The sequence below is a fragment of the Zootoca vivipara genome, chromosome 8 (genome assembly GCF_963506605.1).
Source record: "Zootoca vivipara chromosome 8, rZooViv1.1, whole genome shotgun sequence".
NCBI lineage: Eukaryota > Metazoa > Chordata > Lepidosauria > Squamata > Lacertidae > Zootoca > Zootoca vivipara.
Genome location: NC_083283.1, coordinates 64,361,232 through 64,432,718, shown reverse-complemented (window position 1 = coordinate 64,432,718; position 71,487 = coordinate 64,361,232). Strand labels below are relative to the sequence as shown.

At 42.9% G+C, this 71,487-nt stretch overlaps 3 protein-coding genes across 6 annotated transcripts; 1 reads left to right on the top strand and 2 right to left on the bottom strand.

The window, feature by feature from the left end:
* Positions 1-850: 850 nt before the first annotated feature.
* On the bottom strand, positions 851-13,206 carry FAM217A (family with sequence similarity 217 member A). Its single transcript, XM_060278238.1, has 5 exons — positions 12,969-13,206; positions 7,497-7,510; positions 4,809-4,877; positions 4,617-4,696; positions 851-2,021 (listed from the first exon to the last, which is right to left on the bottom strand). The coding sequence occupies exons 1-5, from the start codon at positions 13,204-13,206 to the stop codon at positions 851-853; spliced, it is 1,572 nt and encodes a 523-aa protein (XP_060134221.1).
* A 10,335-nt stretch (positions 13,207-23,541) lies between these two features.
* On the top strand, positions 23,542-31,840 carry LOC118090137 (testis expressed protein 56-like). Its single transcript, XM_035125499.2, has 3 exons — positions 23,542-23,803; positions 27,325-27,508; positions 31,549-31,840. Exons 1-3 carry the CDS (start codon positions 23,542-23,544, stop codon positions 31,838-31,840), a joined length of 738 nt encoding a protein of 245 aa, XP_034981390.1.
* LOC118090539 (enoyl-CoA delta isomerase 2) lies at positions 31,208-71,216 on the bottom strand. 4 transcript variants are annotated; one of them, XM_035126391.2, is made up of 10 exons: positions 70,963-71,064; positions 53,206-53,368; positions 51,016-51,114; positions 46,044-46,226; positions 44,461-44,530; positions 42,323-42,425; positions 40,542-40,662; positions 38,059-38,148; positions 36,042-36,185; positions 31,208-32,128 (listed from the first exon to the last, which is right to left on the bottom strand). In XM_035126391.2, the coding sequence occupies exons 1-10, from the start codon at positions 71,022-71,024 to the stop codon at positions 31,976-31,978; spliced, it is 1,188 nt and encodes a 395-aa protein (XP_034982282.1). In that variant the 5' UTR covers positions 71,025-71,064; the 3' UTR covers positions 31,208-31,975. The 4 variants fall into 4 exon arrangements, with proteins under 4 accessions (XP_034982282.1, XP_034982281.1, XP_034982284.1 ...); XM_035126390.2 differs by having other exon boundaries at positions 31,210-32,128; positions 53,206-53,371; positions 70,963-71,080; XM_035126393.2 differs by lacking the exon at positions 70,963-71,064 and adding an exon at positions 71,076-71,171 and having other exon boundaries at positions 31,217-32,128.
* Positions 71,217-71,487: the final 271 nt, after the last annotated feature.

The following is a 71,487-nucleotide window of genomic DNA, read 5'->3' as shown; positions in this document are numbered from 1 at the left end:
ACTCCTTTTGTTCTCCCTTGTGTTGTAGACACATTTGACAGCAGAGGGAGATTCTGTGGTCAAAATCAATGGGTCTCCAGTGATGGACCTCCCACTCTGAATCTCCCTCTGCAGGCAAAGGGAAAGAGCTGCTCTGTTCTATCATCAACTAGGACCCCACAGGACTACCTGTTAAATGGCTAAATTATACTGTTGCAAAAATAAACAAATAATCTGCAGTGGTTTCCTTTCCATTCTGGCAAATTTCCAAATACGGATTTATTACAAGTATGCAAAAAAAATCCAGACCAGATATCTAGGTCTTTTAATCTAGTATGATATTATGTCTCCAACCAGTAAACCAGATGGCATTAGGATAATTTCAGATGGCTATAACCAAATTTTGTTGATTTCCCCATAGTATCTGATCAGAAGTATATTGCCTGTGAGCATGGAAGTTACAGTTTTAGCTTATCAATATAAAACTAGAGTAATCCTCTGAAGCCAATTATCAATGCATGTTTAATTCCTCATTTATCTTTTACAGTTTAGAATCACACCAATAGCACAAGGACTGCACTTTATTTGCCTATTCAATTTAAATTTTTTATATAAAAAAACCATCTTAACATTAATTTTTAAAAAGATAAAGAATACTGTGATTACAATTATTACTATATGATAGAAAGGTAGGAATCCTTTTTTGCTATCGGTTTCTTTTTAAATCTTACATGAAAATGTTCTCCCGGAAAAATAAAATCTGATATTTTCATATAACACAGATTAAAAACTGGATACAGCTTTTCGAATCACCATTGCTCATTCCTTTTGATCGAATACTAATGAATGCCTGATGACTTAGTTCAACAGATCATTGCTGGTCAGCAGGCGGGCATTTTTCTTTTGAAATAACAGGCATGGATTTTAGTTTACTCATTAACACTCCATTTTTTCTACAAGGTTTTCGTTTTGTCCGTGGCTGCTTCCATTTCGAACTTTCGCTGTCAGCTAAGGAGTAAGCTACAGCTGAACTGGGTAAAAGCAACTTTGTTGAAGTTGTTTTGACAGCTGATCGGATTTTTGGTGAGCTTCCAGAGCACGACAGAGCTCTCCGTGCAGGTACATTTCTTGAGTCTAAGATTACTGGAGCTTTGGAGCACTTGTTGCACCTACTGCACGATGCTCGGCAGGGCTTTGTGGACGGACGTGCAGGGGATGATGCTCCAGAATTCCACTTACTATGACAGCGCTGGCAAGTGCATTTTGGCATGTCCAATTCTTGCATGCAACAGCCAAAATGGTGAAGATCTCCATCAAAACCTGCCTGAGGACATGAACTATCGGAATGCTTCAGTTGCTTAAACTGGTGTGCATCTTTTGAAAAACTGGTGCGGTTGTTAACCGCCATAGTGGGAGAAACGGTCTCCCTTGTCCTTTCTTTTAATATCGTCAAGTGTTGTAACTTCTCCATTTCCACCAGACGAGAAATTAGTTTACAAAGTGATTCTTCGAGAGGTGGATTAAAGGATAATTTCCATTCATCAAATTTTGATGGGGACATTTTTTGTAAATCCCAGGTATTGTAAGGCGGGGGAAGAAAATCAGGGTATGAAAATGTATCACTCTCAGAGGAAACTTCTTCCTTGACTTCTATAGGATCCGGTTTTAGGTTAACATTCACGGTTTTTAAATATTTCAGCAACTCTTTACTTCTTTTCTCATTTTCAGATATCTCTTTTTCTATTGAAGGCTTGTCCTCTACACTGCCATTTCCTCTTTTCAAACTCGATCTGATTACAGAAAGCATGTCATCACTACTACCATCTGTAGCAGGATAAGCAGCAGGAGCAATGGCTTCGTTTTTTAAAAAATCCCCATCTCCATTTCTATTGCAGTTCTCCAAAGTTGCTTTCTGGGTTTCAAGATAAGAAACTGTGTGGCATCTCTTTATAAAAGACTGTACCAGAGGATTAGTGTGGATGAAGTTTATAGGAACATCACTGGAGCTAGACGGCATTTCCCCAAATCGTCTATGGAAGTCTCTGAGGAAAAGAAGAGAGAATATGGAATGGTATCACATTACCCCTCTAGTGGACAATTTATAGAGCCAATAGCATCACTCATCCAGGATAGAAACATAAATATATTTGAAGCCAAAGTGCCTTGATATGCACCATGAAGCAGGCCTTTAATGTTCTCGTCAAATTAACACTCAAAAGCAAACAGACCAAAAGAAGGTTCTGACAAAAAATAAGGTACCACTTCAAGCAGCCCATAACCCTTCTATAGAGTTCCTTGCAAATGTAAGCCGCAGAAGCTACTAGCATAGGATACTTTAAAAAGAGATTAGAGAAATTCACAGAGGATTAGTCTATCAATGTCTGTTACCACAGGGCAAATGAAGCCAAATTTCAACTTTTAAGCACCATTTGTGAACAAATTAGGTTTAGTTCTCCCATTGTTTTTCCCCAAAATAATTTTTATTGGTTTTCATGTAAATACAAGAATAACATATAACAACAGTAGCTTGTCCAGTGGTACATTAAGTTTCATATGCAGTACACAGTACACAAGCAATATGCTCCCATTGTCTTATTCAAAAGACGGTTGTGGAGGTCTTCAATTTGGATCAGGGCTCTGTGGGGTAGAGGAAGTGTCCAACCCTCTCCCTCCACTCTGCAGGAGGGGGCCCATAATAAGCACAGAGGCCAAACCTCTAACAATACCTACCGTATTTAGCTGGAAGCAAGCTATGTCAACACAACTTACTTGAGCAGACATGTATCTGATTGTACCATAACTCCATTACATCCCAAACATTGCAAGCTTTCTGAATAGGGGAGTCGCTCTACCCCCTGGATCATTTTGGTTCCTCTTTTCTGAACATATTCTATCTCTACAATATTTTTAATTTTTAGGTGAGGCAACCAGAAGGAAACAAAGTACAGTTCCGCCATAGATTTGTAGAATGGTATGATAGAGGAGATTTCATTTCCAACCCCTTCACTAATGATTCCTAGCAGGCAGGTGCGCTCCCCGAGGGGGGCGGGGCGCGGAGGGTGCCCTCCCAGGCACAGTATAGCCACTCGAGTGCACGGAGCAGTGCACTCCCTGCAGCCGGGGGTGGAACCAGCCGCCAATGGCGGACATTCGGCGCACCACCTGCCCGCAACTCCCAAGCCTCGCCCAGCTGTCAAAACAAAGGGAAAATGCCGCCAACAAAGCGGTGCAGCTCCCCCCTTCCCCCAACAGCTCAGGGTAGGCTTGGGAGTAGCAGGTGGGGCAGCACGCCAAATGTCACCCCCCTCAGCAAAGACACCCAGAGCGGTCCTCCCCTACCGCCCCCCTTCCTCGGCCCCTGGCCACAACATGCATCACTTTAATCTTACAGTGAATTCCATTTGCCCCTTTAATGCCCTTTCGTCCAATTTGGAGTGACCCTTTCTTGCAATTCTCCTTTTAACCACCTTGAACAATTCAGCATCATTAGCAAACTTAGCTACCACACCTCTAATCCATAATTCTATGTCATTTATAGATTTAAAAGCATAGGTCCCAATACTGATCCTTAAGTATCTCCACTTTCTACATTCCTCCATTGGGAGAAATGCCCATTTATTCCTACTCTCTGCTTCCTGATCTTCCAAAACCCTAAATACTGTGGGATAACCAGCCTCATATAACCAACATGCTTAAGTCTAATTAATGCATGACAGGGTTAATACTGTTCTGCCAGGCTTAGTGATGTCACTTCCCTTTACCTTGGGATGAACTAGGTAATCAAGCCTATTGTCCAACCCCCAGTCTACCTGAGAAGCTCAGCATGTGAAGATGGTTCTTACAAGCCACTCTTGAGTTCCTATACCAATAATTTAGGAACTTCACCACTGTAACTAAGTCAAGTTTTACTGCTTGTGCAACTTTTTCTGAATGCTGTATGGAAAAGCATATGAATCTGTCCTTTGGAAAATTTGGTAAGTATAATTTTTTAACCTTACCAAATGTGTGGTCTTTTTCTACGCTAAAGGAAGAGGGAAGTTTTGGAACTCACAGTGACATTTTAAAGGTCTAACAGCCTGCATTTCCATGCTTTGCTTTGCTGCATGTTTTGTGATTTTAAATCTCTGCTGGGGTTCTCTCACCCCAGAGTTATTGGCTCAAACCTAGATCAAGGCATCCAGGTAATTCTCCATTTATACTTATTTTTTCCTTGAACCAACAAATACTTTACTATCCTACAGATAGTAACTCAAGTCCTTGACATATGGGAAACACAGCCAGATGGGCAGTGTATTATTATTATTATTAGTAGTAGTAGTAGTAGTAGTATTAAAATCAGGGTCACTGGTTCTGCTTTCTATGCAATTATTTAAGGTTTTTTTTTTAAAGAAACAAGTCACACATTCCAGGAAAGGGAAGCAGGAAAGGCATTTTCTTCATGCACAGAACAGCAGCATCAAGATCTCACCATACAACAGGAGACAAATCCAAGTAACGAAGAACTGCAACAGAGGCGTGCAGGTGCACAGAGACCCTAAAGCTGTTGAAAATTCCTTTTGATAAATGAAGAAGTGACTAACTGCTTATGTTGGCCTGTTCTGTTCAGTTTCGTTTAAAAAGCTAATACATTTCTTTACCTGCTCACTGCCTTGTTGCCTTGGTTATGTATATAGCTCCAGGAATGATATGGTGCTTGTCTGCAGCTATTTGGGCTGAGCTGAAATAAGCAGAACATTTAAAAACAAAATGCTATTGGTATGCAATTCAGAACAAACACTGGAAATTCAAAAGTAAGTAAACTGGATTGTTAAAACATTTTGGCAAACTACCTGTGATGTCCTAGTATTTTTGGACAAGTTAAGAGCTGCCAATTGTTCCATTGCAGCATTATAATGGTCCTGTAAAAGAGCAGAGCCACTTCAATATTTGTAAGACAGAACATCATTTTTAAATAATCATGCTTCGTGTTTTAATCCTAAAACTAACCTCAGATCCACCTGTTGGACTGTAGAAATCCTAAAGAGGTTTACTGAAGGATTTGTGTGTGATTCTAGAACTGAATAAGACAAGCTGGTAGACTTGAGGCACATACGGCCAAAAAGGAGCCATGTATGAGCAGCAAAGAGGAAACACAGATATCAAGCTATGTTGCTACTGTATACTGCAATGTCCGTCTAGTCTTTTACATCTATTTATGCTACAAATTCAGTTAATCTGAAATGTTTTCAACCACCTGAGGCCTTGGATAGACCCTGCTTGAGTCGGAGCCAAATGAAAGCAAAATAAAGCTTAATAGGGAGTGCAAAGATGAAAGCAATCAGTTGTCCAGGTGTCTCAAAGACGCAGAGCTAATAACTGTCAACACTTATATGATTGTTAGCAGCATATATGTTTGAATGTTTGCTTTAATTGATTATCTGTGCATACTGAATTTATACAGCTGCCCACCAATAAATATTCCCTGGGTAGCTTCCAAAGAAACATGCAAAATAATGGTAATACAGTGGTACGTCGGGTTACAAACGCTTCGGGTTACAAACTCCGCTAACCTGGAAGTAGTACCTCAGGTTGAGAACTTTGCCCCAGGATGAGAACAGAAATTGTGCGGCAGTGGGAGGCCCCATTAGCGAAAGTGCACCTCAGGTTAAGAACGGTTTCGGGTTAAGAACGGACCTCCGGAAAGAATTAAGTTTGTAACCTGAGGTACCACTGTAATACAATATACCATTATTAAAATCAACAGCATTATTAAAATAAAAAAGGATCAATAAAAGATGGGGAAATAATTGCGAGAGAGAAAGTATGAAAGAGTCTAGATTTAAAACACAATTAAAATGCTATTAATAAACAAAATATGGGACCCAGGTGGCTCTGTGGGTTAAACCACTGGGCCTAGGGCTTGCTGATCAGAAGGTCAGCGGTTCGAATCCCTGTGGCTGGGTGAGCTCCCGTTGCTCGGTCCCAGCTCCTGCCAACCTAGCAGTTCGAAAGCACGTCAAAATGCAAGTAGATAAATAGGAACCGCTACAGCGGGAAGGTAAACGGTGTTTCCGTGTGCTGCTCTGGTTCGCCAGAAGTGGCTTTGTCATGCTGGCCACATGACCTGGAAACTATACACCGGCTCCCTCGGCCAATAATGCGAGATGAGCGCGCAACCCCAGAGTCGGTCACGACTGGACCTAATGGTCAGGGGTCCCTTTACCTTTAATAAACAAAATAGTCAACAACTAGCAATAAAAATATGATAGAAACACAGTCATGGTTGACTTGCTGAATCATCCTTAGCAAGCAGTGGATGCAGTTATTACATCTTTATACACTATAGCAGAATTCTTCAATCTTGTGTTCCTACACATTGTTGGGCTACAGCTCCCATCAAACCCAAGCAATTTAGCTAACAGTCAGCGATAATGGGAATTGTAATCCAGCATCTGTGGACCCAAGCTTGAAGAAGGCTGCACTATACGACTATATTTCTTATGAACAACATGAGACAGTCATTGCAACAGCGCAATCTACCAGTGAAAAATCCTGAGATCGTAACTGCACTGCACTTGTTGGCTTTTGTTGCTTGTGCAAACAGCTCCAATTCTGCATCTGCAGTGCGGAGTAGAATAATCATAGAATCATAGAGTTGGAAGAGACCACAAGGGCCATCCAGTCCAACCCCCTGCCAAGCAGGAAACACCATCAAAGCATTCCTGACAGATGGCTGTCAAGCCTCCACTTAAAAGACCTCCAAAGAAGGAGACTCCAAAGAAGGAGACTTCTAGAATGGGCTAGAAGTCCATTGTGGCTGTTTTGCTAAGTGTGCTAAAACAACATCATGGGAGAGGTGTCTCCAGCTTCCCTATCTCCTGCCTTTGGAAGCCTTGGAAGAAATTGCTGCAGGAGATGGACTGTGAGAAATGTTTTGGTGGAATATCTAGTACCAAGGTGAAACTGTCAAGCTCCCTTGTTATTTTTGCTATTGTCCAGAAGTGAAATGTTGTTAATGGAATGCTGTTATAGATTTTGCATGAAAATGTTGTTTTTTATGCTGTTACATCTGCCTTTTAAAATTATTTTATTATGAAATTGTTTTCTGTGATTGATTTCTGAGATGTTTACCTGTTTTGTTTGTTGAAAGCTGCTTCAAGCATGATATTTTTTTAATGGCAGTATTAAAAAAGGAGGAGAATGATCAACATCCCTGCCATGTTCTCCAAATAGAAGCAGCCTTAGATAAACACATGAAGTGCAGTATTATATCTGCCAAGGTATTCACACAACTTCACTAAGGATGCAGTCCTATGTACAATGTCAGGTAGAAAGTCCCCAAATAAATATGCATTGATTGAGCTGTATGGCAGACAGCTAAAACCTCAATTCTGTTTGTGAAGAAATTGGAAAAATTCTTCAAGGACTTATACCTGAATAAGGCATACGAAACTTCCTTTGAAATAAGAATCATGAGAGGAAAGCATAGGCTTCTTTAAAAATTATTCTTAAAGGATTGATGTTTATTTTGTTCTTACCTTATAAAATGCACCTGTAAGAACACCAGTAAAAGACCAAGAGTTGAGTTTTGCTTACAAAAGTTGTTTTTATAATTTCTCAGCTTATAGAATGTTTGCACTTCCTCACCTTCTCTAGCAATGTTCTCTTCTGGTGAATGAAATTTCTTTTCAGCAGAAAAATCAGATTCCAAACTACAGAAGTGTGGTTTCTGTAATGACATTTATCTCATGTTTCACTAACTGCATATATGGAGAAAGTGAAATATATGTTGCATATGAATCTGTGGGTGCAAGGCATCCTGAATTCTGGATTAAGATAGTGCTAGAATTTAATTAAGGTTGGGGTGTTAGAACCGGGGAAATAGCCAGGCTCATGTGTATTTAAGATAGACTCAAGTGTGTATTAGGGTGTAGTTTAAGAGGTGGGGTGGACCCACTGGTAAGCCTGTAATTAGCATACGTGAAAGCTAATTCAGTCAGACAGATGTCTTAAATTGTGACCCCCACCTGAACCCTAGGAAATTGACATGAGTTAGGTGCTAATTATGTCAGACAAGCTTCCTTGAAATGATAGTCCAGGAGTGGGGTAACAATTATGAAGTTCAGAGTATCAAAGGGGCCAAGTGTGAAAAGCACAAATTGGCTTCCTCCCGACCTCAGGAGATAAAAGCCAAGGGTAAATTAGAGCAGTGGCTTAGAGTTTAGAATGGCAGTTAGGAGTTAAGCAGTGGGCTGGAGAGAGAGTAAACAAAACAAAAAAAGCAGGATGTCTGTTTTGGATCTAATGCTATGACTAAGGAAGAAGCCAGAAGTTCTTGGATCATAATGCTGGAGATCTCTCCATGGTAGACTTAGGTTGCATATATGTGTAAATAAACCATGTATCATAAAAGACACTACAGTCTCCGCTACACCTCATTTCCCCAAGGAAACACAGACCCTGGTGAGTAAAGCATGCCTGGAATCTTGCACAGCTCGTGGAGATTGGGGTGCTCTGTAACTCATCACCACACACCTCCACATTTAGAAGACTAGATGTAAGAATCTTGTAATATTCACCCCCCCTACTTCCCCACACCATCTAATAATTCTTTACAAAAGAACAAATATGATGTCAAAGTCAGCCTATATTCTACTCCAAGAGGTGAGGTTGGGGAGCTCTGAGAGCTTTCCACAAGTCTGCAGCCACTTTGAACCAATAAGCAAATACAGTTCATTCTTACAAATGAAAGAAGGGTTAGTGTTAGTCAGACTTTCTAATTATCAGTTCTGCATCTTTGAGACACCTGAGACTTGTAATCTGGGCCTTGTTTATTTGGCTCTTGGTTTGGTTTGACTGTTTAGAACCCTTTTTACCATCAGTGCAAGATTTATTTATTTTTAAAGTTAAGTCTCAAGCTGCCATTCTCAGTTTTTGACCAAGCACAAAAATACTTACAGGACAGCATTTTGTTAGTTACTTCCCATTTTTTGTTAACTTGTGCATATCCTTGGAACCTATCAAAAGACAGGCTTTTGTTGTTTTTATTCCACATTTGTATGGCTTTTCCTTGTAACTGAACTGAACTACTCACCTTAAATATAGGGATAAGAATGTATTTTATTATTAATGTGACAAATTCATACCTACTTGGTCACAAGACTGGATGTGCAGAAGAAACATGGTTTTAAAGCTGTCTCTGTGACTAAACGTTTAGTGTACCTGGCGAGAGAAGGTGCTGTTCCCATAAATGCCAGGTATAAAGTCTTCTTTTCCCACTAAGCTAGGAGACTTGTTGTTCTTGCTTCCCCTGACCAACCTATATGCGGATTAGGAATGAAGCAAAAAGATAAAGAAATCAAGATGGGCTAGGCAGAAAAGAGGATCTCCCTAATGACAAAGCATGGTGACAAAAGGCTCAACCAAGTCATATTCTGTGCTAGGGTTGGGATTGCCAAAGTCAATATAAAAAAGATGACCATGGAGTTACAGTGTCATGGAAAGAAGACACATCTAACCACCCATGCTTATGGTATTGTTGTGAACTGTCTACCAGGAAACAAGCTAATATTCATCTGGGTATGCTAAGGCTTATGGGTATAAGAAAACTGGGAATGGCAGAAGGAAATACTACAAAGGAGCAGTCAGTGGCAGCAGATGACAGAGTAAGGACGGGTGAAAGGTCATATAGGATCCTGCTTCCCTTACCCTCTTACTCTCAGAGTAAGTTACAGGTAGGTAGCCGTGTTGGTCTGCTGTAGTCGAAATAAAAAAATTCCTTCCAATAGCACCTTAGAAACCAACTAAGTTTGTCATTGGTATGAGCTTTCGTACCTGAAGAAGTATGCATGCACACGAAAGCTCATACCAATGACAAACTTAGTTGGTCTCTAAGGTGCTACTGGAAGGATTTTTAAAATTTTGTTTCTTAGAGTAAGGTTTGTTCCAACTCCAGCTAACACAGTAACAGGTGAAAGTCATTACTTCTTTTCTTTTTTGATTCAGGACAGCAGAGGAGAGAGTCCTTCTCGAAAAGATTACATTGGTGTTTTGTTTTTTTAAAAAAAAAATTTAAAAAATTGAAAAATAGGAGCATTCCTTTGGGGAGAGGGCAAGGTCTGGCTCACAGTGTTTACTAATAAAAAAGAAAAGTAAAACATGGGCTGAGCAGTGACTCTCATGGGGCACCATGAATGCACACATATTAAGGAACTGAAATTAATAAAGCAATAAAATAAAATAAAGATTATCATTTATTTAACAAAGCCAAAGCATATTGACAGAGCAGGATGACTTTTGCTGTGACTCCTAGCAGTGTCATAGGCACTATCCAATAGGTGGCAGATGCACAATGGCATTCCCATTGTCTGAGAGACTAGAGAAAACAATATTCTTTTCTTTGGAAAGAGGTGCTTTAATCTTATGGCATCAATGCAAATAGGTTGTCTAGAAGGTCCTAGACATGAAGTGTACAATAGGAATAAAAATCAGAAGAAGCAGATGTGTTAGGCAAAATCAGAAAAAGAGATGCTGTATATGAGCGGTGGGAAAAGGGACTGAGACTCTGTACTCATTACTGGCTTAAAGTGCAGCTAAATTGATTTTTTTTATTGATTCAGATTAAAGCTGGTTTGAAGGGGAATGCATCAGAATGCAGTACTTCGCAAGAAACAATAGGGTATATATATGGTGGCTAACACTTATGTGTACACCACTTCCCAAAACTGCATTTGGGAGCACATTGGTTGCAGAATAAATTGGGGCGTATACATTGCCTTAATCAGGAAAAGAAGAAGCGTGAAGCCCTAAAGTGCCAGGGAAACAACAGGGGTTCATTAATTTGCAGGTATTACTTAGGCTGGGAAAAGAATGAAAGGGGAAATGAGAAATGAAGAAGTGCTAAACAGCAATGCATATTGTTATTCGTAATGCTTTGGCTGCACCTTGCTATTTATACCCCCTGCATTCATTTCTAACAAGGCAGAAAGTGGGAGTAAGGCAATTTCACATCAGACATGCACCCTAATCAATGACTTTCCTTTCCTTTATTTCCATCACTTGATCCCTTTGCAACAAATGTAGGTTCCCCATGTCTCCTGTCACATTTGTACTCATGGCAGGGAGACGGGATTAGTCACAGTTCCCACCGTGGGCGGGAACAAAATGAAAACCAAGCGACCTGGGAAATGCCAAACTGGTTTTAACCCTCACTTTCTGAACCCCATTCCAATCTGGAGGGGGAACGCAGACCTTTTCCAAGTCTCCCCATTTTCCAGGGACAGTCCCAGATTTACAGAAGCCATCCCCATTTCTGATTTGAGCCAGGAATGTCCCGTTTTCCTTTGGATGTCCCTATTTTCATTGGAGAAATATTGGAGGGTATTGAATGGGGCATCCCTATTTTCACTCGGGAAAAACGTTGGCGGGAACGTCTCTAGTTTCACTGGAGAAATGTTGGAGGGTGTTGCATAGGATGTCCCTAATTTCACTGGAGAAATACTGGAGGGTATTAGGCTATTTTCATTGAATAAATTTTGGAAGGATATGGATTAGGACGTCCCTATTTTCATTGGAGAAATGTTGGAGGGGACATTTCTATTTTCATGGGAGAAATATTGGAGGGTATAGAAATGGAGCTGAGAAAAGCAAGCTCCCTTGCCCTCCTGCAGGACCTACTGCCTGAGGGAGAAGGAGAGGAGAGCAAGAGCGGCGGAGGGAGCGTTTGAAGCGCGAACTTGAGGCCGCAGCATCTCCCCTTGCCTTGGGGAGGCAAGTGGCGCGGGGCCTCCCCGTCCCCGCCATCCTCTTGGTCCCGAGGCCCTTCTCCCCCCCATACCCAGGCAAGCCCCCGAAACTCCCGCTCGTTTCTTTCGCGGCGGCAGCAGCAGCAGCAGCAGGCGAAGAAGAGGCGGGCTCTCCCCCACCAGCCTCCATAGCGTGGTGCATGGCCTCGAAGCCAGGCAAGGCCTTCGCGCTCCTCCTTCGGGCCCCAGCGCGCGTTACAGGAAAGCAGTCGCCATGGGAACGGGCCGGGGGGGGATCCTTCCTCCTCAGGCGCGCGGCGGCGCCTTCCTAGCCCTATTCCGGGCAGCGGCCAACCTCACGCCGCCTCATATATCCAGCATTGCATTTTGGGGGGGGGTCTCCTTCAGCCCCCCGCATTCTCCTCTCGTCTCCCTCTCTGCACCGGCCCCTTTTGCATTTCTGGCATCTCGGCGGTGTCGCCCTTTCGCGTTTGTTTTGGACTGCAGTTTCTGCAAATGCAACTGCGGGGATGCAAGGACACCCAGAATAATCAGGCTGCATCCCCTGCCTCTCCGCCTTTCTTTCCCTCACTCGCTGTGGCGCGCAAGCCGCAGTTATTTGCAAAGGAAAATTGTCCCTAAATTGTCCAGAGGAAAGCATCTTTCCTATTTTTTGGGGGGGGGGCGGAAAAATCTACATCGGGTAAGGTTGTGTTCGTCTTGTGTTTTTTTTTTAAAAGCAGCTTTTGCCCGCATTCTGTTTTATATTAGCAGTTTCCTGTATGCATGCAGAAGAGGGCACGCGCTTGAGTCGCCAAGAAGTTAGGACCGAGCGACTTGGCGGCTGCAAACCCGCCCTCAGGATCGCATGCAAAACTTTGATAGCGGTCTAGCAAATGCAAATGTATTTGATGCAAATGCAGAGGAGGCTTAGGTGCATGGAAGGAGATTAGCACTTTCTCTTGACCCCCGATGGATAAATAGCAGCAGATTGTGGGGAGGCATTAACTAAGTGATAGTGAGGTCAGTAGGGGCTTCCAGGTTAGTTTACATAGGATTGGAGTCGGAAAGAAAACTGGAAGAGCCAATCAAAAGATTTACTGCAGCAGGCACAGCTTAGCATGGCCAAAACAAGTGTTGTTGCCTTTTTGTTTCCTTTGTTCAATTCAGGAAATAATGCCACAGAAACTCTCTACCACATTTCAGTTATAAAGACCCACACATTAAAGCCTTTTCAGTATATGGAAACTTACATGATAGTATTACCAGAACAGTGCAGATCCTCTTCAATATGAGCTTTACTGTATTGTTTTCTCCGGGCATAAAAAGATGGGTTAAAAATACGTGGCGCGGGTAGTCCGCATTCTATGCTTCTTCTTTGCACACAGCTGAACACCTTTTCACTGGAGTTCCACTTAATTTTATTACAAGCGGAGTTGCCACTTGATGAAGTGTATGCAACGTTTGCTTTTGGTAAATAAAGCAGTTGTTGCTTTAATGTCATGGCTAGAACAGCATCGACTAGGAAAACAGCATTCAAAAACAAAATTGTATTTTGAAGTCAGTTTAGCTAGTTATCCTTACGTTTAACTATAGGAAATACTGTCATTAAAAACCCCACGATACGCATGCCCATTTCATGCCGCATTGTGGCCCATATTTGTAGCAAAGTGTATAAACGTTCACTTAAAAACAATTCTTTTCTCATAGCTTAGAAATGAGAAGAAAGCAAAGCCAAGACTGTGGAAATATGATAAAACTGAGTGTTGCTAGAAAAGCTACTTCGCTGCCTCAATTCAATGAACTCACGGTTTTGATCTAGGTACTTCTCTAAGAGCCCTTTGACAGAGCTTAGCGTTTCAGAATTTTCATGTGTCATCAGTTGCAGGGCATTGTGACTCGCACTCAAGCTACAATCTTGTGCAGCGTTCTGTGATTCTTTCCTTTCCCCCAACCCATTTCCGTTCAACCCATTTCCCCTCGCAAATTAGAAAAGCAGCCCAAAGAAGATGATCTGAACTGGAAGATAACCATGAGGGTCACATGGCCAGTATGATGATGTCACAATACCATCAGATATCAGATTTGGCAATATGAAGATGTCATGAAACCAATTCAGAGTGAGAAGAATGCTTTCTGTTCTCATCCTGGATAGCTGAACAGACACGCTTGCTCCCATCTTCAGCTGCTTCTGCGATAAATGACGGGATGGAACAACTTTTTGCAACTGATGAAAGTTTTGGTGAAAAGCATTCCCCCTTTAGGCTAAACGTTACCCAGTATTCCACCAAGCAAAGGCTTGTTTGTATGTTTCATCATCTCCAGGGCTTGGAGACCAAAGCAGCTTGCAGATCTTAGAGCCTCTGTCTATGTTCTTTGAGAATTATTGTAGAAAAGGTGAGGTCCCTGTGGACTGGAGGCAAGCAATTGTTGTCCCCATCTTCAAGAAGGGGGCGGGGGGGGCGACTCCAGTAACTATCAACAAGTCAGCTTGACATTGATACCAGGAAAGGTCCTCAAACAGGTAATTAAACAGTTTGTAAGCACTTCAGAGACGCGGGTGGCGCTGTGGTGTAAACCACTGAGCCTTGGGCTTGCCGATCGGAAGGTCGGCGGTTCGAATGGGGTGAGCTCCCATTGTTCGGTCCCAGCTCCTGCCAACCTAGCAGTTCAAAACCATATCATAGTGCAAGTAGATAAATAGGTACCACTCGCGGGAAGGTAAACGGCATTTCCGTGCGCTGCTCTGGTTTTGCCAGAAGCGGCTTAGTCATGCTGGCCACATGACCCGGAAAAACTGTCTGTGGACAAATGTCATCTTCCTTGGCCAGTAAAGCAAGATGGGTGCCTCAACCCCAGAGTCATTCGCGACTGGACTTAACTGTCAGGGGTCCCTTTACCTTTACCTTTTTAAGCACTTGGAGAACGATTCTGTGATTACCAAGACCCAGCACTGGTTTCTTAGAAACAGGTCGTGCCAGGTGAATCTCATTTCTTTTTTTGATAGAGTTACAAGCTTGGTGGACCAGGGGAACGCTGGGAATGTAGTGTATTCTGATTTCAGTAAGGCTTTTGACAAAGTCCCCCATAATATTGCAGATATGGGGGATGATGTTACTCTATGTGGAGTTGTAGGTGGTTGACTGACCAAACCCAAAGAGTGTTCACAAATGGTTCTTCATCATACTGGGAAACGGCAGCAAGTGGAATGCCACAGGGTTCTGTCCTGGGCCTGTTGTTGTTCGACATCTTTATAAACAACTTGGATGAAGGAATTGAAGGGATGCCCATCAGATTTGCAGATGATACCAGTAATTTGCAAAAATTAAGTTTCACTCCGTAAAATGAGACGCCCTACCAAACCAACAGCTTCAAGTTACAAGCAAGGAGATTCCAACTAAACACCAGGAAAAACTTTCTGAATGTAAGATCTGTTCGACAGTGAAACCGACTCTTACGAGTGGTGGCAGACTCCTTCCTTGGAGGTTTTCAAGCAGAGGTTGGAAGGTTATCTGTCATGGTTGCTTTAGGGTTGGACTAGATGACCCTCAGGTCCCTTCCAACCCTACAATCCTGTGATCTTTAATGAAGAGAACCTCCCCACAATGACTTCAATATATAAATGAGGCACCATAGATAATACACCGGATTGAGAGATTTCACACCTCGCATTAGTTCAGGTCACAGTGATCTTCAATGGAGTCAGTTTTCACATTCACCTGCCAGTTACCTAGTGCTTAATAACCAAGTGGTATAAATGATTTCACCATGGTAATGGTCCTAAGTGGCTATATTCCCGAAAATGATTGTGTTCTACATTGCTTTATGGTGTCCCTGAATGAATAGAACATGGCTGGGTATTAATTACAGCAAGCCTCTTTCATATTGGGCTGTTAACATTTTTACTGATCCTACTTCTGCATCTTTAAAAGCAGAAAAGAAGTAGGTGAAGCTCATCACTTCCCATCTTTGTGCCTGGAAAAGCGTTGCCTATTAAACTTTTATTTTTATTTTTAAAATACATTTTATTCCAATTTTCCAAATTCAACAAATTAACAAAACCAATCTTTTATACAAAATCTTATATTCACATCTTTTACCTTGCTCCGCCGAGCTATGACTTCCCCCCCTCCCTTCATGCGGGTTTCTTGTTAATTCCTTTTTTTTTTGCAGTTCCTTTTTTAACATATTGGTCAATTCGTAAGGTTTATTTTAGTCCTGCGAGAGTTTTTAATGATCTACAGTTTTTCTCCATATAGTCCACATATTTACTCCAGTCCTTTTGAAACCTTGTCTCCCCCTGGTCACGAATCTTGCATGTCAATCTAGCATGTTCAGCATAGTCCATCATTTTTATCTGCCACTCCACAATTGTAGGTAATTCCTGTAATTTCCATTTTTGGGCTAACAAAGTCCTAGCCGCGGTTGTTGCATACATAAACAGTGTTTGATCTTCTTTTCTAATCTCTCCTCCTATTATTCCTAACAAAAATGCTTCTGGTTTTTTTGGAAAGGTATATCTAAACATCTTTTTCAATTCATTATATAAACTTTCCCAAAATCTTTTAACTTTTTCGCATGTCCACCACATATGATAAAATTCACCATCTTTCTCTTTACATTTCCAGCAACTTTTATCACCCATTCTATACATTTTAGCTAACTTAACTGGAGTTAAATACCATCTGTACATCATCTTATATACATTTTCTTTCAAGGCAGTACATGCTGTAAATCTTAAAGTTTGATTCCATAATTTCAACCACGCATCATATTCAATATTATGCCCCAAATCTTTTGCCCATTTAATCATCACTTCTTTTGTCAACTCATCTTTTGTATACCACTCCAACAACAGATCATACATCTTTGCCAAAAGCTTTGTTTTGCCTTCTAGCACTTCTATTTGAAATTTGGATCTTTTATCCTCAAAACCTATTTTTCTATCTTCTTTAAGCACATCATTTATTTGATGGTATTCTATCCATCCTGTTAACACTCCTTTAATGTCCTCAAAAGGTTTTAAACTCCATCCTTTTTCAGTTTTCGTCAAGATTTCCTCATACGTGGCCCGCCTCTTTTCCATATTTACTTTCTTAACTGTTAATAGCCTATTAAACTTTTATGTGCCAGTCTGCAGTTAAGTGCACAGGAGCGAGCCACTTAAAAAGCTGCCAAGTTTAGTTTCTTAAGATCAGAAAAACAAACTTATCCAAGAGATGTATATGCCATATATCCAGTAATACATTTTAGTGTGATCTAGCATTTCCCCAGGCCCCTTCAGTACCACAGCTGGGCAAAAACATACATGTACAATGTAGGATTGATTTCAGTATTTGCTGTACTCATAAAGCCCATTTATTTCTCTTGCAGCAACTTCTCATAAACTGATGTCAGGATTAGGCTTAAATATATTTATGCAATGGGAGTTACTTGCAAGCAGCCGTGCTAATCAGTTCTTTGGATGTGAAACAGCATCTACATGTCTCAAAATCATAGTAACCCCTAGATTGTTAAAAACTACTTTGTACTTGGATTTTTGAGCTACTTCTACACACAAAAAAGAAGATTGGATGACCTGGAATTGTTCCAAGTAATAAAGGTAATGATTTAAAATGTTATAGTGTTTTATGAACTGTTAATGGATTTGACCTGAGATATTATACTTTCTGTTACTATTACAGCGATCAGTCCTAATATTACTCATGAAATAAAAGTTACACATGAAAGCCCCATTTTCACATATTTAAAGCTTTGCTCTACTTTATTTTTCCACTGGGACTGTCCTTCACGATTAATAATCCAAAAAAGACTATGATTTTCCCATTGAAGAAAACCATTGTCTTATACCGGTACTAGCTTCTAAAAGGAAGGAAAAGGAATGTTTGCCCCAGTCTTCAAATTATCTGTGTCCTGCAAGTTTTCTATTTTAAATAAGTGACACAGACATCATGTATTATCACCTATTGCTCTGTTAATCACTCCATTTCCAACTTTCTCACAGAAAAAGACATACCTCATCAAACAGACCTTCCTATGAGTGCACTGGACAGAAGTCTCTGGCTATTTATTGTCTCACCTTCATCTCCATTATCAGATTTCTTTGTGTATAAGTAATCTGGATTTGTGCTATTGCATAGCCACATCCATTTAACTAGACCAGGCATCCCCAAACTGTGGCCCTCCAGATGTTTTGGCATACAACTCCCATGATCCCTAGCTAACAGGACCAGTGGTCAGGGAAGATGGGAATTGTAGTCCAAAACATCTGGAGGGCCGAAGTTTGGGGATGCCTGAACTAGACTTACTACTACTTATTTCATATAATACTGATGCTAAACTTGGTCAGAACATGTTCTATCTGAGCTTAAGGTTTCTCCCCAGCTTTCTTTGAGGAGAACGCACATTCACACGGCATCCATTTGTTGTGCCAATATACCTAAACCAAAGATTGCACTTCAAGACAAGGAAGTGTGTATGTATGAATGAGCAACAAATGAAGGCAAGTATTTCTTCCGTTTGTTAATCACCCAACACAGGAGAGTTTCTAGATAAGTTTACAACTAACTGACTGACTGACCCCTGTGAAATTCGTGCTGGAACAACCTCCCCCAAGCACCACCTTCCACAGGGGACCATTCAAGCAGGAACAGAAGTACCACAAAGCAGTGCCTCCAACTCACCCCCTCATCTCCCAAAATGTGATAGCTGGTGGCATTGAAAGCCGCCAAGTTACCGAGTGATTAAGGAGAATCAACAGAGAAACAAAGCATTTCCTCCCTGATGTGCAGAGCATCCAAAGCTATTTCTGTGTCCAATCAGCGCCTCAATCCCAAATCTAATGGATCCAGTATATCAGTTTCATCCAAAAGTGCCTTGGTTGCCAGCCCATGAAGGAGATATTTCCTTCTAGTCTAAAGCTGTTAAGACCTTCCGGGTTAGGGGTAGGTTTCTTCGGGCGTGGTGTTACCACCTCTTGTAAAAGAATCAACCACCAACCAGCAATCCTTCCTTCCCTGCCAGCTCTTGGGTCCTTTTCTTCTTCTTTGGCGGTCACTCGTAACCGAGTAAGATTGTCTTCCATAAACACAGTTTTGACAGTGAGTCCGTAAGTGACTGTGGAGGCCAATTCTGAATCCACACATCCTTCCACAGTGGGGACATTGGTTTCCGGGTGGGAGTTGATCGTGGTGAGAGTTTGCCAAGCGTGCCTTCCTCTTAGCACATTTCTCCCTTGCATCCTGAGTTCGAGTGTCTTCAAAGCTCAAGACACCTTTGGTAAAGGCTGTTCTCCAATTGGAGCGCTCACAGACCAGTGTTTCCCAGTTGTCCGTGTTTATACTACATTTTTTAAGGTTTTGCCTTGAGAGAGTCTTTAAACCTCTTTTGTTGACCACCAGCATCACACTTCCCATTTTTAAGTTCGGAATAGAGTCGTTGCTTTGGATGACAATAATCAGGCATCCGAACAACATGATCAGTCCAACGAAGCTGATGTTGAAGAATCATTACTTTGACACTGGTGGTTGCACAGACCTGACTAAATACCTTGTCCACATCCTTCAGCCATAAGTTACAGTCATAAGACCAACTGAACATGTCTAAAGTGCTAGGTGCCCCGTTGGTACACACCACTTTTAAATATTTTAGAGTACAGTGGTACCTCGACTTACGAATTTAATCCGTTCCAAACGGACCTTCGTAAGTTGAAAATTTCGTAAGTCGAAGCCAATGGGGATTTTTTTAAAAAAAATCGTAAGTCGAAAAAATCCTATCTAAAAATTCGTAAGTCAAAGAAATCCTATCTAAACCGCATCCAAAATGGCAGGTGGAACTCTGTTCGTAACTCGAAACATTCGTAAGTCGAGTCATTCGTAAGTCGAGGTACCACTGTACATGTAACTACCGGTAGGTTATGCTGAAAATTCTACAAGGCAGGCTTAGGCAGTATATGGACCGAGAACTCCCAGAAGTGCAAGCTGGATTTCGAAGGGGCAGAGGAACCAGAGACCAAATAGCAAACATGCGTTGGATTATGGAGAAAGCTAGAGAGTTCCAGAAAAACATCTACTTCTGCTTCATTGACTACAAAAGTTCTGACTGTGTCGACCACAGCAAACTATGGCAAGTTCTTAAAGAAATGGGAGTGCCTGATCACCTCATCTGTCTCCTGAGAAATCTTTATGTGGGACAAGAAGCTACAGTTAGAACTGGATATGGAACAACTGATTGGTTCAAAATTGGGAAAGGAGTACGACAGGGTTGTATATTGTCTCCCTGCTTATTTAACTTATATGCAGAATTCATCATGCCAAAGGCTGGACTAGATGAATCCCAAGCCGGAATTAAGATTGCCGGAAGAAATATCAACAACCTCAGATATGCAGATGACACAACCTTGATGGCAGAAAGTGAGGAATTAAAGAACCTTTTAATGAGGGTGAAAGAGGAGAGCGCAAAATGTGGTCTGAAGCACAACATCAAAAAAACCAAGATCATGGCCACTGGTCCCATCACCTCCTGGCAAATAGAAGGGGAAGAAATGGAGGCAGTGAGAGATTTTACTTTCTTGGGATCCTTGATCACTGCAGATGGTGACAGCAGTCACGAAATTAAAAGACGCCTGCTTCTTGGGAGAAAAGCAATGACAAACCTAGACAGCATCTTAAAAAGCAGAGACATCACCTTGCTGACAAAGGTCTGTATAGTTAAAGCTATGGTTTTCCCAGTAGTGATGTATGGAAGTGAGAGCTGGACCATAAAGAAGGCTGATCGCCGAAGAATTGATGCTTTTGAATTATGGTGCTGGAGGAGACTCTTGAGAGTCCCATGGACTGCAAGAAGATCAAACCTATCCATTCTTCAGGAAATCAGCCCCGAGTGCTCACTGGAAGGACAGGTAGTGAAGCTGAGGCTCCAATACTTTGGCCACCTCATGAGAAGAGAAGACTCCCTGGAAAAGACCCTGATGTTGGGAAAGATTGAGGGTACAAGGAGAAGGGGACGACAGAGGATGAGATGGTTGGACAGTGTTCTCGAAGCTACGAACATGAGTTTGACCAAACTGCGGGAGGTAATGGAAGACAGGAGTGCCTGGCGTGCTATGGTCCATGGGGTCACAAAAAGTCAGACACGACTAAATGACTAAACAACAACAACAACTAGGAACACTAACAAATAGTTTATAACCAACTATGGCAAAGTGTGGGCAAATGGTTTGAAAGACCTGTCATGTTGGAATTGCTCGATGTTCTTCTCCCTGTCTGATAGAATTGCCCTGACAAAAATAATAGTGGCGCCTAAGCAAACCTAAGATTTTTAAAGTTCTTCCCACAGAAATTCCTACCAGTGTTTCAAATTCTGGCAAGCTAGACTGGAAACTTGTATTTTCCTGTAGAAGGTCATAGACCTCCAAGGTTCTAAAGTATAGAAAACTGAAGGATGGAGATTGGGGAATTCTCTTATTGAAATTATTCTGTGAAGCTTACCAACTTTGGCATCTGCTATCCTGTATTAATCACTCAAGAGACAGACAATGGGAAGAGACAGAGCATTCTTTATTGCAACAATCCAACCCACAACATAGTCAATTAATCAAAACAGAAATTGACAGTAGTTTAAAAGTGCGGGACAATACACTTAAAACAATTTTGAAGGCCAGGAAGCATAGAAAGGAAACCTTAATGTTGAGTAATCTCCCTGTTATTCCTGATATATGAACATCACAGGCCGGGATACGTCGACACCGGCACTGGGGTAATTGGTCATGGGTCGGGACAGAATGGGGGGAGTCACAGGGATGAGCCACAGTGGCCGGGCCAGCTAGTGTGTGTGTGTGTGTGTGTGTGTGTGTGTGTGTGTGTGTGTGTGTGTGTAAACACACGATGCTAACTGGGCTGATGTAGCAAAAGTCAGCACATTTATCTGACAAAAACATCTGACAAACAGGCACTAGGGATTTCACACCATTTGAAAACGTATGCCTCAATCTAGGTGAACAAGAGAAGGGGTTAATATCTACTTTGTGTAGTCTGTTAGATAAACTGGACACTGGATTTTAAAATACCTTTAAATAACTGGGTATCTCAGATGAATGTTTGGTTCCTATGTGGGGTAAATTTCCTTACAAAACCACTTTGGCTAAAAGAAATGCTTTTGAAAATAATACAAAAATGGTACCTAACACTGGTGAAAATTGCAAGAATGGGTAAGTCTCACCTGCGGAGGGGTGGGGCAGGGAAGATGCAGGATTTAATAGCTCATTAACACATATGTGGTGGGATTGCAATAGGGTGGCAAGATTTTGGGACAGAAGTGTTTCAGGACGTTGCTAAAATTCTGGGAAAGCCTGTAAACAAACACACACACACACACACACCACAGAGACAGCTTTGCTAAGTATATTTGATGGAGATAATCAATATTTATTGTATGAACACTTAATTGGCTATTTACTAACAGCATTGGGGATAGTGGCTGCTAGAGGTTGGATGAATGCCATGAGTGCATTTCAGTGGACACAATCCCTTCTCAAACTAGCTTCTTTACTTCATGCCTTTCATATTAGGTGAATTGTGATGAGGGGTGGCTATTTTTTGGTTGGGCTTATTGTGACTTCTTTCTGTTCATATATGTAAAATCTAATAATAATTTTAAAAACCATTTTTAAAAAAGCACCAGGACAGTGAAATACAAACGTGAAATGAAATGAAATATGCCAAGAACATTGGCGCACAAAACATGACAGAAGAAAGATCACATTTAAAGTGTATGACCCAAGCTGTCCCAACATAGCCATACTTCTAGAACAGGAGTAGGGGATACATCTATTGGCAGATGCACACCATACATTTAAAGCATATTCACTGCACATTTAAACTGCATGACTCTCCACCCTAAATCTTGGGAACCATAGTTTCTCCATTTCAGAACTACAATTCCCGGCACCCTTCACAAATTACAGTGCACAGGATTCTTTGGGATGTGCTTTAAATGTGTGCTGAATGTTATGCCGTGGTTCTGCCACCGCTTAGAGATTTCCTTATAACCAACCAGTATATAAATTTTGTTTAACAACAACAACAACATCTGTCCTGTCTAGCTAAAGCAAACTTTGGCTGATTATGGGGTGTGGGGAATGGTAGCTGGTTTTGACCTATAAATCCTTAAATGGCTCAGGACCGCAATACCTCAAAGACTGCCTCCTTCCATATGAACCTACCCGGTCTCTGAGATCATCTTTTGAGGCCCTCCTTCATGTGCCTCCTCCTCGAGAGGTCCGGAGGGTGGCAACACGAGAACAGGGCCTTCTCTGCAGTGGCTCCCCATCTGTGGATCGCTCTCCCCAGGGAAGTTTGCCTGGCGCCTTCATTATACACCTTTAGGTGCCAGGCAAACTATTTGGGGGGGGGGACTCTTAAGAAAACACCCCCTCAGCACTACCCTTGTATAAGATGAGCCCCAATTTTAAACCTCATTTTTTGGTTAAAAAAATCTAGTCTTATACATGGAAAAATACGCTAGTTTTTATTTTATTCTGTGAACCGCCCTGAGACCTGCAGGTATAGGACGGTTTATAAATTTAATAATAATAATAATAATAATAATAATAATAATAATAGCTACATTGAACATGTTCCTACAATATAGTTTCTTCCACCCAACTCCTCCCCATCCTTCTGTTTGTGATGTCACATTGCTCTTGTGATGTCTGGAATTCATAGCAAGGGGCTGGAAAAAGCCTCTGGCACAGAAAGAGGAACAAACATGTTTGCTGTGCTCCTCTGGGTGGTAGCTACCTTCCTAACAAACCTTTTTGAACAAGAAAAGAGGAATGAATATGCCTGTGCAGACCTCTCTTCCGAACTTGCCGCCGCTTCCCACGAACCAGCAAGCAAGCAAGAGAAGGTTCATTTCAGGCACCAGGCGGGTGACAAGATCTAAGCTGAACTTGCCACCACTGGTCATTCAGAAATTAAGCAGCTGCGATAAGGAGGAAGACATCTGCCAGGTCTTCCAAAAGCTTTCCGCACTTTGTGGCAATTTGCAAGACCCTTTGAAAGAGCTGCTGCTTCGGTGCGCTTATGAAGACCAGGAAAAAAGTACGTGCGGACTATATTTTGCATTATTGGAAATACGAGTTGCTGGTCCAAATGTCTGCATGCCAGGCTGCTTTTAAGGAAAAGGGTCAAGGGGCGGGTTTAAAGAAGAGGAGTATGAAAATATTTACTGAAATGAAAACTTGGAGATCTATAATTGTCATTATTACTAAAATGGAACAGAGATTGACACTGTTTAAAAAGCCTTTGGACAGGAAAGGAACAGTTGTGCTAGTAGAAAGCTTAGAACTAAACAATATTTATTACCAAAAGATGAGACCTTTAGGTTGAAGAGGATGCACGCCACAGGCAAATGTTATTAAACCACATTTTCACATATTAATATAGCAATTATGTGGCTGGTTCAGAAAATGAACGCCTTGAGTCACAATTTCTTAGCAGCTACAGCCTGAAACGGTGTGTCTGCTCTTTCACAACGCAGAGGATAATGAAGGCCAGAAATGGCTTTAATAGTACTTTGCAGAAGATTAAAGAAGTGTCTGAAGTGGGATAAAGAAAGGATTGTATTTCAATAAAATTAATCCTCCCTATATAAAGAAAACTTCAACACTGTCCATCTGGGAAAAAAATCAATTCATTATTTTGGGAGACAGGCATGTTTAATTTGCTGGAGACTTTAAGAGGTAAAATACAGGAGTTGGGGGGGGGGGATGAAAAGAGATTGAAAATGAAATCTGGCATATTCCTTCATTATATCATTATAAGCATTTTGCTACCCTAAGACAATGGTCTTGTCTATTTTTGCTTCTACTCCTATATACACTTCCCTGGGAGTAAGTGCCACTGAAATCACTAAGGCTTATTTTTGGGTAAATATCCATAAGATTCAACTGTAAGTCATTTTACCCAATAACAGTGCTAAATGCTTCTTTCACATTTATAATAGATGCTCTTTAAAATTTTAAACAGTTTAAACAATACACAACCGTACAATTTGTGAAAGGTTGTTTTCTGCTGCTCCAGAGAAGCGGACACGGAGCAATGGATTCAAGCTACAAGAAAGAAGATTCCACCTAAACATTAGGAAGAACTTCCTGACAGTAAGAGCTGTTCGGCAGTGGAATTTGCTGCCAAGGAGTGTGGTGGAGTCTCCTTCTTTGGAGGACTTTAAGTGGAGGCTTGACAGCCATCTATCAGGAATGCTTTGATGGTGTTTCCTGCTTGGCAGGGGATTGGACTGGATAGCCCTTGTGGTCTCTTCCAACTCTATGATTCTATGATTCTAATTTAATGACAATTTACAATGAAACAGAATTTTACTGCAAAGCAGTGAGCCTGCATAAACCTACTGCCACAGTTCAGTGCAATTGTGCAATGAAAGACAAAAGAACCCCATGAATGAGGTGGAAAACAGTTTCATTTGAATTCATCATCTGCTTTGTGGGCCAAAAGGAAGTGTCAAAAGCAAGCTATCAGCTATAGCGTCCAAGTCAGTACAGATCCAATCAATTTTACAAGCATAGTGCTGAGCAAATTGTTCACAGTGGGCAGTTGAGTAGTCTAAATTCTCCTAATGTGGGCCAGAGTGATAAAGAACGCTGACCACTTGAAACAGCTCCGCTGGACAGCTCCTTGCTGATGCAATGGAGGCAGGGGGGAATGTTTTCACTGCCTACACTGCCATGGAATGGGTATTCAAAGAGACTCTGGCCTGTATTCCACCAACATCACTTTAGTTGCTGTCTCATGTGTTTCATTGTCATCAGTTCCCACAGAACCAGGAAGCCTGGTTCGGCTCCACTTCATGAGAGGGGATGCTCAGGAGAGATGGTGTCCATAGCCACACTCAGGCATGGCCAAACTTGGCCCTCCAGATGTTTTGGAACTAAAATTCCCATCATCCCTGACCACTGGTCCTGTTAGTTAGGGATGATGGGAGTTGTAGTCCCCAAACATCTGGAGGGCCAGGTTTGGCCATGCCTGGCCGCAGTCATTTCTCCATTCCAGAGATCCACTAGGGCTTCAACAGAATCTCCTTCTGAGGCAACAGGAAACTCCCCATGAGCAATCAGGAAGCCACCTGGATCCCTCAGCCTCCTGGAGTGGATCATCTTAATCGCCCCCCCCCCACTGCAGAGGCTCTAACAAGTTTAAACCCCACCAGGTAGTGTGATCTGACCATGACAAAAGAACTATAGAAAGTTCCTCCACTCGTAAGACCACCACTGTCCAAGCTGTGAGGAAAACAAAGTCCAGAGTGTGCCCTGCAGCATGGGTAAGGCCAAAAATTACTTGGGACGGACCCAGGCTTGTCATGGCTGACATGAAATCCTGAGCCACTCCTGACAAGGGAGCCCCAGCGTGAATGTTAAAGTCCTCCAGCACAAACCTGTGGGTAACTGGGGGGTACCAAGAGCTTGGTGCTCCTGAAGAAATATCTGATTATGGGACGGCTGGCTAGTGAACTGTTGTGGCTGGTGACAAAGATGGTTGTGCCTGAGTATTTTGGGAGCTAGCCCTATTTCCAGTCTGATCTGTAGGGAGGCAAGGATGTGTGGGAGACCTTCTTCTGCCAGCACTATCATTGGAAGGCCACCTCTGTCGTTTGATAAATCTAGTATGGGGACAATCTATGGGAGGCCAAAATGATCAAAACGAACTTTTGCAAAGAGGTACTTCTATTCAGTGTCTACACCCACTGCTGCCAGTCAGGAGCTGGATGGAAGATGAGCTGCTGGACCAGAAGACTAGTTGCTTGGGCAACCTCCATGGAGGAATTGTGCTTAGGCCTCCGAGTTTGTAAAAACCGAAGGAAGAGGAGGAGGCTCATGCTCATTGGATCTGCACCCAACATCGCTTCTTATAAATTGGTGGGGGGTGGGGGGAAGAGAGATGTACAGAACACTCTGGGACACCACACCAATATATGTGTCCGTATCCTCCAACATTTCTCTGATGAAAATAGGCATGTCCTATTCATCATCAACAACAACAACAATAATAAATTTATTGATAACCTGCCCATCCGACTGGGTTTCCCCAGCTACTCATAATAAAACATTTAAAAAAATTCCTTATACAGGGGTGTCTTCAAATGTGTTCTAAAGGTTGTATAGTTACTTATATCCTTGGTCCAGGGGTCGCATAGCTCCATACCCTCCAACATTTCTCTGATGAAAATACGGACGTCCTAATGACAAGCAGGACATTCTGGGATCAAATTAGAAACAGGGACGGTTTCTGTAAATCTGGGACTCTCCCTGGAGACTAGGGACATTTGGACGGTCCTGTGTATCCTCCTTCTCCACTGATTCTGGAACCATGAGAAAAGCCTTGGCACACTTTTGTTGCTGCATGTAGCAAACAGATCAACCTTTGGCAACCCCCAACACCATTGTGACCTGAGGGTTCAGAGACCATTCTCCCTGATCAGATGAAGTTAGTTGCTGTTAAAGGTACAGCAGCAGGAGCAGTAAAATAAAATAAAAATGCAGCAAACTCCATTCTAATACGGTATACTTAAAGCAATAAACAATTCTTGTTTCCCACCCTTCCCTCTTCAGGTTACAAGGTCTCCTACTTTGACAGGTTTGAAACAGATAGCGACCTACTGCAGGGGGCATACTGTTCACCAGAGCCAGATCACATGCCCCTAAAACAAAGATTTATTTCCAACCAGATTGCCAAGGAACATAAAGCCTTTGGAGTGTACAGACGCGATGCTCCACTGGCAACCATAATTGCAAGGTAGGTTATTACACAAAAGTGTTTCTTTTTTTTCTTTTTGAATGCATCTATTGTATAACTTCTTTTTTGTTTAGGGATACTTGTATCCTCTGCTTGCTTTCTTTCTTTCTTTCTTTCTTTCTTTCTTTCTTCTTCTTTCTTTCTTTCTTTCTTTCTTTCTTTCTTTTGGGTGGGGGAACATTAGAACAAATCTCTCTAATAATATAGGTGCACACTCAGTTTCTAGCTAAAAAGCCATCCCATTGCATAAACAGAAAGGTTTCCCTGCCACCAGATCGCCTGATGCGGAGACTGCAATGGGAAGGGGAGTGTATCCACACTGCCCACTTTCCCCTTGGATTAGAACCATGAAGTTATTCCAGGATTATTTTGCTATATGGCCAGTTCATTCTCATTTCGCTTCTTCTCCTGTAACCAAAGGCTATGTCGATACAGAGGTTATGAACACCTATCAGTATGCCAAGAGGTGATTATGGTTTTAATTGTCTGGAAGACATATGCAAGAAGGTGGTTAAAATGGAGTGCTCTGATTTTTTATTGTTGGGACATAAAGACAAGGAATTTCTGAACGGAACATATTTAAGCATTTGCATGTCTGTAGGATCACACCTGAAAATGAACACTGCTGCCCCACAACCTAATAATAATAATAATAATAATAATAATAATAATAATAATAATAATAATACTGATGATCAGCTGTTTAGCAAGGAAGGAGTAGTACGGGAGTCAAATCTAGCCCTATTCCCTTCTTGACCAGCTTCTCTATCTGCAGCTTTTTCTCCAGCTAGAAATAAGTAAGAAAAATAAGCTAGGGTTTGTGGTGGGTGGTACCACAACCATAAAAATAAGCTAGGGTTTGTGGCAGATGGCCTCACATGCTCCAGTGCCCCCCCCCGGTTGCTCTGATGTTTTTCTCTCTGCTTGTTGCCTCTGGCATATGTGTCATCAAGGGCAAGGGGGGGGGTTAGATTCCCACTTCCGTATGGTGGTCTCCCTGGGAGAGGGAGGAACAGCCAGCGGAATTCCAAATCTCTTGCACGACCACTTCAGCCTATCTCTCCTCCTGCTCTCCCAGCCAATTTAACAACTAGTAACATTGTCCAAACAAGAGAGGGCTACGAGCCCTTGAGTGTTTCCCGAAACCAATGCGACCCATAAATCCAATTGAGAAGCTTATTCCAAGGAGCACATGCAATGGGGAAAGGAGGATAAATCACATGCGTGCAGATCAAAAGGTATTGCACTATGCACACCTCTCAATAGTAGCCTCGGGCGCTGGCAGCTTCTGGCATCATTGCCAGTTGAGGGGCTCAAGAGGGACAACTGTTACGGGGACCCTATTGATATTTAAGGCCTCTTGCGCCCAGGTGGCTTTGAGTGACAGGTTGCTAAATCTAGCCAATCCGAGGAAGGCCACGTATTTCAGAGAAGGGATTGTAACACCTTTGGGAAACTGAGAGATGTAGTTGTGGTCCAAGTGCTTCAACAGCAACCTTTCCTTGTGTGTGCTTTGGGATGTTGGCAGGAACATGACCTTTCTGCCTCGGCATGATGGAGGATGAGAGACAATGGGCAATTTTAAAGTGACAAGAGGAGGCAAGAGTTGCAGCAAAAGTCTGTGTGCAGTTGCAGCAAATAATTTCAGTACTGAGTCCACATACAAAAAAATGTCAGAGAGATGCTGCTTCATTGATACCACTATCTGATTTGTTCATTTAAAGAAAGTGACAGAGACAGAGAGAAGCACTTACTTATTTTGCTTTTTTTCCACATTATAAACCCATTCATTTTTTGTCCCATAGTGGTCTTGTTACTTGTTCTGCTCCTACAAGCACATTAAACTCACAGAATTTTGACCAGCAGAGCCTTTCCAGTTATGAAAATATTTAGGAAAAGTTTCACCTGATCTCTACACCAGAAAAAGCTTTACTTGTCCACTTATTTTTTATTTGTATATCAAGCTGCTGTAAAAGGCACATGAACAGGGTCAGTAAAAATTTGGCAATCTGCCACAATAATCCTTTCTTACAGAAAAATGCGTTTTATCCATTGTTTTCACACCACCTTTCAAAGAATCAGGGGAGAATGCTATTAGCACATTTTCCTCTGCTTCCTCCCAACCAAGAAATAAGGATCAGGAACTCAGCTTATTCTGGCTTGCTTCTAATATTTGGGATATTTCTGTAGTAGATGCTCTTGTTCCTGAAGGGAACTTACAGTCTCTTATGTTCTTCTGCTATAAATTTAGGATTTGGCCCAGTCACAGGGTATGAAAAACTTAATACATTCAGCCACTGAAAGTACTTTCTGGCAAATAGTTAAAATGCCTTTTGTTAAAACTCTGAAAAGTATCTCTACCTGTGAAAATTTGAGACTCCAAAATATGAAAAGTTAAAACAAATGGGCAGGAAAAAATCAGGTCACACTTCCTTTGCAATGTTCTCTCTGGAGCAGAATACCCTGTGCAATTTATTCTTGTCAAAACACTGGAAGCTGTGGAACAAAATAATATCCCAACTACCACACTCTAGGGTATTTTTTTCTCGTTACACAAAAAGAACAATTGATCTTAACTGTAGTTTTGTGAGTGGGGCACCATATCCAATGGAATGGCTAACAGCACACGTGGCCCTAGGCATCTGTTCTAAGCCAAGGGGGCGGGGAAGCCTGCTACACTAAGCCATGTGGGTAAACTCCCATCAGCCACAGGCAGAATGGTAAATGTCAAGGATGATTGGAGCTGTAGTCTGGCAACATCTGGAGACCACAGGTTCTCCCATCCCAGTTCTAAGCAAATCCAATTGTGCCTTCCGCTTGGATCAGTTTCCCAAACTTGGGTCTCCAGCTATTTCTGGACTACAACTCCAATCATCCCAAGCCTTTAAAGCCCTAAATGGCCTCGGTCCAATATACCTGAAGGAGCGTCTCCACCCCCATCGTTCTGCCCGGACACTGAGGTCCAGTGCTGAGGGCCTTCTGGCGGTTCCCTCGTTGCGAGAAGCCAAGTTGAAGGGAACCAGGCAGAGGGCCTTCTTGGTGGTGGCGCCCGCCCTGTGGAACGCCCTCCCATCAGATGTCAAAGAGAAAAACAGCTACCAGATTTTTAGAAGACCTCTGAAGGTAGCCCTGTTTAGGGAAGCTTTTAATGTTTAATAGATTATTTTATTTCATTTTTCTGTTGGAAACCACCCAGAGTGGCTGGGGAAACCCAGCCAGATGGGCGGGGTATAAATAAATTATTATTATTATTATTATTATTATTATTATTATTATTATTATTAGCTAACAGGACCAGTAGTCAGGGACGATTGTTGTTCAAAAACGGCTGGAGAAATGCTGACTTGGATTATTCTCTGTTGTGTTGTATGTAGTATGGCAGGTCTGGGAGCAGGAAAATAGTTTTGCTTATCCCTATGCTAGAACCCCCCCCCCCAACTGCAATCTAAAAGCCAATCTTCATCATCTTGGCCCTAATATTTGCTGAACAAGTTGCAATTCCTGCAATGCATACCAGGAGCGTTTACAGAATGAAACTCTTCACCTAAACTTTTCCCTCTTCCTCTTCTCCTCCGTCTCTCCCCCACCCCCCACATTTCCCATTGGCTTTTATTGTTTAAAACAGGCATCCCCAAACTTCGGCCCTCCAGATGTTTTGGACTACAATTCCCATCATCCCTGATCACTGGTCTTCTTAGCTAGGGATCATGGGAGTTGTAGGCCAAAACATCTGGAGGGCCGCAGTTTGGGGATGTCTGGTTTAAAACAACCAAAGCCTTCCTTTCCCAGCTTTACAGTGAGAGCTGTTTCTATTTGTTCTGGAATTAAATTTCAAGATCAAAGATGGACACAAATGCCTGCCACAGTTTGCAAAAGGACTGTATTAACCCACGACATTGAGCGAGTGTCTCGTATCATAACAAAATGCACAGAACTGTTATAAGGTTCCAAAGTATTTGTAAGTAAATGTTTTAATTCAAATTTTCCGCTAACACAAATGCTACCTTCTCTCTCTCTTTCCACCCCCCCCCCTGCAATAGATGGACACCAAATAGCATGTCGGCCCACTATGACAGACAATCAGTTATTCAAGAGCTTAAAAAGTTTGGGAATATTGAATCAGTGACCCCTTTTGGAAGACAGTCAGTCATCGTCGTATTCAAAGAAATATGCTCTGCATGCAAAGCAGTGAGCGCTTTCCCACCTGAGTGCTCAGAGGGAGGAATACGATGTTTCTGGCATCACAAATTCATGTCCAAATACAAAAGACGGAAATTCCAAAAAATAAGAAGCTTTACAACGTTAGCAGCGGAGGTGCCACCTGCACATTAAATGGATTACGCTCGTCCCTATTAAGGCACAACGTGGATATGTATTCAAAGGATTCGTTTAATGAAACTTAAGTCTTCTGGTAAGAGGAAGAGAACTATCCTACAGGCATTTCTTTTTGCACAGTTGGCAAAGAGGTCAGAGCTTGGACTTTTGAAAGAAGCTCATGATGGCATTCATGCACTCATCGGACAGCCACCTTCCTTTGAGACATTCGCACTCTTGGGAATTAACTTCATGGAGCTTCTCCTTTTCCATGCTTCGCACCAACTGCTTGGAGACTGCCAAACTCTGGAGAGAGAAATAAATAAAAATTCCATCGTTAAGTGTGGAATGTGCGATTCCAAGCGACATTTCCACAAGGTGCAAAACCCCAAATCTGGCTGGTAATAGAAATGGGGGGTTGGGATGGGTGCAGGGTACAATGGACTAGTGTGAAGGGGGCTCCTATATTTCTCTCTACCCAACAGCAGCTTTCCCCTGAAAGAAGCTAGTGGATAAAAAGGGACGATCGCTTCCCTCCCAGTGCCTCCAAGTTAAGATCACCCAGCAAACCTGTGTTAGGATCATGTTTGCTGAGGTTTTTACCGTTAAGGCTGCAGGCATAATGTAGCAAAAAGTTTGTGCGCGAGCATGGAAATGGTTTATTGAATATTTACAGATAAACTGTAAACAGATAATAACATTGGCAGGGTTATTGTAATAACCTGCAGTTCGATAAGAGTATATATTTAAATTAGATGAATAAATGAGCAAATTTAGTTAATTTGGATAGGCAGAAGGTATTAAAAATAAATTTAAGGAACCGCAGAAAAGAGGGGGAAGGAAGTCAAATTTGAAATGTTAAAATGATTGTAAAATTAGTGAAATGTATAAACGTGGGAAGTATAAATAAATTTTTTTTTAAAGGTTGTGCTTGAAGCAGATTATAGTGCAGCATGAAAAAACTGCACAGGAAATTTTCTTCTGTTTAAACAGGAACAAAAGCCACGAGTGTCTTTGTTAGGGTAAAGGTAAAGGGACCCCTGACCATTAGGTCCAGTCGTGACCGACTCGGGGGTTGCACGCTCATCTCGCATTATTGGCCGAGGGAGCCGGCGTGTAGCTTCCAGGTCATGTGGCCAGCATGACAAAGCCGCTTCTGGCAAACCAGAGCAGCACATGGAAACGCCGTTTACCTACCCGCTGTAGCGGTTCCTATTTATCTACTTGCATTTTGACGTGCTTTCGAACTGCTAGGTTGGCAGGAGCTGGGACCAAGCAACGGGAGCTCACCCCATCACAAGGATTCGATCCGCCGACCTTCTGATCAGCAAGCCCTAGGCTCAGTGGTTTAACCACAGCGCCACCTGGGTCCCATCTTTGTTAGCATATACAAGATTAAAAGCAGGTAAGGTTGATAATGCTGGTCTCTCCATGCTTTTCTGCTTGTAATAATTTCCATAGCGCAGTCCTGCAGATTTTGCACAGTACAGAAAGCTCAATGGAGTTAAACTGCCGAACGCCATTTAGTGTCAATGGTATCCTCAGTAAGAAACCAATACCCTGAATCTACAAACAGATGGAAGAAGAACTTCATAGATGGTAATATTAGTTGGATTCAAACAGATTTGTCAGTGTCTGGTGGTTTCTGGATTAGCTGGAGACAGGGAAATATGCAAACCAGGATGTATATTTGGAGGTTGGAGACAGAGAAATATGCAAACCAGGATAATGCTTACATCAATACTTGTTAAAACTGACTCTGCTATAAATGGGCCATTTTGAAGTTGCTGTTACTGTATATATTTTTCTTCTAGAATTCCCAAAGCAGAGAGAAAATAATATGGCTTGAGGGATTTTTTTTAAAAGAAAAGTGGGAAATAAGACACGTTCAGGCTATTTTTTCCTGATCTGATTCTTTTATTCTGAGCACATAGTCCCCAGATGAACTAAGCACATGCATTTCACATTGAAGTGCAATATTGTGTAATATTTCATACTTTCACATTTTGAGAGGATTTTAACCATATGAATTAGAAAACTAAATCAATAAGGCTATAAAAATTTCGCTCTGTGACAAGAGAAAGATGTTAATGACCACTAAAGTTTTTAAAGTGATGTAGCCAATCAATAGATCATAGAAAAGCAGGTGAAACCAACAGATGAAAGCCAGAGTTTAATAATTACTGTTGTATCTCCACTGCCTGACAGAAGGCCCGCAAAAAAAACAACTCAGAAAGGATTTGAAAAGGTCAAAGATAGACATATGTTTGAAAGAACAGCCCCCATCCATCCCAAAAAAATATCAATAAAAGGCCAAAAGATAAAGAAACCAACAAACACGAAGCCAAACAGTCAAAACAGCCATGTGAATATTATTTTTTTACATCATTGTAAAACATTAGCAGGCCTTTAGAGAGGTTTCAGGATTTTATGGGCAAGTTTTCTCAGAATATAGGTTTTTTTGTCAAATTTTAAATATGCTTATTAATTATAATATTTTAATATTTAGGTCACAGCCCAAGTGTTAGCTGAAATCCTTTTTTCCTTCTTACTCCCTTAATATGAGTAAATTTATGTTGCTATTTTCCTGAATAAATATTTCTTTGGAGCAACAGAAATCTTTTGCCACATGGATAGCCTTGAGGAGGTCAAGGTCAAATTACATTGCAAGTTATTTATAACTTATTTATTAAAAGATTCATTATTATTTCCCACATTTCAGGACAGAGTAATGTTGGACCCATGAAAGTCCTATGTGGTAGGTTGGAAAACTACCTGAATTTAAATATCAGAGCTGTACAATGGCTGGCCTCAAAGAAACTCTCTTGTGCATTTCCAACAGCTGTTTTACAGATGCATGTAAATAAAAAGGCAGAGCAGTAAAGCCATTACAGTATTTGCTCAGTCTCAATTTCCCTGTTTAAAACAGAAACAATACTAACTTGCAAGCATGATTTGCTCACTACCATGAGCTTAAGAATGGTTTATCTACAAGCAGGACCTGCAACAAAATGTTACAGTGTGGAGCGATTTCCTGTTCAGTCCTCCAACCAGCCATGCTTATTTCAGGATATTCCATTCAAATTCCTCCTTCCCAGATGCCCGTTCTTGCCACAAATAGCCATTCAGCATTCTGAAACTGTTGATGTTTTGGGGTTCCTCCTTTAGGGATTTTCTCTAAAGCTTTTGTTTCTAATTCCTGCAAATGTTTGGGGTTCACCCAAGCACACACCCCAAGACCATCCTCTTGTGCACAGATAACACCATGTTAGCTACACAAGAACTGGCACCTGGAGAACGGAAATCGCTAGTGGAGTTATGTATGCAATACGGCCAGGCGCCAGAAGCAAGCTACGTTGGCATCCATGCAGCCAAAACCACCACGCTAAGAAATGCACAATGGAACTACTTTGGAGGCAAAGGTTCTGAGAATGGTAGCCCTCCTTGTGGGATATAAAGCTGTCAGTCAAGTCCAACATTCCGAGAGAGGACTAACTGCCTCTATGTGGCAGGCAGTTTTGTCAGTTGGTTGGTTGCTGCAAGGAGTGTTAACTGGTTAACTGCTCGGATGCAGTCTTCTCATGACTCACTACTCCCTCATTGCGAGAAGTGAGGTTACAGGGAACCAGACAGAGGGCCTTCTCGGTAGTGGCACCCGCCCTGTGGAACGCCCTTCCAACAGATGTCAAGGAAATAAAGCAGCTATCCTATTTTTAAAAGACATCTGAAGGCAGCCCTGTTTAGGGAACTTTTTAATATTTAATGCCGTATTGTTTTAAGATTTGACTGGGAGCCGCCCAGAGTGGCTGGGGAGATTCAGCCAGATGGGCAGGGTACAAATAATAAATTGTTGTTGTTGTTTTGTTGTTGTTATTGTTATAGTTTATCTGTTATGTAACCTAAGGAACAACTCTGTAAACCTGAATGAATCTGATAGTAAAGTAGTTTATGTTAATATGATTCAGATTCACGTGTGTTTTCTTTAAGAGTGACAGAAAGGGATTATCAACCAGGAAGGTATAATTATTGATGGGACTCAAACGAGTTAGCAACCCTCTTGTCGCTGCATAAACTCAAACAGGGAATCGTTTAAACTCTGCTAAATTATATAAACGTTCCCACACTCCTGTGGTTGTGGAATGTGTTAGAAGGAAGATGAGCAACCCCGTATGTTTACAGCCTGGAAAACAAGAGTTTTAATTTTTTTAAAAAAACTAACATTTTTGGGAAGGCTTGCGTAAGCTTTCAGCCGTGCCCATACTTCCTTCTGGAAAACCTGGTCAGGGAAAACCTCCGTGACAAGCCCTTGCGAACAGGCTTCCGCTGCGGTCAGCTTCTTGTTGAAAAGCAGCATCTCGGTGGCCTGAAAGAAAGGAAAACAAGAAAACAATTACTTGGGCAAAATGCCAGTGGCAAACAGAAGCAATAAATAAAACTGTCAGTCCCAGCTTGTTCTTTCGCTGCTCTCTGTTAACGTTTGTGCTTTGTTAAATACACGGAGGAGGGACAATAGCACACTGGTAGGATACATTGCCTTGGATCCCAGGCTCAGTCCCTGACACCTCCAGTAATACAGTCAAAACTTGGTTTGTTGAACGTAAACCATTCCGGAAGCCCGTTCGGCTTCCAAAATGTTTGACAACCGAGGCGTGGCTTCCGATTGGTTGCAGGAGCTTCCTGCACTCAAGCAGAAGCCGTGTCGGATGTTCGGCTTCCGAAAAACATCTGAAAACCAGAGCATTTACTTCTGGGTTTTTGACATTCAGGAGCCGAAAGGTTCCAAAACGGAGGTGTTCGGGTGATGGGAATGATTTATCCTGAAAGGGAAAGACCTCACCTGAGACTCCCCAGTCAGCCGCTGCCAGTCAATACTGGGCTAGGGTGATCAATGGTCTGGCACTACTATTACCTATATATATATAAATGTAAACTGGGCATGTCCGTTCCTCTCTAATGTTCAACGAAACTGCTTGACCGATAGCGTTGAAATTTGGACACAACGCCACATGCGAATAAGAGAGTAACCTAAGACACTTTCCGTACACAGATGTCACACCTGGGCCACGTAAAACCCAAAAAACCCCGTGTTTCAGAACACACAACTCACCAAAAAGTGCATGCTGGGAAATAGGACCCAGAAGCTGACAGTTCATTTTCCAAGGGTGGGGGCCAAGGAATGGAGATACAGGGCGGAGGCCTCGGCTTGCATTTACATACTAGGCTGAGCCAAGGCCTACAGACTAGGCCTTGGCTCTACTTTAAAGCCTACAGACTAGGCCTTGGCTCTACTTTAAAGCCTACAGACTAGGCCTTGGCTCTACTTTAAAGCCTACAGACTAGGCCTTGGCTCTACTTTAAAGCCTACAGACTAGGCCTTGGCTCTACTTTAAAGCCTACAGACTAGGCCTCGGCTCTACTTTACAGTTTACAGACTAGGCCCCGGCTCTACTTTACAGCCTACAGACTAGGCCTCGGCTCTACTTCACAGACTAGGCTGAGTGGAGCCCTGGGTGGGGGGAGGAGGGGCCTGAATAGGTCATGGGTTGAGCCAGGGGGGGGGAGTCACAGGGATGACCCGGGGGTGGGGGGACGGGATACCTCATGGGTCATGACAGGATGGGAGGAATCACAGGGATGAGACACAACAACGGGGGGGGGGACACATAGTCCAGGGGGGGCGGACACATCCTCCCCCTTTCCTGGGAAACAAGGACCCCGAGTCAGGCACAGCAACGCGTGCCCGGGCCACCTAGTTTTTCATAGAATCCTAGAGTTGGAAGGGACCCCAAGGTTCATCAACCCCCTGCAATGCAGGAATCTCAGCTAAAGCATCTGTGACAGATAGCCATCCGACCTCTGCTTAAATACCTCCAAGGAAGGAGGGTCCTTAACCTCGCGAGGGAGCAGCTGCAAGCGAAGAAATTTGCTAGGGAGCAACTTGCAAAAAGCATTATTAAAACTAGGGTTAAACAACTCATGGAACAGCCGCGGTGGGTATGCAACGCCCCAGCCGCCTCTATTCCTAACCTTCGTGTGTTCAGTGGGAAGGGGTGCAGGAGGCTCCCAATTGCGCTCAGCCCCAGAGATGAGGCTTTATGGCGACAGCGTGTGTGGCTTTTCAGCCCCCACACAAATTGTTTAACTCCTTGAATAGGGCTCAATGGCTACCTGAGCGAAGCACAGAAGGCACTTCTCTCAAAACAACCCTCAAAAAGACAAAAATGTATCTCTCTTACCTTGGATACGCCCATAATTTTTGGAAACGTGTATGAGGAACATCCTTCAGGACTCTGGCCCAGGTTGCTAAAGGGGGTGTGAAATGTGGCCTGTGAAGGAAAAAGACTCTTGCTTTAGAATGCTGTCACTTTCAAATAGCATACAATATCTAGCTGTCCTTTTAAATCCTGAATTAGAGTAATAGAATTGCAGAGTTGGAAGGGGTCCCGAGGCTCATCTAATCCAACCCCCAGCAATGAAGGAATTTCAAGTAAAGCATCCATGACAGATGGCCATCCACCCTCTGCTTAAACACCTCCAAGGAAGGAGAGTCCACAACCTTCTATGGGAGTCCATTCCGTTGTCAAACATTTCTTGCTGTAGAAAGTTATTGTTGATGCTTAGTCAGAATCTCCTTTCTCGTAACTTGAAGCTATTGGTTCAGGTCCTAGCCTCCAGAGCAGGAGAAAACAAGTTTGTTCCCTCCTGCATCATACCTGCCAAGTTGCTGTCAGAGAAATAAGGGACCGGGCCGGAAATAGCAGACCGGAAGTAGCGCTGCCGCCATTTTGGAACTGGGCGGAGCATGCTCAGAAGTGACTTTTGATGCTGCTTTGCCCAGTTCCAAAATGGCCGCCGCGCCAGAATAAACCGGGGAAAAACAAAAAAAATCCGTTTTTTCAGCTAGGAACAGCTGGAAAAACGGGGATTTCCCGGGGAAAACGGGAGATTTGGCAGCTATGTCCTGCATGCCACACCCCTTGAGATATTTGATGATGACTATCATATCTCCTCTCAGCCTGCTATTTTCCAGGCTAAATATACTCAACTTCCTCATAAGCTTTGGCTTCCAGACTCTTGGTCATCTCGGTTGCCCTCCTCTGCACACATTCCAGCTTGCCAATATCCCTTTTAAATTGCATGAGGGTTCTATATGCGGTTAGATAATAATATGTGCAGCCCTAGCTACAAAAGTCAACCTTTCCATGGTTTGCGTGCTACGCAGAAGGAACAATGGGGCCTGCCTTTGACTTCTGAGACCCAATTGATTGGCGACCCAATTACAGCTGTCATCCAGAATGAGACGGCAAGTGGCTTTGGACATGTGCTTGACATGCTGAAGTTCACAGTTCCTTGCATAAATGACAGGGGACAGACACAGTCAGCGACACTACATGCTTTGGACCTGAATCATCCACAGTACTGATGTTTATAAATCCGATAGCTTACTTGGACAGAAAGCATTGTATGCTCTCAAACGTAATGGAACAGAGAAAAGAATAAGAGAGTGAGACAGAATAATAATAATAATAATAATAATAATAATAATAATAATAATAATAATCTACACACACACACACACACCCCATCTGACTGGTTTTCCCCAGCCACTCTGGGCGGCTCCCAACAGAATATTAAAAACACAATAAAACATCAAGCATTAAAAACTTCCTTAAACAGGGCTGCCTTCAGATGTCTTCTAAAAGTCAGATTGATGTTTATTTCCATTTGAAGGGAGGGCATTCCACAGGGTGAGCACCACTACTGAGAAGGCCCTCTGCCTGATTCCCTGTAACCTCGCAGGGAGGGAACCACCAGAACGCCCTCGGAGCTGCACCTGTGTGTCCGGACAGATTGATGGGGTTGGGGAAGCTCCTTCAAGTAAACTTGGCCTGAGTCCATTTAGGGCTTTAAAGGTCAGCACCAACACTTTTGAATTGTGCTCAGAAACGTACTGGGAGCCAATGCAGGTCTTTCAAGACCGGTGTTATGTGGTCTCGGCGGCCGCTCCCAGTCACCAGTCTACCTGCCGCATTCTGGATTAGTTGTAGTTTCCGGGTCACCTTCAAAGGTAGCCCCACGTGGAGCGCATTGCAATAGCCCAAGAGGGAGATAACTAGACAGAGAGTATATCAGTGCAGAGGCACTGTAATTCTGCATTTCTAATTGGACCAACACAGGAAAATATTGCACACGACATTTTCTACCCGCAGCTCATGTCCCATCTGAAACTGAGATGCCAGGAGAAAATGAGAGCAAAGAGAACCAGGGAAGCTTTGCTCTCTCTGCCAAATTCCAACTTGCAGTCCAGCTGGGAGAAGGCTGTGCAAAGTTGGCTGTTCTTGAAGGGCAAAAGGAACATAGGAGAAGCAAGATGCCAGCTCAGAGCCATCTTAGCTACTGACGTTCAGATGAACTCAGGGAGGGCAGCAAGTTCCGGAAGCCTCTTTCAGGCAGTATTTCTAAATGGTCACAGCTCATACCAACAGGCAGGAAAGCTAAGCCAACACATGTTTTTACTGATGTGAAGGGGAAAGATTTCCCTTTTTTTCATACCGAGTCATACATTTTATGATGCTGTCAGCTGTCTCAAGTCTCCATTTGGAAGGAAACTCAGTGCACAAACTGAATAAATATTTTTTTTTACTCTAAATAACTTCAATTTCTACGAGAGCCCAATACTGGATTGGGAGTGGGTCAGGCATTCATGCAGAAAACTTACCCTGTCGGTAGCATACACAATGTCAAACAGCCCAAGGACAGTTACGGCAATACCCACAGCTGGCCCATTCACCACAGCGATTAATGGCTTAGGGAAATCAATGAAATGGTCGACAAAGTCTCTGGAAAGAGAAAGGAACAGAACAGAATGACTGTATATAGTGGAACAGTCTTCCACACAGTGTCAGCAATTTCCCCACATCACAACACACACGCCAGCTATTGCCCAACGATACATCTCAGCCATTTTGTGTTTTACTTGCAGCCTAAAGGCAAAACTACTTCTCCTCCCAATGATTGATTTATGCTGCAATCCCTCACAGCGAATCACGATAATGATGCACTCACTTTCCAGACCCTCTCTAAAGGGCCCTGGGAAAGCAGGTTTAATTTCTTCAGGGTTTTTTCCTTTGTTTGACGTCTGTTTCAAAGTACAGCAGACACATTGTGCTGTAAAACCATGAAAAGGCGGCGTGAAAGTGGCGCATAAATAAAAGCAGATAATGTCAGTCTCTTGAACTTGAAAGATTCCACAGCATAATGAAAATGCTACTGGTGGTTTGTTTTTGGGTTTTTTTTAAGTGGGAAGTATCGTACCCTCTCGTTCAGTGCAAAGTTGGCATCTGTGGACTCAAAACTGACTGCATCAGAGCAATCAGTTACTTTAATGGGAGGTTTGCATTCTCCTGTATTGCAGCTTTAATGAATGCCAGAGGTTCACATTGCTTTCAGGGTGCTTCTAGATATTGGGGGTCAATCCCTGATAACAGTGCAGACAGGAAGTGCCTCAAATAAGAGATACTTCTTGATGTAGGGGGTTCTGCTTGGTTTTAGATGGCAGTCCAAGTCAAAACCTTCCAGAGTCAGGCTGATCTTTTAAGGTCTGTACAGGATAGGTGTGTTTCTCTAAAGTGACAGCAAACAGGGCTTTCATATACTGGCCCTGCAAACTAATTGAGGAAGCATCCTTCCATCCATTCACAGCAACCAAATGGGCCCTCATCAACTAGTTCTAACAAAAGTCTTCAACGCAATTTGCTCAGTCTCCCCTACAAATACAGAAAGAAGGCATAATTTAGGATCCAGCATTATACCCTGTCACTTGTGATGGTGCTAATCTCTGTGACCAGCTTCCCCCAAAATGCAAGATTTGGGAGGCTCTATAGAAACAAAATTCAAGAACACCATCAATGATATTAGCTGAATTCTACAGGATCCTTTGTTTAATTTAGTTGTTCTACTTGAAATTGCTAACTAGTTTTAAGATTTATGTATTTTATTAAATTTATATATTATACATGCACTAATTTTTAAATTGGATATGGAAATAATCATAGGTAAGTAATACAGGGTCGGTATGTTCCAAAATGTTTTTACATAGATGTATCAGGTCCTTCTCAATTGCATTGTTATTCATAATGTGTAAGACAAAAACCTTCCACTTGTTAACTTGCAAAGGGAATAGATGCAAACTCTCCCATAACTTGCATTTTCTTGGGCTGCACAATTTCTATTCTACACAAAACGCACACATCAGCTGAGCTCCTGTGAAAAACACCACTGCTTCTAATGGTGTGAGTTTACCAAAAGGTGCAATCTTTTGCACGCTTACTTAGGGGCAACCCCACTGAACTCAAGAGGGACTTGCTTCTAAGTAAACAGGATCAAGCTACACATTTCAGTTCTCTCTTTTTCAAAATGTGTTAAAATGTAGTGCCCCTCTCCCACCACACATTCTGCATGCCTGGTATGCATCTCAACACAATGCAAAACAAGACGTACTTGAGCTGCTTGGCACCATTCTTTGCCATCTCCTCTAATCCATCTGCCGGGAGGTTAGCAAAGTTGTTCAGGTCATTTCCACTACTGTAGTAATCTCCATTACCTGCAAACAAGCGCACACATCAGGACTTCTGAGCCGGTGAAATAAGCACAAATGGAAAATAGCGAGACAATGTTTATGAATGGACATTCTCAATTTAAGTATTTAGCTTGTTATGGCCACAATAAAACATTCAGGATTTTTTTATGCCTCTCTGATTTCAAATAGAAGATAGTGAACGCATGTTTAACTATTCCAAGAAAGTCAATAGAACATTAAAATTCCATCTTCAGCTGAATTGAGCTCTCTGTTACTTGAAACTGGCTCAAAAGCTTAACAAGTATTTAACCAATTAAGAACCTTCCAGTTGCAGTGTTTCTACTTGATTATACAGTCTCTGAAAATAATGGGGCTCCCATCTATTGGAGCCTTCTGCGGGTAAATGGAGCGGAGCACATTTTCGCCAATTCCCCACCTCTGCCGTCAGAAAAACTGCTCTGGGGAGCTGGGAGGGGACACTGGGACCTGCAAGGGGAAGGGGAAATTGGTGGTAATCACCTCACTCCCCTTCTGCTAGATCAGAGTTGGGTGTTTTTAGGATTTCCTCCTTGACAACACTATCGTCTGTAGAGCAAATGCGGTTTTATACAGGTACAGAAGAAAGAAAAACCAAATGATGACAGTGTAAGTGTGTGAGCTATTAGAGAGGAGAACCCGGCTGCTTTGCTTCTCCTTGGCGGTTTTGCTGCAGAGTCTCACTGAGCCCCAAATTCTCTCCAGACTAACCACAATCTGCAAGCAAGTTTAGCCCTATCATTTCAAAGAATCATAGACTCGAAGAGTTGGAAGGGACCCTGAGGATCATCTATCTAGTCCAAGCCCCTGCAATACAGGACTATGCAGCTGTCCCAAATGGGGATTGAACCTGCAACCTTGGTGTTATCAGCACCACACTTAGTCTAACCAACTGAGCTATACAGGCTGCAGCTCAGGGTTTGTGTGGAGGAGCTAATCTTGAGCCTGTGTTCCGAGGACACATTAAACGAAACCTCGGCTTCGCTCAACACAACTCAGCTCAACAGCCACCGAGGAGGAGAAAATTCACCAGGATTTCCTCTCTGGGAGCACACACACACTTCAATTAAGCCATATACATTTGGATGAGTTGGGCAAGGGGAATGCGCCACTTTCTTGTCCTTCCTGCTACTGGGGAGCTGGGACACTTTGCACCTTCAGTTTTGCACCAGTTCCTTGGTGTTCTCTGTAGGCACAATGCACAAGGAAAAGGCCCAGGCAGAGGGCGTTCTCAGTAGTGGCACCTGCCCTATGGAACACCCTTCCAAAAGATGTCAGGGAAATAAACAGCTATCTGATTTTTAGAAGACATCTGAAGGCAGCCCTGCTTAGGGAAGTTTTTAATGTTTGATGTTTTATTGTGTTTTTAATATTCTGTTGGGAGCCGCCCAGAGTGGCTGGGGAAACCCAGTCAGATGGGCAGGGTATAAATGAATTATTATTATTATTATTATTAGGCAATAATCTCTCCAATTTTATTAAAAACTAACAAAACCATCGCCTCCAGACAAAATGATGTCATTAGATTAATCAGGAATAAAGAAATAGCTATCAAGTGGAGCCTGTAATACAGCTGAAAACATGATCTTGGACAGGGTCCCTCAACCTTGGCCCTCCAGATGTTTCTGGCCTACAACTCCCATGATCCCTAGCTAGCAGGACCAGTGGTCAGGGATGATGGGAATTGTAGTCTCAAAGCATCTGGAGGGCCACGGCCCAAGGTTGAGGAAGCCTTATCTTGAGCAAAAATAAATAAAAAATGCTGTGAGATTTTTGGAAAGTTTTCTGTTATGCTGAGGAAGAAACACTGACATTACTTTCCTTGTGCACACAAGGATTTTGGTCTTAATAGCATGCAAGTTAACTAGTTGCAACATATCTACAACATGGTCTATCATCAAGAGACAAAAAACCAGCATTTGTCCATCTCATTCCCCCACAGGGTTCACATGAAAAGAGATATACGCATACTGGGATTTGAAAGAAAAACAAACTTGATAGAGAATACAGCGAAAGGTAGTACCTGTGAAAACCGTAATTACAGAGTCAGCCTGTGCTGCTTCCTCAAGCGCTTCAACAATTTCACTGTACATCTGCACAGAATGAGAAAGGAAGAACAAGTACCATTTAATGTTACGGGAAGTTCAAGAAATTTGGGGGTAGCTAGCTGGATCTAAGACCAGCCTTTCTCGAGATGTTTTAGGCTCCAGCTCCCATCAGCTCCAGCAAGCATGCCCAATGGTCAGGGATGGAAATTGCAGTTAAAAACATTTGGGTGGAGCATCAGGTTTGGGAAGGCTGCCTAAGATTCTACTACATCAGCATAGTCCCGGCTTAATCCAGAGCCTGGACAATACCGGAACTCATTTTTTCTCTCGTCTTGCAAAAATAATTGCCCTGGGCATGCAGAGTGTTTCTAACTAATAATGGGAAGCCGCTAAGCAGGCAGCCCACTGAATTGTGCTCTTTTTGTGATTTAATCCTGCAAAGATATACATGCTTCACATTTTGCTTATATGAAAGAAAGGGCCAAGAGATGTGAGCTTGTGGATGAGCAGAGAAGCCATCCAATTGTTTAAAATTCACCTCCCTACCACCATCAGCCAGTGATTTGCACAGAGGTGAGCAAGCACACAGTTAATTTTACCCTAGTAGACCTATTTTTGTACACGGCTTGGTAGGAGAACTATATTGCAAAATTCAGAGGATGGCTGTGCTTCTGTTCTCGTACCTTTCAGAAATTAGGGAGGTTTGCCTTTAATGTGCCAAAAATGAATTTCTCCCCCATCCCTACCTCCCATTTCCCAGCTACTGTCCTTCCCGTGGACAATGGCGGAGCTTCAAGCTGCTGGGGGGGGGGGAGGAGAGCAGGTGGGGGCGTGGCTGGCGTGCGTCCTGGGGTGTGTGGCGCACATTCTGGGGGCGTGGCGCCCAGTGGGCAGGGGTGAGCAGCCGCGATTCCACCCCACTGGGATCGTGCTGCCAGGGGCCGTGCGCTCCCCCCGCATCTCTGTTCCTCTGCCAGTGCCCGTGGACATTAATTTTGAGGCTTACTGAAGACCCTTTCTTTTAGAAAAGCCTTCTCAAGAGGATTGGTCCCAGTCATGCATATTATTAACGTATACAAACTGCAAAAGTGAGTTTGTGCATTGTTTTATTGTATTCTGAGGTTTTAAATTCTTATATACTGCTTCAACATTTTCTAAATATAAAGTAATTATTTTTTCATAAAGAATATATTACTACTACTACTACTACTATTTTGTGTGTATGTGTGTATATAATATATATATATATATATATAATGAGCTAAAAATGAAATCTATTTAGTGTGCACACACACGCACACACATACCATGATCTGCCTATATTAAATATATTTTAAGAAGGATTACAAAGAGCACCCAGAAAGAAAAAAGGGAGAGAGCAAAACGTGGAGGAAAGAAAACATGAAATTGATAGTGCAGCAGGTAGTACAAGGAAGGGTAATCTGTCCTCTACTTCTCAGTTCTTAAAAGTTCTGCTAGATCTTTTTCTCTTTTTAAATTTCCATCTCACTTTCTTTGTTAGCCAATGATTTGTGACCTGTACGATGAACCAGCTTACCGTTGTATTGATAGCATTTTTCACCTTGGGACGGTTTAACACAATCTTTGTGATGTTGTCTTTAGTAGAAACCTCTAGTGTTTCATAGTCAGCCTTGCTGCCAGGAGGAGCAGCTTCAACCTGAGAAGATTCTGCAGACACCAAACTGGATACAAGTTCAATGTATTTCTGTCTTGCGCTGTCCTGGAACGAGAAGCCCACTCCAAATATTATAAAACAGGCGATGGATTACATATAGCTAGGGTCCAGATACGAAATGGTGAATACAGTGCAAATAGCACCAAGGTAAAGGATTCTAGCTTCAAAGTATTTTTTAATGAGATACTTCGTTTCATCTCACTTTTAATTTTTGTACTGCCTTTCTATAATTGCTAAACACAAGGCAGTCTACAAGCAACAAAATATACAACAAAGAGCACACACCTTAGAATAATCTGATCCAATACAGAAAGTCACAATAAAACATAACTTTAAAATGGAACGACTTATTTCAAGTTAAATATTTAAAAATTTATTAGAATTTAAATAGCACACCATAAAATTAACTCTCAAAACATCAGCAAATAATAAACAGAAATCTACTCTTAACAATTACAATAAATAATTACCAAACTATGGGCAAGAAAGATAACTGCAAGTTACAATGCATAAAATACAACAATATATGCAAAACCACGTAAAAGGATCAAGTTGAGAAACAAAAGACCCACAAATTATATTTTTTTTAAAAAAATATGTCCTTATATGTTATTAAAAAATATGCCTACTATACTTTCAAGGAATAATATATGTTTCTCAAATTCTTTGTTGGCATATGGTTAATGGTGCTATTCTTATGGCTTTTCAGAGTCAGGGTACAAATGTTTTAACAGCGTTACTAGGTAGCAGATACCTTGAGTCCAGGCTCAGGGTGGAACCAGCTGTGACACAAAATGGAGACATCAAGGGGTCCTTATAACGCTGCTGGGATTCTTAAGCGCTTTTGTGCGAACTTCTTTTAGTTCTCTTTTTGCGGGTCTTACTCCATCTGTGCCTTTAATAACCGCATTTGAGGCAGAGTTTTCTTAGCTGCGAGTTTCACCCACATATCTACACCATGGACTCAATTTGGTTTAATAGCAATTTTCTCTCCTCTGGGAACTCTTGGAATTGTAGTTATGTGAGGGGGGGGGCAGAGGTAAGGAGCTCTGGCATGCAACCACACAAACTACAATTCCCAGGATTCCTTGGGGAAAACCTACATTAGTTAAACTACATTAGTTAGTCAGAGACAATCCATTTGTGGTGTAAATAAGCCGTATTGTGTCAAGTACTTCCAGATCAAGGGATATTCTGGATCCGTAATCCAAAACAATCACTTATACTGAGGATAATTATGAATGCAATAGCTACAGATATAATGAGCAGGTTGTCTTTTTTGCAGTTTTTTAATACCTTTATTGTAGTATTTCTTATACAGTCTTGTTACTAACAGTATTATACAATATTAAACATTTGATACATTTTAAGGATACATGCTTGTTGTTTCGTTCTTCCTGTGTGAGTTGCGTTAAGTCAAATATATACAAAACAATATACAAAACAATTTTCATCAAATAACCGTAATCGAGCCTAACTTATTAAATCAGAAATATTGACCTCCCATCACTGCCCGGAGTGTATAGTTAATGTACATACTTTTCTCATCGTATTCTTACTGTCTCTTTTGTACACCAGAAATCCAGTCATACCGTCATTTCTTATGTATTATAGATTTACGTTATACACTAGTCATTCTAATGCTGCCATGGAGATTGCATCATCATTATTATTTTCTTGTATGTACCTTTTAAACATTTCCCATTTTTTAGCAAACGATTGTTTTGTATTCCCCCTCAATTTGTCTGTTAATTGAGCAATGAGCAGATTGTCTGACTCCTTCCAATAACTTGCCATGATGCGAAGTGTCTTGCTTGAAGCTGAATGAAGGTAAATTTGTTATGTGACAGTCATTATATAGGATGCAACTTTAAAACTAAAGAGATCTAAATGCAATAATTCATTTTGTATCAATGGGAGAGCTCAGGTATTTTGAAAGCTTCTAAGTGCTTTTGATCACACAGAACAAGAGACTACAATGGCATGGCAAAATCCTTTTTTAGTCTCTACTGGTAACTTTCCTATCGAAGTCCCTTTATAAATTAAACTCTGGCTTTACCTGGGGAGCCTCTGCATGACTTATTTTTAGAAGAACCTTCAATGAGAGCTAAGCATCTGTGCATGTAAATATACAGGAGAGAACACAAAGGAACTCCCACTGGTATTGTTACAGCCACTTCTCAGTTCAAAATGACTTCTCTCTCCATAACCCTTCAATGCCAAGTGAAAAGGCACATGATTCAAAGGGGGTCATTTTACCATAATAAACACACCTTGGAAGAAGTCACGCTTTTATAGATTTCTACCTGATGAAACCAAATATAACCCAAGGAAAGGACATTATTTTTTTCCCCTTTTATGTAACAGTTCCTTTACAACCCCTTTGCAATTTAGGGCTTATCAGCGCCTCCATTTCCCCCAGAGAAACCCAATCTTCAGCACTGAATGGGAACAAATGACAATCAGGTTTTCCGTGGACTGCCATTGGTTTTGATTTCGCGCTAAAGAGTGGAGTTTCCTAGGGAAAGCACAAGTCAAGTGGAAAACTGCTTGGACACAGGGTTTCTAGGCGTGGGACAAGAGGACATGTGGATTTAGGTTTGATGAGGCCCTAAGCTACTGAAGGTAATGGGGTCCTTTATATGTCCAGCTGTCCTTTGTCAACAACAAATTGTCGCTGTTTCTTGGGTTGAATATATGCTATACGGTAATTTATGGACCTCATAAAGCCATTTGCACATGTTGCCATGCAACCAGTCCATTCAGAATGTAGGCACCCTATATATAGAAATGAGCAAACCAGTGATATTTTAGGGAGCAGGCTAGCAGGCGGGGCCCATGACTTACATCATAGGAGCCTACACAACACAAAACACTGTTGCTGCATGTAGATTTTATTTTGTTTGTTTTTATCTTATATTCTGGAAATGTACATCCAGGTTTTTTTTCTTTAATTTTTTTGGGGCGCCCCAAAAGAGTGGAGCCCTAAGCTATAGCTTGTTAGTTTATACGTAAATCCAGCTCTGGACATGTGGGCAAACCCTTAAAATGGAACCAGCAATGGTATTTCCCACACTGTTCAGCAAAATTTCTAGGGGTCAGGGGAGGAACACCTGTGCCCTGCATTGCTCTTTCCACAATAAATTAACACAAAAAGTATGTAATTATTTACATAATTCTTCTTTCTTGGAGCAGAATTTTTACTTTTAATTACACACAGTTAACAAAGAAGCCTTTGAAGAACTGAATACAATCCCTTCTGCATACCCCTCTGTGCAAAAGGTGTAATATCTCATGGAGATACAACAGTAGTACTGTGTTGAGCATTACTTCTGGCACCTGCAAATCCCATGCGTCTCTCATCAGGACAGTCCAGAATGAGTGCACATGAACATTGCAAAAAGCACATTGCACTGGTAATCTATAAGATTATCTAATAATATTGGATTGGGGTACCCTGAAATGATTTTTTAAAAATTAAAAAATGATTTTTTAAAAATTAAATAAAATATTTACTGCATTTTAATGTTGTACTTTGATGCCAGGGCTGTGCACCAGATTCAGCTGAAGCCCAAACCAGACCAATTTTGTGGGTATGAGGGTTTGGGCCAAGCAGGGTTGAGACAGCCCCAGGTTGGGCGGCTCAGAGCAATGCAGGACATTGGGCAGAAAGGCTGCAGGGGTCTTGCTTCACCAGCATGTTCCCCACAGGGGAAGTGCAGGCAAGCAGCAGCACCCCGCAAGATTGAACCCTCCTGCTTTCAGATGGGAGGTAGGTAGGAAGGAGACACAGGATCTCATTCTTCTTTCACGAAAAACCCTAATGAAACATTAGCCCCACCCAAAACTGATTCTGCCCTGGATGTTCCCTGGAGTGGGGGGTGTGGGTGGACAGTGTGTGACCCTTTGTTGTTGTTTAGTCATTTAGTTGTGTCCGACACTTTGTAACCCCATGGACCAGAGCACGCCAGGCACTCCTGTCTTCCACTGCCTCCTTGCGTTTGGTCAGACATGTTGGTGGTTGGTTGGACATGGTGGAGTCCAAGCTTCTCGTCCTCTGTCGTCCCCTTCTCCTAGTGCCCTCAATCTTTCTCAACATCAGGGTCTTTCCCAGGGAGTCTTCTCTTCTCATGAGGTGGCCAAAGTATTGGAGCCTCAGCTTCAGGATCTGTCCTTCCAGTGAGCACTCAGGGCTGATTTCCTTCAGAATGGATAAGTTTGATCTTCTTGCAGTCCATGGGACTCTCAAGAGTCTCCTCCAGCACCATAATTCAAAAGCATCCTTCTTTATGGTCCAGCTCTCACTTCCATACATCACTTCTGGGAAAACCATAGCTTTAACTATACGGACCTTTGTTGGCAAGGTGATGTCTCTGCTTTTTAAGATGCTGTCTAGGTTTGTCATTGCTTCTCTCCCAAGAAGCAGGCATCTTTTAATTTCCTGACTGCTGTCACCATCTGCAGTGATCATGGAACCCAAGAAAGTAAAATCTCTCTCTGCCTCCATTTCTTCTCCTTCTGTTTGCCAGGAGGTGATGGGACCAGTGGCCATAATCTTAGTTTTTTTGATGTTGAGCTTCAGACCATATTTTGCGCTCTCCTCTTTCACCTCCATTAAAAGGTTCTTTAATTCCTTCTCACTTTCTGCCATCAAGGTTGTGTCATCAGCACATCTGAGGTTGCTGATATTTCTTCCGGCACTCTTAATTCCAGCTTGGAATTTGATATATATTATGTGAACTGCCCTGGGAAGAACTTGTATTTTTGTAAGATGGTGTACAAATAAGACAAAGGCCGAATAAAATAAATTTGCACTTCGTATCATATTACTCACCTGTGGCAAATTGCCAAGTGATCGCCATGCATCCCATTTGGCCTTTTTGACAAAGTCTAGCACACCTGGTTTGGGAGCTTTGCAGGGGCCCTCAGTGGCCTACGTGAAGAAGAAAGAAAGAAAATCTAACCATTCAAGTAAGTTTACACTGATTAGCCAATGAAAAAGAATGGACTCACTCACATGGATTCAATGGGTTGGCTCACACATAATGTTAAACCATGGCAGACTAGCCTGACTGAGCCCAAGCAAAATTGTTGGGCTGATGTGCCCCCTATTCCCATGTGGCCAGGCCAATGACTCCAGCAGTTTCATTTAATTTTTAATAAACCTCAACTTACTGTTGCATACCAACCAGGGGGTACTGGTTCAAAACAATTTTTGATATGTTTAACAGCCAGCTTCACAACCTATGGTTTGAAGTGTGCTTGTTATGAAACTTACCAGAGTTTGTTGCTCCCTGGTTTGAATCTAATGTTAAGCAAGAGATTATTTTTAAGAGAAACTGAGCTCTCCCGATGTCCTCCTCTTGGTCACGCAGGAGAAGGAGAAGGAAGAGGGAGCATGTGAACTCGATGCTTCATTAACTCAGTCTAAGTTTTTTTAAAAAACCGTTTAACCACATCAGTTAACAAACATGGATACATGTGCTATAATGTTATTGTTCTACTTAAATAAATTGTTTAAATTGTTACTAATGATTATTTTTCTCCTTCCAAGTACAGCAGAAAAGTTGCCCAAATATAAACAGTTAACTGATTAAACTTAACAATAATTTCATAATTATCTATGTATTTCTAATAGTATAACCAAATCAGTAATTTTTGATATAACTGCAAAAACGACTCTGAAAATTTATTATTGCAAAATAATAATATTCCAAAATTGAAACCTTTATCTGGTTTTAAATATTAAAATTATACCAGCAAGAATGAGTCTTTCTGTAAAAAAAAAAAAGATTTAAATCAAGTCTTAATGACTAGTCCAGTATACCTGAAGGAGCGTCTCCACCCCCATCGTTCTACCTGGACACTGAGATCCAGCACCAAGGGCCTTCTGGCGGTTCCCTCATTGCGAGAAGCCAAGTTGCAGGAAACCAGGCAGAGGGCCTTCTCGGTAGTGGCGCCCATCAGATGTCAAAGAGAAAAACAGCTACCAAATTTTTAGAAGACATCTGAAGGCAGCCCTGTTTAGGGAGGCTTTTAATCTTTAATAGATTACTGTATTTTATTTTTCTGTTGGAAGCTGCCCAGAGTGGCTGGGGAAACCCAGCCAGAACGGGCGGGGTATAAATAATAAATTGTTGTTGTTGTTGTTATTTAAATTGTTATTTAATAGTGATTTAAATCAATTTTATTTAAATCAAATACACCCTATAGTATACATTCTGCTGAAATCAACAAAAGGCACGCAACAAATTCTGGAGTCTTAATTCCACTTGATACACCCACTACTGCAATTAAAATTTCTCTGCTCTTCTATGCAGTTTGGAGCACAGCCTCATCAAAGCCTCTTAAAAGTCACCTGCAATATATGCAGGTCTCGCAGTCCTTTGGAAGGCCAAAATGGAGATAGTTGTGTCTTCCATAGGGAGTTCATAGGGAAAGTGCAACAAAGGCCTCTCTCCCTGGCTGTTGAATTACTCTGCCTCATAACATGAGGTAAGCAGAGAAGGACCAGATCCAAAGATGTCAACAGGGGTTCATAGTAAGAATTCCAGGGACTCCTCCCCCATAACCAAATATACACAACTAACACATTAATATACTATCATTTCCAACATCTATGGGACTTTTCCTGTGCGAGGAAGCAGTACCCATTGAATGAGTTCTCTTGTTACAGGCATATGTCAAGAATGCTTTGATGGTGTTTTCTGCTTGGCAGGGGGTTGGACTGGATGGCCCTTGTGGTCTCTTCCAACTCTGTGATTCTATGATTGTTACATATGATTGTGGAGTCCAGAGGTACAAGCGGGGTTTAAGAAAAACTCAAGAGAGCAACTAGGAAAAGCTTGCTTCATCTTGATAAATTAGGCAGTTTTTAAAAGAAAAGCACACTTTGTGCAATGGACTGTGCATTTTTAAGTAACCCCTTGGCTGAAACTGCAGACTGGCTTAGCCAAACTGTTGCAACAATCTTTTCTCCAATGCAGCTATATTGATTTTACAGACTGAAAACGGACAGAGCTACCTGTTTAAACAATGCATAAATATTCAGCTTGACTTGGTCGCCTGGCTCTGTCTTCAAAAGCTTCAGCTGCTCTTTGGCCTTTTCAAAGTCTTCTTGGCTGAACTTCATGGTAGATTTAGTAGTGTGTAATTGTAGCACAGGGAAATGAAGGCCGTACACTGGACTGCTGGGGGAGGGAGGGGGGGTAGAGAGAGAAAGGAAATAAAATCAATTCAGATGCTGCATTCAAATCTTCAGTGGATCGTAAAATCAACGCTTAAGTTACTTACTCGTCAAGTGTTCAAAAGCCGTCAAATACAAGACCAGTTAATAAGTACCAACAACAACAACAAAAAAATTGGAAAATCAAGGCGAAACCTGCGGTCCAATTAACCTTTGGACAAGATTATGTAAGCCAGTCTTCTGTGTAAACATTAACTCGTGGATTTTGTTGGGACGCTAGCAAAAAGGAACAAAACGTATACGAAAGGGATGTATACGAAAGGGATGTCGTTCAAGTAGGAATTCCACACACACCCCTCCAAAAAAATACAGTAAGCAGTCTAGCTGGAGTTTGTTTTGCTTTCAAGGGTTTTTCTTCTTCCTACGCTGCCCCACTCACATTTCACACATGAGGAATATGTGGCCTCCAAGAATTCCTACTATCAAGGACCACTGGTCCACACTGGTTGGGGTTGATGGAAGTTGGAATCTGACATCATCTAGAGCTCTAGGGGTCCCAATCCTTTCCTCATGTGCCTAGTTTGCTTCTGCGCTAAGCCCTGTCTCGTCACCAAATTGCAGTGGTATGTTTGCTCGTAATTTGGATTGAAACACTGACTGAATCGGGTGAGGGAAGCAGGGGAGACACCATTGTTTTAAGTATTTCCGTTCAACACTTGGCCTTCTAAGTACTACAGCAAGAACGCCAAGAAACTCTGTCCCATCGAAATCTTCCCAAAATGAATGCATGGAGAATGTCAGAACTATAGAGGTGCATCGATTAGTAGCAAGTGAAACCTTTTTTTTTTAAAGCCACGTCCTAAAAATTGTACTCTTGGCAAGATTAAAAGCATTCCCCTTTTCAACTATCATAGACACGTGTTCTTTATTATCCTGGCTCTCAGGCCACTTCATTATAATTCTGGGCAGTTAGCCTTATTTACCTCATTAGGCACTGTAGTAATGGCTTTAAAATAATTCGGTTTATCTCCATATAACACAACAAGCTTCTATTTGGCAGTTAATCCCTAATTAATAAATAAAGACATCCTTGGTTTTTAGAAGGTACTTCTACCAGGGACCTAACAGCAGGATGATGACCTCTCCCTGAAGAGAACATTTAACACAAAAAAAACCCCCGCTATCCCCATTCCCCAAGGGGGATATAGTCTTATCAAGAGACTATTGACCTTCCACGATGCCAGGCAGAATCAAAGCAATTTTCTAAAAGGCTACTAAAGGCCTTAATCCAATACAGAGATTTCAAAAAAAACCTGCACAGCAGGAGTGATTGCTTAGCCGGGGAAACTGCTGGGGAAATTGCAAGAGAGTGTAATTATGTGCATGATAGCCAGTCCCTGCTTACAGAATTTATCATCGAAATAGCTTAAGATCCTATACAGCTAGGATCTTATTTGAAAAGAAAGCACTATAAAGGCAAACCTACGCACGTTCACTCAGTCTTCAACGAGGCTTACTCCCTGGTAAGTGTGCTTTAAGACTGAAGCCCATGCTTTGCATCAAAGCTGGCTGTTCTCTTAAGCAACTGTGCCAAGTCACACAGGGCAATGTTGAGCAGGTTAAAGGGGACTTTCCAAAAGTTTTGCACACAATAGCCAAGCATGGTCTTGTTGTTGTTTAGTCGTGTCCGACTCTTCGTGACCCCATGGACCATAGCATGCCAGGCACTCCTGTCTTCCACTGCCTCCCGCAGTTTGGTCAAACTCATGTTCGTAGCTTCAAGAACACTGTCCAACCATCTCGCCCTTGCTGTCCCTTTCTGAATATGAAAGGAACATTTCATACAAAGATTACCATAATCAAGGACAAAAGTGGTAAGGACCTAACAGAAGCAGAAGACATCAAGAAGAGGTGGCAAGAATACACAGAGGAATTATACCAGAAAGATATGGAGGTCTCGTACACCCCAGGTAGTGTGGTTGCTGACCTTGAGCCAGACATCTTGGAGAGTGAAGTCAAATGGGCCTTAGAAAGCACTGCTAATAACAAGGCCAGTGGAAGTGATGATATTCCAGCTGAACTATTTAAAATTTTAAAAGATGATGCTGTTAAGGTGCTACACCCAATATGCCAGCAAGTTTGGAAAACTCAGCAATGGCCAGAGGATTGGAGAAGATCAGTCTACATCCCAATTCCAAAGAAGGGCAGTGCCAAATAATGCTCCAACTACCGCACAATTGTGCTCATTTCACACGCTAGCAAGGTTATGCTTAAAATTCTACAAGGCAGGCTTAGGCAGTATGTGGACCGAGAACTCCCAGAAGTGCAAGCTGGATTTCGAAAGGGCAGAGGAACCAGAGACCAAATAGCAAACATGCGCTGGATTATGGAGAAAGCTAGAGAGTTCCAGAAAAACGTCTACTTCTGCTTCATTGACTATGCAAAAGCCTTTGACTGTGTCGACCACAGCAAACTATGGCAAGTTCTTAAAGAAATGGGAGTGCCTGATCACCTCATCTGTCTCCTGTCATCTGTCTCCTGAGAAATCTCTATGTGGGACAAGAAGATACAGTTAGAACTGGATATGGAACAACTGATTGGTTCAAAATTGGGAAAGGAGTACGACAAGGTTGTATATTGTCTCCCTGCTTATTTAACTTATATGCAGAATTCATCATGCGAAAGGCTGGACTAGATGAATCCCAAGCCGGAATTAAGATTGCCGGAAGAAATATCAACAACCTCAGATATGCAGATGACACAACCTTGATGGCAGAAAGCGAGGAGGAATTAAAGAACCTTTTAATGAGGGTGAAAGAGGAGAGCGCAAAATATGGTCTGAAGCTCAACATCAAAAAAACCAAGATCATGGCCACTGGTCCCATCACCTCCTGGCAAATAGAAGGGGAAGAAATGGAGGCAGTGAGAGATTTTACTTTCTTGGGCTCCTTGATCACTGCAGATGGTGACAGCAGTCACGAAATTAAAAGACGCCTGCTTCTTGGGAGAAAAGCAATGACAAACCTAGACAGCATCTTAAAAAGCAGAGACATCACCTTGCCGACAAAGGTCCATATAGTTAAAGCTATGGTTTTCCCAGTAGTGATGTATGGAAGTGAGAGCTGGACCATAAAGAAGGCTGATCGCCGAAGAATTGATGCTTTTGAATTATGGTGCTGGAGGAGACTCTTGAGAGTCCCATGGACTGCTAGAAGATCAAACCTATCCATTCTGAAGGAAATCAGCCCCGAGTGCTCCCTGGAAGGACAGATCGTGAAGCTGAGGCTCCAATACTTTGGCCACCTCATGAGAAGAGAAGAAGCCTTGGAAAAGACCCTGATGTTGGGAAAGATTGAGGGCACTAGGAGAAGGGGACGACAGAGGACGAGATGGTTGGACAGTGTTCTCGAAGCTACAAACATGAGTTTGACCAAACTGCGGGAGGCAGTGCAAGACAGGAGTGCCTGGCATGCTATGGTCCATGGGGTCACGAAGAGTCGGACACGACTAAACGACTAAACAACAACAACAACAATATACAGAACACCACAGCAGAAGAAAAGAGAGATAGAAAGTGAAACCCAGGCTCCTTCAGGCCTCTTTAATAGTCGGAGAACCCTATTATCGTTATTTGTAGGGTATTGACTGTGGAAAGGCATTTTGCCTCCATCTCAATGATCTTTGATAGTGACTGACTACTCCTACATTCCTGTTCTTGGAACATTTATTTAATTCTTATTATTTGTGACTTCGTGCACATATTATATGTCTTCTGTTTATGAATTTTGAAACAATATAATGTTATAAATATTGTCAGTATATTAGCCGACGTGTTGCTTGTTGTTTTTCAGAGCTTTCTATTTTGCAACACAGGGGATTTTCTACTCTTATAATAGTCAGCATGACCTTAACAGAAGAGATAACAGAACCAGTTTAAGCCAGCTGTACTCAGCTTCTCTGAAGGAATGACCCAAACATCATGAACCTTCTGCTTGTTTCTTTCACACAGAGAATCTTCCAGATCAATACTTTCTGCACTAAGAAATGCAAACCCACAGGCCGAGCATGTGCAAGTCTTCAGCTCATGTAGTGCCGCTTCCGCACTAGGCATTTACTCTGAATAACCACACCATGGGCGTACCCAGGATCAAAACTAGGGGGGGGCAAGGGGAGGGGCCAAGGCACGGAAGGGGAGGGGCCACAAAGTGGGCGGGAACGGCGAACTCGCACTCCGCCGGGCTGTGCCCCTCCCCAGAAGCAGGGCTGGTGGGCGGAGGTGGAGCCTAGCCCAGCGGAGCGCGAGTTCAGCGTTCCTGCCCGCCGCGCTCTCTGGTTCCCCGCCGCGCTTGGCCTTGCCAGAGGGCGCGACGGGGAGCTGGAGGGAGGGCACAGCGCGGCGGGCGGGAACGGCGAACTCGTGCTCCGCCGGGCTGTGCCCCTCCCTAGAAGCAGGGCTGGTGGGCGGAGGCGGAGCCCAGCCCAGCGGAGCGCGAGTTCGGCATTCCCGCCCACCGCGCCGCGCTCCCTGGTTCCCCGCCGCGCTTGGCCTTGCCTGAGGGCACGCCGGGGAGCTGGAGGGAGGGTGCGGCGCGGCGGGAATGGCGAACTCGCGCTCCGCCGGGCTGTGCTCCGCCTCTGCCCACCAGCCCTGCTTCTAGAGTAGGGCAGCTGCCCTAACTTGCCCCGTGGTGGGTACGCCCTTGAACCACACTTTCTTCACTTGCTTTTTACAAGGCACATACATTGACTCCCAGTACGTTTCCAAGCACAATTCAAAGTGTTGGTGCTGACCTTTAAAGCCCTAAATGGCCTCGGTCCTGTATACCTGAAGGAGCATCTCCACCCCCATCGTCCAGCCCAGACACTGAGGTCCAGCACCAAGGGCCTCCTGGCGGTTCCCTTACTGCAAGAAGCAAAGTTACAGGGAACCAGGCAGAGGGCCTTCTCGGTGATGGCACCTGCCCTGTGGAAGGCCTCCCATCAGATGTGAAGGAAATAAACAAATATCTGACTTTTAAAAGACATCTGAAGGCAACCCTGTTTAGGGAATTTTTTAATGACTGATGTTTTAATGTATTTTTAATATTTTGTTGGAAGCCATCCAGAGTGGCCAGGGAAACCCAGCCAGATGGGCAGGGTATAAATTATTTATTTATTTATTTATTTATTTATTATCAGACTGTTTTGATTCAGTTTTCTGATGGTTCTTCTGCATATTTTCAGACTGCAGGAAACCCACCTTTTACTCATTCTTTCTTAAGAATGGAACATCGTATATAGTACAATCTCTATAAGCATAGACTGCCTTGGTGCTATTTTCCAATCTTATTAAGAAGGTGTGGTGTTGATTTGTGCAGTGATCTATGAACCACAAGGTATGCAAAGCTAGTACTGCCATGCACCAACTTCAGCTTGCTTGCACTATCAGTTACCTGTCAGCACTGCTTTACGTTTATCTTTTAACCAATCTTTTAATTTTGCCTTTTTTATCGTCACACTATAGCGATTAAATGAAGCGCTCTTGTGCAAAATTTACAGTGCACTGTTTTGAATATCTACAAAAAATTAAGTCCCACTGAGTTCAGTGGGGCTTACTTCTACCGGTAGGACAGTGGGACTAAGATAGAAGCTTTAAAGGTTTTTTTTTTTAAAAAAACTGATTTTAAAATGGTGTCCTTTTCCCACCTACTACACAACTATGATATGCCCACTGATGTAGACAGAACACCATGGGCTGTAAACGTAAACAAATCACTATTACCCGCTGCCCATGAAGTATGGAAAAATCAATCACAATTCTGCACAGAGCCTACAGCGGAAAAATTATTGGGTTATGCTAGCTGGAAGGAAAGCAATACCACAAAATCTAGAGGACTATCGTGGTATGGTGGTATGTGCAATGAACAAAACAGGATGCAGCTGGCTATGTTTCCTTTACCCACAATCTCTCTCCAGTAGGTGGCTGGAACTTGGTCCAGTGGAGCAGTGAAGAGATGTCCTCTGCTGCTGGAAGGAGATGATCTAAGTTCATGCAGGGAGAGCAAAAAGGTCCATACTGGTAGGCACCTTCACGGAACCTTCTCAAAGCTCTTCCAACAGGGACAGTGAGTTCAGATTACAACTCCCTGTGCGCCACCCTAAAGTATCAGCTAGGCAGCTGATCAAAGCGGGGGAGATACAGGGCATGTGCATATCTTTCTTCCCAAAAAGTGCATTCTTCCATTGTTTCCCAAGGCAGACGGATGCCAACCAACAACCCTTCTTCAACTTCCAGGAAATCCTTACAAGACGAAAGTGGGAGTTGCATTGCAATGGACTTGTTGCCGTACAAAGACAGGAAATCTCCATCTCTGCATCTATTTCCATTGTGCATGATCAATATTTCAAGCAACAGTTACAGTTTTCCACTTCTGTTGAAGCTGGTGTTCATGAATGCAAACCTATGTAGGAGTGTGAAATAAAAATAAACAAGTGAAAGGTTTGTGTGATGACCATTCCCTTGGCGTATTTGGCTGCAAAGCATAATTTCAGCAGATCGTCTTTTTCAGGAAGGGAAACACTTCTTGTTCTTCTTTTTCCAGGATAAATTCACAGCTAGATCTCATGGTTCATAATCCTATTACGGATAATCCTATCAAATGAATAGCATGCCCGCTAGACAATCTTGTCAATATATTCTGAAGCAGAAAAGCAGATTCTCTTTTATCCTTTTAATGATCTTTCCTCAGGCCTGAGTTCCACAGTGTCAAGCTTTTGTTAGGGAAGGCTTTTATATTAAAAAGATAATACTTTAATAATCAATTAGTTGGTATACAGTCATCTTGTTTTGGCTATTTCTCTCTCTCTCTCTCTCTCTCTCTCTCTCTCTCTCTCTCTCTCTCTCTCTCTCTCTGCAATTAGGAAGCATAGAAATAACGAGTTCTGGCACGCACCTTCTCTTCAGCAGCAGTCCTGCCCTTGGAGATGAAAAAAGGCAAAGTACAAGATTTCTTATATTTGCTTCCAGAACCTTGGACGTCATCTCCCCTCTCCCCGCATCCTCTTCTAATTATCTTTCTCGTCCACCACATCTGTCTAAACTATTTTAATTTAAGAGGATGCAATGACTACAAAGAGTCTAAGGAATAATTAGTATTTAGTGAGAGTAAGAATGAGAAAGCATAAACCTTTAATCACCCCTAGCTGAAGCCAACTGGTAAATTAAAACAAGGAAAGGCATTTCAGATTCAGGTTCTTTTTTTTAACTTCCGAAATCGTGGAAGTTACTTATTACATTTGCATTCCAACTTTCCTCCCAAGGAGCTCAAGGTGGCATATATGGTTCTCCCATTCTCAATATTATCTTAGCAACACCCTTGTGAGGTAGGATTGTGGGGTAGACAGTAAGAACTGTTCAACAGTGCAATGGTCTCGAGTGGTGGTGGCCTCTCCAGAGGGTTTTAAGCAGCAGATGGCCATCTGTCATGGATGCTTTAGCCAAGATTCCTGCATTGCAGGGGGTTGGACTAGATGGCCCTCAGGTCCCTTCCAACTGTACAATTCTATGATTCTAGGATTAGGTTGACTGCTGATGACTGGCCCAAGGTCACTCAGTGAGTTTCAAGCCCATTGGGCATTTGAACTGTGGTCTCCGGTGCCTGGCATTCTAGGCACTACAACCACACAGGCTTGAAAATTACAGAATAATACACCAACTTCTTATTTTTAAAAAATACAGTCTCTTTGCAGGGTACGGGAGCCACTACGGTACCAGGCCAGGAAGAGTTTGTAAAGAACTTGGCAATCTGGGGGTAGAGCCAGGACAAAACTTGGAAGTTTCCTGGTTTTTCAGATCCCAAGTATTGGTTACCTGAAAAGACGTGGTTTTATTGTCGACTTAGTAAGATAGTGACTGACTGACAACCCTCACTGCAAAGTGTGCTAGGCACTGGGCAAATAACCGTCCAGCCACAGACACCCTTAACTAACATGGAGTTACAAAGCTCTTGAATGTAGCCTTTGTGTGCATTCTGTGACATTCCCCAGAATCACCTACAGAGACAAAAAGTTCTGAGGCAGAAATGTTCTCGTGCGAAGGGCTCCCTGAGGATAGCAAGTTTGAAAATCATTAGCATAGAAACTACATGGCGTAAGAGTAAATGGTGATTGTGAACCCTGCATTTTCAAGTGAGGTACATAAGTTTCACTCTTACAGCCCCAAATATTGACAAAACAGATGCTTAGTGCTCTTGAAAGAGCAATTTTGGATTCCCATTGAAAACAAACAGCTCAATTCCCCCAACAAATCTAATCCTTAAGAAACTCTTTCAGCTCTAACAAATGAAACAGTAAAGACCCCATTTACCTGCTAGTTCTAGTATAACACTACACAGTCCATTAGTTTTTTCCCCTAGCAATTGTATTCTCGGATCACCCACTGCTACCGTCTTCAAGATGAGCTCTCGTAAAACTGCAGTCTTCAAGCCACGAGACCTGAAGCAGGCTAACTCAGTTCAACAGAACCATTTGTGAGTTATTTATTTGAAGACTATACAGCTCCCTGTTTATAGAATGGATCCAAAGTCCCTGAAAGGCACTCAAAACCACTGATTCGCAGTGGGGGTTGTTGTTTTTTAATAAAAGTTTTTTGTTTGTTTTTTACAATCAAGAGCACGATCGTTCTCAAATCCATACTAAAAGCAGGTTTCTACTGCACTCTCCATTAACCCAGGATGGGTGTGGGTGGAGATATACACATACTTTCTTCTTTCCCATTCCAAAAGCATGGGAAGGATTTTCAAATTGCAAGGTGGTTTGAATTCCCCAATCTTACAAATAAGGCAATTAAAAAAAAAAATCTTGTAGAACCAAAGGAACAGGATGTCCACACAGCAGCTCAGAAGGCATTATTGTACATTTTCACATCTAAAAATCATCACAACCTATGCCGATTACATATTCTACATTTTCCTTCACATCCTTAAGTTTGTAACTTCCATACAGCATTTAATGCAGATTTCTCCGTGTATGTAGCCACAAATTGTTTACAGTGGCTCCAGGAGGTAAAAAGGGAGGAAGACCCAAAAAGACAGACTCTGAGATACACACACACCAACCAACCGAGATAGGAAGAGGCAAAACAGAAGAAGCACCCTAGAAAGGGGCAGGGGGAGAACAAGCAAGCAGAGACCTACAGACCTGCACTGAACTCAATTGGACTTACTGCCTTTTAAGTCATTAATCTTCAACCCTTATTGCAGTTTGGGCACTAGGGACTGAATTTAGCTTACTTACAGTATATGTCAATCTTCCGCAGAGCTCCTTCACCTTTGTATTAAAGAAGGAATTTCAGCAGGTGTAGCCTGCCATACAAGGCTAATGAAGTCTGTACCTGATGCAATCACCTCTATTGTACAAGTATTAGAACCGCAGGCTGTTCCTCTTAACAGCTGCATGGTGGTTGCATTGAGTGCACCTTTTTATCACTGTTACATACCAGGAGTTTGAACGGCATCCTTTGCATCTGATCCTTCCCGCCTTCTTTTTTGTTTTTAAGAGACCAAACCAACAAAAAGGGTTGCCAAATTGGGGGGGGGGTGTCCGCACAACATCAGCATTCCCTGCAGCATGCGCGAGTGACATCATCATGTCCCATGGCATGCGTGCACGGTGTGGGGCGTGCTAACATCATGTGTGCATGCCACAGGGCACGCATGCAGGGCATGTTGATATCACGCAGCCCAGGCTGCCACAATCACACAGGCAAGTCAGCGCACATGGCAACATAGTAAATAAATGGCGGCCATTCTATGGTGCAGTTCACCTATGGATCACTATCCACCAGTTGAAGCCCAACACTTTTAAGCGGTATCTCCAGCTGAGTGCAATACTGAAAGGACAATGCTTTTCTATTACATTTAAGATCAATAATTCTGGGTCGCACAAGCACCTTAAACAAACTGAGCACATTGTCACTAGGGTGGCCAGACGCCCTTGTCACGCAAGTTACACCTGCTGAAATTCCCTCTTCTACATACTGTAATTTTGCATCTGGCTGCTCTCAAAATTCCACCATGAACCTGTATGCGGTCTTATGGGCAGATCCTAATCCTTGCAGCATCACCAATGATGTTCAAAAGACAGAACTTTTTAATTGTTGCACAAAAGTATGATGTAACTATGAAATTACTCTATAGTGGAATTCTAAGGAGATGTAACTACCAGAAACATTCAGGATCTGGGTAGTAGTCTACAGTCCTGAATATTCTCCCATGGAATAAATAGCACTTGCTCAAGAAGAGACCGTCTAAAACCCAGCATTCGATAGCTCATGAATCATGCAGCACATCTTCTTTGCAAAAAAGTGTTCTTAAAGTGTTCCTTCCCTTTGCAAAAGATGTTGCATGCCACTTTATCTGTATTCACACTGAGCTCTTAGTGCTACATTTAGCATTGGAAACGTTGTTCTCCTCCTAGATGGATTGCATGTGCCACATTCTAAATGAGCACTAAACTCATTAGTTCAACCTTCAAGCAGTTCAGTGCAACACGGCTACTACAGTCCCTACAGCAGAACCTTCCAATTAGCTCAGTCAGGGAGGGCAGATATTCATGATTAGATCAATGGGTTTGTGTCTCTCATTGCTATTTTAGAAGGCTAGAAAACAACTTTCGCGGTTCTCTACAGTTAGGAAGATAGGCAGGAGGGGATACTTACAGTACTGGGAACAGGAAAGTATGCGGGAACACCACATACTAGTTAATTTTAACTCACATTTAAATGTGGAACGGCTTAAGGCCAAACTATCTGTTATATGCAATGGTAGCCTGATGGCTCTTCATTAACAGGAGAAGCTGCCTCAGAAGGAGGTGATTTGAACCAGAGAAGTAACAGGCAAAGGATTCTCCGAAAGTGGCCTTTTCCAGTCAAAGGCATACCTAGGGTCCCTTGTGCCCCCTTGGCAAGGAGCTGTATCTGCGCCTCCCCCAGGGGGAAAAAATGCTATTCTCCAGTGGGCAGGGGCCAACGATCCCCACTGTGTGTGCACAAAATCTATAGCTGCTTAAGGGCCAAGGGGAAGGCACTCTGCACATGCCCAGAGGGTCTACTGCAGTTTTGAATCTTCCAGGGTACAGACCAGGCACTGAAAACAGTTGAGCCCTGGCCCAAATTCACACGCTGCCCCAATCCTCATGTCCCTCACTGTCCATCAGATTCCCCTTCTTCTCACTCTCTCACAATCACATCCCCTCTCCCCGTCTTTGTGTGCCACTGAGCATAACTGGAGGAGGGACAAGATGGAGCCCTTTGAAACTACATGCTTCACCCCAAGTCTCCTGGCCCAGGGGAGTTCAGCCGCCTCACCTCTCCTCCCGGCCGTCCTTCCTCACCTGTCCTGCGGGCTAACCCAGCTGGTGGTTTTGGTGGCGTGGTCGATGTAGACTTTGCCGCTGTAGTCACTAGGTTCCTCCCAGCCCTTGGGCAAAGGCAGCTCCTGCCTAGGCATCTTGCCCATCACTGGTAGCTGCAGCTGACAGACAGGTGGGCCAAGCCTGGCAGAGGCCCCATGCAAATAGATCAGCAACCCTCAGCCCAGCAGCTGGCCTGGCAGGCTGGGGCCAGGACACAGGCCTGGCCAGGACACCTTTCCTTTTATACCTTCTGGGCTTGACGAAGCATGTGAGCCTCCCCTGTCCTGAGCCTGCTCCAGCTGAGGAATCACACATCTCCTCCCCGAGCCAGCGGGTCCCACCTGGGCTGTGGGTCCTTGCCGGCTCTCCTTCCGAGAGCTGACAGCTGTGAGTTCAGGATCCCTGAATGCACTTGAAAGATCTGCCCCACATCTCACGAGATAATTTTGCTCTCCTTGACATCTTGCAAGACTTTGATGAGATCTCGCAAGATCTTGCAGAAAATCAGTACCTAGTTCACGTCACATCAGTGCAGGACAGCGGCTCAACAGCTTTGGCTGCCCCCGCCTAACAAAAATCCTGGCTACACCCATGTCTGCCTCTGACCACTCGTCATCCCACCATCAGTCCCCTGGCTCTGAGCCTTCTTCTCCTGGGGGTTCCCCAGCTGGTGCCTCCCACCATCCCTCTGCATCTAGCCAGTCCATGACACTTGGCTAATACTGTACAGCCATGACATCTGGCCAAACCTGGAAGGGGCCAAACCTGGAAGGAGAGAGAGACAAAGTGGATTCACATGCCCTGGCCAGTGCCTGCCTCTTCGCGGCTACAGCCATCTGGACTGGGGAACAGCCTGGCCGTATACTTGCACACATGTGCACACTCACACACGCCCTCCACCGCCACGGGAAAGCCTTGCAACTGGCCCAGGGGTGCCAAGCAGAGGTGCAATTTTTCCTCACCCCGGGCCTGCACTCTTGGTGGGGGCCAGCTTGACCAACCCCTAAGTATGCCCCTGTTTCCAGTTTAAAGACGAGGGGGGTGGTTATCAGGCTACTGCTATATACACACTTGTGTAGACTGAAGATTTTCCCCAACATTCCTTTTACTGTTTGCACTGATGCGTGTTTGTGAACATGTGAAATTAAATGCACAGTAAATGTGTCAGCTTAAGCAACTTTTACAGCGGTAGTGCACAAAAAGGTTCTTGCGCAATGCCAGCCTCAAGTTCTTGGCAGTGAGAAATGGGTAATTTTAAGGCTGTGTGCTCCATGACCCCAAGTCTATAATTTTTCTTCTTTTCCCTCTTTGTTAAAGCTTAAAAATAAATTATATGCTAAAAAACCTGTTTGTGCATTGTGATTTGGAACACTGAACCCTGCAATTACTTATTTTTCTGAAACATCTGTAGGTCTCCTTGCCATAATCAAGCCCTGAATTCGTAGCTTAAAATAACTTTGAAATTAGTCAAAAGACTACAATCACGGACAACGCATGATGTTACTACAAGGAATCTGTGACTTGGTTTCTAGAAGACATTGAGGAGCTAGGGGGTGATACCGTAGGTCAAAGGCTCGGGTTGCCTTAGAAATATGATGCAACCTGTCCAGTTACTAAGATCTGCAGAAGAGGCTCTTTTGAGGATGCCACCACCTGCAGAGGGCTGCCCTCTCCTGTCACTCCAAATGTGAAATAGAACAGTGGTTCTCAAAGGGTGTGGCGTGCCACACTGGTGTGGCAAGGGAGGATGGCAAGTGTGGCGGGAAGATTCAAGGACAGGCATCCCCAAACTGCGGTCCTCCAGATGTTTTGGCCTACAGCTCCCATGATCCCTAGCTAAGAGGACCAGTGGTCAGGGATGATGGGGATTGTAGTCCAAAACATCTGGAGGGCCAAAGTTTGGGGGTGCCTGTTCAAGGACAATCAAATAAACATTTAAACCAGTTCCCAACCTTGGGTCTCCAGCTGTTTTTGGACTACAATTCCCATCATCCCTAACCACTGGTCCTGCTAGGGATGGGCACTGTAGTCCAAAAACAGCTGGAGATCCAAGGTTGGGAAACCCTCATTTAAACATTTCAGTGTAGTAGAGAATTGTATAGTGTAGTTTTTTATTTATTTATTTTGCAGAATATGGATAGATATCTTTACAAAATGAGAGCAAGAGCATCAAGTGATACCGAGGACAATCCTAGTTGTGATCCAAAATCACCACTTGAACAGAGTGCTGGAGAATAGCATTGGCTATTCTTCTACAGTTCTCCATGGGGTTTTCAACTTCAACAAATATGAAAGATCAGAAAAGAGAAATAATTCTCTGTGATGGATGAGGAGCTGAGAGTTCATCTCAAATTAGACCTAATATACCGTAAATGAGATTAGCCGGCAAAAGCAAGCTCACACTTCTCATTGAGTTTATATACATATTTAAGGTAATATGCGAGATGCTTGTTTGTAATTAAATTTTGGGAGGAATTCATGCTTTTATGTAGCTGCATTGTTTTATACTTTCTGGATGTCTCATGATATGAGCATAAAGGAATTGTATTCTATGTTATAAATCAAGCACTGCCGGGAGTTGCTTCTTTTCCCACCAATGTATTTGTTATCAATTTAAAAAAAATCAGTGAGGCACGAGCAAATTTTTATTCTGAAAGTGTGGCTCAGAGAAAAAGGTTTGAGAACCCCTGCATCTATCTCTGCTTTTAGAAAAGGTGCCAAGTCACATATTTTCATTTGGCCTTTAAAATTTCCTAACGGTGTTGCTTGTTTAATGTTGTTTTTATTATGCTTTACTGTTGATTTTAATGTGTTTGTGCTGTTTTGTTTTTGATTTGTTGTACACTGCCTTGGTGGGTTACAAAAACACAGTGTAAACCCAATAACAACAAATAATAAAGAAATAGTAGCAGCCCAACACATACCGCTTAACAGTCCTGAAAATATGTTATATTTAACGCGGACTGAACTGGTGCTAACTTTACATCTGAAGCATCCTTCCCTCTTACATGTTCATACTATCCCATATTACTCTACCACATTCAACAATCTGAATTGCTTACTTGAATCTGATTTTGATTTTTGATTACTATTTTTTTGGCGCAGTAAAGAAGTCAATCAGAAGTTGAAGTGGGTTTTGCTGGGGAATCATCATTTCCTGGCAAGATCAGCTGCTCATGAATGATTCACCTCTCTTTCATCTCGGAGTAACTAATCACGTAAACAGCAGGGTTCTCTGTACTACTTGCTGGGTGACGCTTACAGCTACCGGTATGGAAAACAACACAGCAAATCGTGAAAAACTCAAGCTAATCACGAAAGAAAGTGGGTGTAGCTGAAGCATCCTAAAATGCCTTATTTGCACTGATAGGATGACAATATATTACGAGAAGAAATGCTGGAATTACAGCCCCAGAAAAGTGTTGGTCCACCCATGGAAATCAGTTGATACTCTAATGTAGGCTCATCTCCCCTGGCTCACATTCCAACAAACGTTCAAGCTACACATGGATGTTCCACTACCAAGGTTAGGGAAGCACATACCATTTAATCCCAGGTTAATCTATTACAGACTCTTAACTTCTGCTCAACTGCAATGCAGGATACTTTTTGAAAAATTAACAGTGGAGTTGTGTTTTTTGCCTGCAAACCCCACCCCCACCCCAAATATCATACCCTGTTGCAGATAGATTTCTTCAAAGCCAAGCTCCTACATGCATGTCAATGATGACATGTGAATTTCCAAGATTTTGGAGAATATGAAATTTAAAAACAATACAAAATGGACACCCATCGTATAGACTTATTCATCCATATTAGTAGTAGTAGGGTGTGTTTTTTGTGGGGTTTTTTTGCAGTTACTCTTGCAAAAACCTCTATGTAATTATGTAAACCACTTGACAATTGCAGATTAAAAACATGGTAAATATATTTTCACTCCATCAGGCTTTTGCCTGCAGCGGTTGCTTTTACTTGTGATCTCTGCAGTTGTTGCTTTTAAAAGGATTTCATGTTGCATATTTGAACTGTTTTATTCTTTGTATTATAATATTTTTTGGTGTGATGTTAAAATTGATTTAAGCATCAGAAAAAGGAGAGGGCAGACATATCCATTTAAACAGAAATAAAAATAACTATGTGTTGTGCTAAAGCCCTGTAGGTGTTTTTCATTGGCAATGACATCCCATCCACACACTTGACAGCACCAGGTATGAACATAACCATACTGTGATGCTGCCATTCAACTCTTTTAAAATAGGACCACTGTCATATAGGAAGCAACAGACATTCTCCAAAGGCTATTTTTTAAAAAACTGATGAATATAAAATGAAAATAGTAAGGACATATGGGATAAGGGAGCTGCATTTCACACCACTACTTACATTACAAATAATACTTAATAGGCAGCTATCAAACACACACAGTAAGCCCTATAGCACTGAGGGGAATATATCAAGCTGTACATAGCAGTTCTTCAAATTAAAACTTGCTAGGCGATAGGTTTTGCACAGGAGCCAAAATCAGAGGCATTCACTTACTGTTATCGCTGACAACACCTGTAGAATTTTTAATCTGCAAAGTATCCCAGCAACGATCAGACCTCTGAAATTTAATCACTAGGTCACCCTGACCTGGGCAAGATGCTCAGCAAGCACACAAATCCCGCCTCAGCAATTCGCAAGAAACCCTGCAAAGTGGGAAGGCCTCTCATGTCATATAGGGATTTGAAACAAACAGAAGCAGAACAACTCCCCAATTACTTCTGCTTGCTCTATGGCTCCCAACTTAACATCTGGGAGTTACTTAATGGGGGTGAAACACACTCGGCGCTTATTTCGTAAGACTGTAAGAAGAACCTGCTGGATGAGAAAGAGCCGGAGCTACAGGGGTGTATGGCCATTTCTGTTTTGACTTGGGTGGAGCCTCCAGAGGGGCGCCATTGAAGCTCTCAGCCTGTGCGTGTGTGTCCACAAATGTGCATGGCGTGGGTGGGTGCCAAACGTGGTCTTTGACCAGGGTGAAATAAAGCCTAATTTTGACCCTGGACGAGGCCAACAGCCCATTCCGTTCTCACAGGGGCCAACAGGATACCTGTAGGAAACCAGCGAGCACAACATGAGCGAGAGCACACTGCTGCCTCCAATGCATTGAGGGGCTGCCCTTCAAACCCAATGTTCCCCAACGCCCCATGACAACATAGTTTTACTCCAGGTGCTAGGTGTCGCAAGGAGCCCCCCACATCCAGTCGTGACCAACTCTGGGGTTGCGGCGCTCATCTCGCGTTATTGGCAGAGGGAGCTGGCGTACAGCTTCCAGGTCATGTGGCCAGCATGACTAAGCCACTTCTGGCGAACCAGAGTAGCACACGGAAATGCCGTTTACCTTCCCACTGTAGCGGTACCTATTTATCTACTTGTACTTTGACGTGCTTTCAAACTGCTAGGTTGGCAGGAGCTGGGACTGAGCAACAGGAGCTTATCCCGTCGTGGGGATTCGAACTGCTGACCTTCTGATCAGCAAGCCCTAGGCTCTGTGGTTTAACCCACATTGCCACCCACGTCCCTAATAGTTTCATAAGAGTATATATTTAAAGTAGACGAATAAATGAGCAAAACAAAACAATCGTAATAAATCAGGTCTTCAACACCACAGGATGTCCCTTATTTCTAGACACACTTGATCCCTGGCATCGCCATGTGTTGGCAGACTTCTTGTTGCATTTCCTTGCATGCATGAGGTTCTAGGTTCAATCCCTGGCCTCTCCAGCAGAGAGCTGCGAGGGAGACCCTATAGTCTTAATAATAATAATAATAATAATAATAATAATAATAATAATAATAATAATAATAATAAATTACTTCTACCCCGCCCATTCCAGCTACTCTGGGTGGCTTCCAGCGCGCATATAAACATCATGAAACGTCTGGAGAGCCGCTGCCAGCCGGTGCAGGCAACACGGAGCTAGGTGACGGCCTAGGGCAGCTCTCCCTCCGCTCAGCTTCGCCAGCAGGTTGGCGGGGTGTCGCAACCAAATCCCTTGCAAGGACTCGCCAAGGGCACGCCTGTGGGTTCTCATCCTGCAAACGCGGCGAGGCGGCGTTTCACCGGCTTGGCCTGGCAAGGAAGGAAGAGCTGCAAACACCACAAGACCCACAGGCTTATAACACACTCGCGCCCCACCGACCGGGACGAGCCGCTCTCACCTAACCCCGCGGAGCAGCAGGCCCCGCGTCAGGCGCTGGAGGGCGGCAGCGCCGCTGAGCATCGCTCGGGAGGAAAAAGAGCCGGGGCGGAGAGGAAGCGGGAGAGCTCCTACCTTGGCCAATGAGAGAGCGCAGAGGGAACCGGTTCTCCGCCCCCACCCGCCACTTCAGGGAGGCTCGCTCGGCCCACGAAGCAGGCCGGGCCGGGCCGGGCCGAGGCGGGGAGGAGGAGCCGCCGCCGCGCAGAGGATCATCCCGGGAGGAGCCGTGCAGGGGGAAGGCGGGCGGAGGCCTGGCCGCGCGGTGGCGCGACTTTCCCCAGAGAGGAGGAAGCGGCGAGGTTTCCGAGGGGAAATGCTTCCGCGCTGGTTTATTAGAAACAAATAAGCAAAGTAGTGGGGCAAGTTTCCCGCGAGTTCTGTAGCCGGGCTGGTTTTATTAATTATTACATCATCATCATTATTACATTTATATATCCCAAACAGTGCCGGATTTGCGTATAAGTTAAACAAGCTATGGCTTAGG

Excerpts from the sequence above, each read along its gene's own strand:
- FAM217A (XM_060278238.1), bottom strand. The coding sequence starts at position 13,206 with ATGACATTAAAGCAACAACTGCTTTATTTACCAAAAGCAAACGTTGCA. Across the intron at positions 4,697-4,808 it reads AAAATACTAGGACATCACAG|CTCAGCCCAAATAGCTGCAG; the intron begins GTAGTTTGCCAA and ends TGCTTATTTCAG. Across the intron at positions 2,022-4,616 it reads GGCAACAAGGCAGTGAGCAG|AGACTTCCATAGACGATTTG; the intron begins GTAAAGAAATGT and ends TCTTTTCCTCAG.
- LOC118090137 (XM_035125499.2), top strand. The coding sequence starts at position 23,542 with ATGCCTGTGCAGACCTCTCTTCCGAACTTGCCGCCGCTTCCCACGAAC. Across the intron at positions 23,804-27,324 it reads TTATGAAGACCAGGAAAAAA|GTTACAAGGTCTCCTACTTT; the intron begins GTACGTGCGGAC and ends TTCCCTCTTCAG. Across the intron at positions 27,509-31,548 it reads CTGGCAACCATAATTGCAAG|ATGGACACCAAATAGCATGT; the intron begins GTAGGTTATTAC and ends CCCCTGCAATAG.
- LOC118090539 (XM_035126390.2), bottom strand. The coding sequence starts at position 71,024 with ATGCTCAGCGGCGCTGCCGCCCTCCAGCGCCTGACGCGGGGCCTGCTG. Across the intron at positions 46,227-51,015 it reads CACTTGGCAATTTGCCACAG|GACAGCGCAAGACAGAAATA; the intron begins GTGAGTAATATG and ends TTCTCGTTCCAG. Across the intron at positions 38,149-40,541 it reads TTGTGTATGCTACCGACAGG|GCCACATTTCACACCCCCTT; the intron begins GTAAGTTTTCTG and ends TTTCCTTCACAG.